The sequence below is a fragment of the Nelumbo nucifera genome, chromosome 2, assembly GCF_055504915.1.
Source record: "Nelumbo nucifera cultivar China Antique chromosome 2, China Antique-T2T, whole genome shotgun sequence".
Classification (NCBI taxonomy): domain Eukaryota; kingdom Viridiplantae; phylum Streptophyta; class Magnoliopsida; order Proteales; family Nelumbonaceae; genus Nelumbo; species Nelumbo nucifera.
In genome coordinates this window covers 23,634,201-23,686,357 of record NC_142650.1, presented here as the reverse complement: position 1 = coordinate 23,686,357, position 52,157 = coordinate 23,634,201, and the positions used below count along the sequence as shown (strand labels likewise).

At 38.7% G+C, this 52,157-nt stretch overlaps 1 protein-coding gene across 1 annotated transcript; it reads right to left on the bottom strand.

The window, feature by feature from the left end:
* Positions 1-233: 233 nt before the first annotated feature.
* Positions 234-39,958, bottom strand: LOC104595250 (3-hydroxyisobutyryl-CoA hydrolase-like protein 3, mitochondrial). The gene is made up of 10 exons (XM_010255899.3): positions 39,634-39,958; positions 38,987-39,088; positions 38,312-38,376; positions 21,341-21,475; positions 21,144-21,240; positions 19,696-19,825; positions 18,404-18,582; positions 10,535-10,662; positions 10,322-10,423; positions 234-683 (listed from the first exon to the last, which is right to left on the bottom strand). Exons 1-10 carry the CDS (start codon positions 39,893-39,895, stop codon positions 582-584), a joined length of 1,302 nt encoding a protein of 433 aa, XP_010254201.1. The 5' UTR covers positions 39,896-39,958; the 3' UTR covers positions 234-581.
* Between the last annotated feature and the right edge of the window lie 12,199 nt (positions 39,959-52,157).

The following is a 52,157-nucleotide window of genomic DNA, read 5'->3' as shown; positions in this document are numbered from 1 at the left end:
TCAGCTTTGCTTCAACCACTTTATTACATATTATACATTACAAGGGGATTAAGGGGTGGGGACAGAGCAGGATACACATAAGGTCCACTGACCTTACCACAGAGAGACTGCAGTTATGAGGATTTGATCCCACTTCTATATTCAGAGCGGCGCCGAGTGACCATCTCATCTACTGGCTCATCTGAACTAAAACTCCCTTGAATCTTGCAATGAAAACCAAATTACAGAGCACAGAACAGAAAAATATTATAACTACACCATTTAAAATGAAGAGTATCGACACCCATGTAACAGCAAATTGCTATAACCTTATCAAACTATTAGGATCTGTATTGCTTGATACCATGAATTATCAAATATGCTCATCCTCTCTTGCCAATTGATGTAGAATTACTATTGTTGACATTAAGCATATAGTAAAGTCAAAATTGGCTACCAGTACGAAGTGCCATCCTCATGCCAATTTTTTATTTATCTAATTCTCCATTGGATGTATGATTTATTCAAATGGTAACTTAACTCCACGTGCTGTTAATATACAGAAGAAGCTACAAAAAGATTGGAAGAATTTGATCTTGGAATCACACGTTCAGTTCTTCGACTTCAGGGTCCAATGGCTCAAATAGAGCATCCACTTCCCTTGTAACCACATCCTCCAATCTTGATGGATTCCACTTTGGGTTCTGTGAAAACATTTGAAGGAAGTCATTCTCATTTGGTAGATTTAGGAAATGAAGGAGAATTTTAATGAGACAGACAACACCAATGCAAGAAAGATGGAAAGCATAGAAGAAAAATGAAAAATTGCAGCTTCTCGTTAATATATGGAAGCCTTCAATCAATGTCATAGGATGTCCATCTCGAATCAAGTTCATAATTTTATGATCATTGTACGGATTTTCTGTTCATAAAAATTAACAAACCAGAAGAAAAATGGTCATGGATGCATGGACCAATATAAACATAGAGGTTGTAACTTTTTGTATCTTCTTTACATGTTGTAGGTCTTTGGTTAATGGCCTAATGCTACCCTTACCCTCCCCCACCCCAATATCCCACATTAAACCTGAAAAAAAGAGTCTACTCGCTGGTATTTTTATACTTCCATGGATTGAACTCTTTCATATTTTTATACTCCTTTACCTGTTGCTGATCAAGTCAGATAGATAGATAGATAGAGAGAGAGAGAGAGAGATATGCAAAAATGAATCCAATCCATGATTAATTGATTACCATAAACATCTTGACGAAAAATTGAACATCAGACATGAAAGGGACTAGAGACAGGATTATTGAACAAGGATAGGTCCCTCAGTCCGCTATTTAAAAAAAAGGAAAGAACCGCATGTCAGAAATTAAGGACCTGGAAATAACATGGACAGATAAAAAAAATGTATAAAAGGTATACTTTTCATAAGGAGCATTGTACATGTTAGGAACTACAATCATGGGTACTAATTACCCATAGATTGAACTGAAAATATTGATGATTTCAATTAGATCTAGGGTTTTGACACCTAGGTTCAAGATCAAGTTAGCAAATTCATATATTGATTTTTTTTTTGAAAAAAAAAATAAATTGTGAATTTTTTGAAAGATATGGAAAAATACATGAATATAGGAAATATTTGTGTAAATTTTGGAAGCAAGAACAAAAAACATATGGAAAAAAGTTTTATAAAGAAACGTAATTGTTGAAGGCATTTTTTTAATCCAAATAACATTTAATAATTTAATAACCCAAATAAGTGGGTTAGCTAGTCTACTAGCCAAACTATCAAAACTATAAAAAAGTATCCTGTATGAGAGTTCCCTCTCTTTAAGTGGGAGGGACAGGTGCCCCTCATCTAGGAGGACGAGGAAGTTACATAACTACCCCACTCCCTATTTAAGCTCTTTACGGAGAAGCACAAACGGACACTCTTCGGAGAAAATTGTCACAAGAGATTCTTAAGAAAAGCAAAGATAAAGAGAGAAGAAAAGAGAAGTGCTCAAGGGAAGGCAGGGAAGGAAAAGTCTCACTAATACAGGAAGAAAAAGGAAAGTCCTCTCTATGAATACTTCCTATATATGTCTTCTGCTATGTATCCTTCTTTCTCTCTCTTTTATTTTCACTTTTGAGAAGGAAATAGAGGGAAATAAACTGTTAAAGTGAGCCGAATAAGGGTAGATTACTCTTTTCATTCTGTTTAAGTTATATGCTTATGTGGCAATTCTAATTAGCAGTGGCAATTGGGTGGGTTGGGTTGGGTTGGGTTTGGGTTGAGCTTCAACCCAACCCATCTAACCCGCCAACCCATTAATGACCCAGTTATATAAAATTGAATGGGTTGGGTTCAAGCCAAACCCGCTTTAACCCAATCCAACCCGCCCAAACCATTAATCTTATATTTATGGACTTAAAAAACAAACTAACTCTCCCTTAACAAATAAGTTGGTCATAGCTTGGTAGTAATTGTAGTCACTATTTACACAAGTGGTGAAGGTTCAAATCACATTACATGCATGTTATTTTTAAACAAGCGGCCAAGCCATTTGACTATGTTCAGATTTCGGGTTTCACCGAACCACTTAGGTTCAAATCGGTCAAATCAACTTGAACTATCTAATATCTTCGAGCTAATCACATCAAGGGTGGATTGACTTGGACCGGACCATATCAGGTTTGTGCAAGGGTTTGGGACCAAACCAACTGATCCAAAGCGGGTCAACATAAGTAAATCGGGTTGGGTGTGTGTGGATATTGGTCAGCCGGACAGTCTAGACCGGGTAAAGCACGCAGACACTGAACCATCCCGCCCGAAACCGTTTCGGATTCGGGTTGACCCGGATCGGCTTGCACCGGGTCGGGCTGCGTGAATGCTAGTTGGACCGGACAACCCAAACTAGGTTGAGCAAGCGGTACCAAACCATCCCATCAGGGGTCTATTTTGGAATCGGGTCAACCCAGATCGGTATATGCTGGATCAGGTCAGACCGTGTTGAACTGGTTCGGACTCAGGTCAAATTGATTTGGATTTATGTTGGGTGAAGTGTGTTAATTCAAGACAAAACTAAATTAGTCAATAATTAATAGAAAATTAATGCATTAATTATAAATTATTTAATTCAAATGAAGAAAATTAAAAAAAAAGGCTAAGGAATTAATACTTATGTCTGTAATGGTTAACCCAATGGTTATCCCCAACCCAACCCATTTAAATGGGTGGGTTAGATGATAGGTTGATCACACAACCCGCCAAGTAAATGGGCGGGTTGGGTGGGTTAGATACTAGGTGGGTTGGGTGAAAAATTGCCACCCTTAGTTCTAATATTACTTCTGTAGACATCCTGCCCCATACTTAAGTGGGGCAGTTTAGTCATTGTGCACTAATCAGAACCCCAAATCCATATTATGGTCGACTGGTAGGGTTTAGTCTACCAAATTCGACTACTTCTTCTTCTTCTTCTCTTTCACTCTCTACTGGTTCGAACTGCTGAAGTACTGAAATAACATGGTATCAGAGCGCTAAACGAAGGAGAAGAAGGCTGCAGCACCAAGGTTCATATTCTACAATTTCTCCTTCTTCTGGGTTCTCTTTCTCTGGGCTGCAAAATCTGAGGTACTCAATTTAGTTACTGCAGCAAGTTTTATTTTTTTAGGACTGTTGCAGTCCCTATTTCAAGTGTTAGGAAGGTGCGGCAGTCCTAGGCTCTCAGTTCCATATTGTTGTCATTACCATGTGTGACAGCTTTGGTCGTGTGGTGGTGTTTGTGATATTCACCCTCTATTGAGCAGTTTCAAGAGGGTTTGTGTGTGGTTGGTTGAGTTGCTAAGTGACTGTCATTGTGATTTATATTTCTGAGTAATTAGTAGTGGTGTGAATAAGAACAAAAGTCTGTTTTTTTTTGTGCTGAAAGGAGTGGCCGAATATAGTCTACATCAATATTCTGACTTGTCGTTTCTGTCTGAATGCTAGTTTACATTTTTTTAATCTGAAATGGTAGCCAAACCTGTCTGAAACATCAAGCTCTTAATATGAATGGTAATTTACATAATGGTGGTTGATTGTGACTGGTTGTGAACCTATTATCTGTGTTTGGAGACTGCTGTAGTGTCTGAAACATCAAGCTCTTGACAGCAGTACTAGGTTGGTGACTAGGGATTCAGCATTAGAAGTAGCATTGGGAGGACATAATGGCAGCAACTGCAGATGGTTGTAGTGATCAGAAACCTGGTGTGATGATTCCATCCGACTATCTGGGTGTGCAGATGACTTCAATTAAACATAATGGTGAGAATTATGTGCCATGGGCCAAGTCAGTGGAAGTTTTTCTCAAGGCAAAGAGGAAAGTGAAACACGCAAGGAAGATAAACCATCAGCTGAATCTTCAGGGTTTGATGACTGGGAACAGGAAGATGCCCAAATCATGACATGGTTGTGGAACAGTATGGAACCCAAAATAAGTGCCAACTTTATGTTCTTAGATACAGCTAAGGACATATGGGAACATGCCAAGAAGCTTTATTCTAGACAAGATAATACTACAAGGGTATATCAGCTCTATCAGGAGTATTTCGATTTGCAGCAAGGGAATAAAACCCTAGAAGAATACTATGCCAGTATGAAAAACCTCAAAAATGAGCTCAATGTCTATCATCCCCTAACTCTAGATGTTAAGGTTCAACAACAACAGAGAGAGCAACTGGATGTCACTATGTTTTTAGTGGGGCTGAAATCAGTGTACGAACCAGTTAGAGCTCAAATATTGGGAGGCTCTACTCTTCCTACACTTGAGGAAGTATTTGCACGGCTTCGCAGGATTTGTGGTAGCTAGAGGAGGTGGACGTGGTACTAGAGGGGGAGGACATGCATCTCGAGGAGGTCGTGGTGGTTCCATATTTGGTCATGGCGGTGGTCATGACTCAGGGGGTAGCCGTGGTAAAGGAAAAGGTACCTCTACTAGGAAGTGTACCCACTGTGGCAAGGAAGGATAGTGAATTTTTGCTATGATCTCCATGGCCCACCTTCTACATGGGCTAATCATGCAGTAGATGGTGGGGTTGATGTCAGTGATAACCAACAGACAGATCTAACACCTTCCACATCTACATCTGTTTCCAGGAAGGAGATGATGAGTGTACCACGAGATGAGTATGAGAGGTTCCTTCAGGCTACTTCACAACATATTACAGCAACCCTTGCACACTCAAGTATAACTTGTCTGGAATCCAAACCCTCTCCTTGGATTATTGACTCTGGAGCCTCTGATCACATGACCAGGACTCCAGGTGTGTTCTCTTCCCTCTTTGAAACTTCCACATCTCAAACTGTTACCCTTGCCAACAGTTCATCTTCTCCCATCTGTGGTGTTGGTAATGTTGACACAACTTCTCTTTCTTTATCATCTGTTCTATATGTACCTAAATTTTCATTCAATCTTATGTCTGTTAGTAAATTAAGTAAGACCCTTAATTGCTCTATTACATTTTTCCCTTCATTTTGTGTTTTTCAGGATCTCAAGATGGGGAAGAAGATAGGTGGAGGACATGAGGCCGGTGGATTGTATTATCTTGACGGTGGTGGATCATCAGTTGCACTTCAGACTTCCCTCACTTCTCTACAATGGCATTGTCGGCTGAGACATCCATCTCTCAAGGCACTCAAGATACTAGTTCCGTCTTTGAGTCAGTTGTTGTCTTTACAGTGCGAGTCGTGTCAGTATGGGAAACACCATCAGTTTCCTTCAGTCCTAGAGTTGATAGTCGTATGTTGAGTCATTTTGCTTTAGTTCATTTAGATGTTTGGGGTCCGATTAAAATAGAGTCTTATAATGGCTACAAGTATTTTGTCACTTTTATTGATGATTGTTCAAGAATGACATGGATTTATTTAATGAAAGAAATGAGTGAATTATTTTCCATTTTTCAAAAATTCCATGCTGAAATACGTATGCAATTTGGTGTTCCAATCAAAGTTCTTCGTTCAGATAATGGTCGTGAATACTTTCTTACTTCCTTTCAATAGTATTTAGAACAACATGGCATCATTCATCAAACTTCATGTGCATCCACCCCTCAACAAAATGGGGTGGCTAAACGAAAGAACCGTCATCTCCTTGAAACTACTCAGTCTATTCTTCATCATATGAGTGTTCCTAAACGATTTTGGAGTGATGTTGTACTTACTGCTTGTTTCCTTATTAATCAGATGCCTTCCTTCGTCCTTCATGGTCAGTCTCCCTTTTCTATTTTGTTCCCCACCTTGTCTCCCTTTCCATTAACACCCTGGGTCTTTGGCTGTGTGCTTTGTTCACAATCTGAGTCCTGGTTTAGACAAGCTGGATGCACGCTCTATTAAGTGTATCTTTCTTGGCTACTCTCGGACCCAAAAAGGGTATAAGTGTTACAATCCCATTACTCGGAAGTTCTATGTCTGTCCTGATGTCACTTTTTTTGAGCCCGTCCCATTCTTCTGGGGACCTAAAGTATCGTTATCTCCACCTTTGCTTCATCTCCCTCTTCCAATCTGTGATCCCGTTCCGGTTGTTCTAGTTGGGACTGAATCTTCACCTCCTCAAGTGCAGATTCCTATTGAATGACCACCGATCCGGCACATGTATACTCATCAACAGACACCATCACCTCCTCCGACTTCTACCTTGCCTACGGATCCTATTGTTGCTCCTGTCCTAGAACCTTCAGAGCTTGATCTTCCCATTGCTTTACGGAAAGGTAAACGTAGTTGTACCCTACACCCATTTCCAATTTTTTTTCAGTCTCTCACCTTTCCGCTTCACATCGCCAGTTTGTTTCTCTATTGTCATCTATATCTATACCTAAGGATGTCCAGGAGGCCCTTACTTCACCCGGGTGGCGTCAAGCAATGGAGGAGGAACTCTCTGCTCTTCAGCATACTCACACATGGGAGCTCACTACTCTTCCTCCAGGTAAGCATGTTATGGGTTGTAAATGGGTGTATACTATTAAATACTTTCCGGATGGCAGTGTGGAGCATTTGATGGCCCGACTTCTTGCTAAAGGTTATTCTCAGTTGTATGGGGTGGACTATATGGAGACCTCTCCAATGGCAAAGATTGGCTCAGTCCGTGTCTTAATTTCCTTGGTAGTTATGTATGATTGGCCCTTGTTTCAACTTGACATTAAAAATGCCTTCCTCCATGGTGACCTTATGAAGGAGGTATATATGAAGCAACCACCTAGGTTTGTTGCTCAAGGGGAGGATGGTAAAGTGTGTAGACTGAAAAAGGCAATCTCCTCGTGCTTGATTTGAGAAGTTTAGTGAAGTGAAGAATTTTGGAATGAAACAATGTCAGGTTGACCACTCAGTGTTCAGCTATGATTCTGAAGCCGGAAAGATTTTATTAGTAGTCTATGTGGATGATATTGTCATAACTGGCAATGATAGATTGGGGATTGATAAAATAAAGGCCTTTATGCAAGACCATTTAAAAAAAAAAAGACCTTGGGAATTTGAAGTATTTCTTGGGTATAGAAGTTGCCAGATCAAAACAAGGTGTGAACCTGTGCCAAAGAAAATATGTCATTGATTTGCTGAATGAAACATGATTGTTAGGTGTGAAACCAGTTGAAATTCCCATGAAACCAAATGCTAAGTTGAACAGTGATATAGGTGAAATATTTGATGATCCTGGAAGATACAGACGGTTAGTGGGGAAGTTTGAACTATCTGACTATCACAAGACTAGACATCTCCTTTGTTGTCAGTGTGGTGAGTCAATTTATGCAGAATCCCCAGATACCTCGTTGGGATGCAGTTCTTAGAATTGTAAGGTACCTGAAGGGAGCTCCAGGCCGTAGGTTATTGTACAAACCAAGAGGAAGATTTGAGATAGTTGGGTATACAAATGCAGATTGGGCAGGCTCAGTGTCGGATAGAAGATCTACTACAGGTTACTACACATTCCTTGGAGGAAATCTGGTGACATGGAAGAGTAAGAAGCAGACCGTTGTGGCGAGTAGTGCTGAAGCCAAATACAAAGCCATGGCACACACTACATGTGAATTAGTATGGCTAAGAAACCTCCTACAAGGAATTGGATTCTCAATGGACAGACCTATTGGATTGTACTGTGATAATCAAGCTACAATTCACATCTCATCTAATCCTGTTTTTCATGAGAGAACAAAGCACATAGAGATTGATTGCCACTTTGTGAGGGAGAAAGTCCTTACTAGAAATATAAGCACAGAACATGTGGGCTCAAGTGATCAGTGGGCAGATTTGTTTACAAAAGGTTTGAGCTCAGGGAGAGTGAACTATATATGTAACAAGCTAGGATTATATGACATATATTCTCCAGCTTGAGAGGGAGTGTTAGAGTGAGCTGAATAAGGGTAGATTAGTCTTTTCATTTTGTTTAAGTTATATGCTTATGTGGCAGTTCAAATATTACTTCTGTAGACATCCTATCCCATACTTAAGTGGGGGCATTTTAGTCATTGTGCACTAATTAGAACCCCTAATCCATATTATGGTCAACTGGTAGGGTTTAGGCTACCAAGTTCAACTAGTTTCTTCTTCTTCTCTTTCTCTTTCTCTTTCACTCTCTACTGGTTCGAACTGCTGAAGCTACCAAAATAACATAAACCATCTACAATCAGGTGCCTCTACTTGGTTGATAATGGTCCTTCTTTCAAGACAAAGTTAGGGATTAAACCATCTACAATCTAATTCTAAAAGGCTAATTATGGTTCCCTTCAAATGAAAGTGAAGAACAGAGGGATGAAAATCGTCTACAATCAAATATTCTATTTGATTGACTACAGTTCCCTTTTTGTATGCTAAAATCTAAGGATTAAGGTTGTCTACAATCAGAATTTCATCTGATTGACTACAACTTATTGTGAAGAAAGGAGTGAGAAGGAAATTTTCTTTGTATCAAAAAGAAAAGAGAAATGCATTGTTGTATAGTTTCTCAATTGTATTTTCTTTTTCTTTGTTCTCATTCTTGTACACTTGATGTAAAAGAAAAGCAAATGAAAAGTTCTTTTTAATTACTATATTGCCCTTTTTCTTTTGTTCTATGCATTCATTTCTCCAAGTCAGAATCAAAAGGTGTCCTCTACTTTCTTGTGGAGATGTAATTAAGGGGAACAATCCGTATGATTCCCTAAATGGGCCTTACCCAAAATAATAAAAACTCAATCACTTGATTGAGTGAATTATGTTGCATAAGAATTTATTTAAATTTTCACACTAACAGTAATACAGAAAAAAAAGATCAATCAAATACATATTCTTGTTTAATATATTCTTATTTAAAAAGTTTGAAGTAAAAAATTCAACAATTTTATATGTAAATATTTGTATGATATTAAATATATGCATCTGTAAAAATATAAAAAAATAAATATATATAATTAAAAGTTCCAGACTTTTTTGGTCCTACATTTTTCAAATTCCAAATTATTTGTGTGCTGTACATTTTTTCCAAACTACTCATGTACACTCGAATTTGCTAATAGTTACAAGCTTTGAGGATGGAGCTTGCATCAAAAAGGAAAGCAGGGGGTTGCTTGTGGCTGTTCCATCTATGATACACTGAGAATGCCTTCTCAGAGATAAATAGCTTATCAAAGACAATTGTTTTTGAACTATTAAAGTCATGCAACAGAGACATGGTAATAAGAGATAAATTTGCAATGGAACCAAAGTATGAAACAATCTCCAAAAAAAAAAAAAAAAAACAAGATGAGAAATTCTATATGATGAAGAATAGGATCATTACACTGGAAACCCTTATAAATGGGACTACACCCTACAAAATCACACATGGCTACCTAAGATGATAGCTTCATGTGCTCATGAGGAAGATATATACAAAACAAAGACATCCAAACACATGCAACATAGAATAGTTAAAGGAGCAATACTAAAGAGAATAGAATGGTGAAGAATGGCTGAGGATTGAAGAAGGAAATCAATTAATCAAATAGACAGCAATTTATGTAACTTCTACCAAGTATAAATAAGGGGCTTGAGACTCTTTTAGTAAGGTAAAAACAATTCTACGTCTGTTATATGTTCAGCCATCCTGTTTTGTTGTGGTGTGGATGGATATGATATAAACAGTTTGATGTGTACAGAATAAAATAAAATAATAGAAAACATTTCAGAATAAGATAAGATAGTGCTAAAAGTTCCTAGTACCTGAACTGTTCAAAATTTGGAAACAGATACAGGAACAGGTTTGTAGCCATATTAGGTCAAGTCAATGAATTAGCGACTTTCAACATTTTTTTAATGTGTAACATAAGAGATTCTATAGGATTAGGAAGGAAAGACTGATAGAAAACCTGGTCCTTGTCCACCAACACTGCACGTACACCTTCAGAAAAATCATTTCGAAGCGAAGACCTTGTAGCGATGCGATATTCAGCTTTCATTACGCCACTTAACTAAATACAACCAATTATTGGAACAATAGAACACATTTTTAAAATGTATAAGCCTTGACAATGGACCATAAAAAATTGCAATAAAGTTGAAACGGTAAGAGAGAAACTTACTTTGCATAAAGCATTGTCACTTTTTCCAAGTGCAGAGGCAACTCTAGAAAAATGATTTTGTGTTAAACAAAGGGAAAAAGGAGCACCTTTTCTGATCCCTGCAAGTGCATCAGTAGCCCATTCTGCCACTGTGGACAAATAAAAGATAGTATGAATTATAATATGCATATCAATAACAGAAACCCACATATTGTATGTCTCATACACTCCAATGAGAAATTATTGTATTTCCCCTACTTATCAAGGGCAATCTTGTAGTTTTGTCTTTATATCCCAATGAAATTGGTCTCATGGAAAGAGAATCAACTTGCTAAGTCCTTTTTAAAAATGACCAACTTGTATCCTGTAATCATTCATGGAGAAAGAGAGACGAGAGAGAGAAGAGAAGAAGAGGAAGATATGATTGAGAGAAAAAGAAGTAGGAACTTTTAGCACTATCTACGTCTGTTACAGATGCATATATTTAATATCATACAAATATTTACATATAAAATTGTTGAATTTTTTACTTCAAACTTTTTAAATAAGAATATATTAAACAAGAATATGTATTTGATTGATCTTTTTTTTTCTGTATTACTGTTGGTGTGAAAATTTAAATAAATTCTTATGCAACATAATTCACTCAATCAAGTGATTGAGTTTTTATTATTTTGGGTAAGGCCCATTTAGGGAATCATACGGATTGTTCCCCTTAATTACATCTCCACAAGAAAGTAGAGGACACCTTTTGATTCTGACTTGGAGAAATGAATGCATAGAACAAAAGAAAAAGGGCAATATAGTAATTAAAAAGAACTTTTCATTTGCTTTTCTTTTACATCAAGTGTACAAGAATGAGAACAAAGAAAAAGAAAATACAATTGAGAAACTATACAACAATGCATTTCTCTTTTCTTTTCGATACAAAGAAAATTTCCTTCTCACTCCTTTCTTCACAATAAGTTGTAGTCAATCAGATGAAATTCTGATTGTAGACAACCTTAATCCTTAGATTTTAGCATACAAAAAGGGAACTGTAGTCAATCAAATAGAATATTTGATTGTAGACGATTTTCATCCCTCTGTTCTTCACTTTCATTTGAAGGGAACCATAATTAGCCTTTTAGAATTAGATTGTAGATGGTTTAATCCCTAACTTTGTCTTGAAAGAAGGACCATTATCAACCAAGTAGAGGCACCTGGTTGTAGATGGTTTATGTTATTTTGGTAGCTTCAGCAGTTCGAACCAGTACAGAGTGAAAGAGAAAGAGAAAGAGAAGAAGAAGAAACTAGTTGAACTTGGTAGCCTAAACCCTACCAGTTGACCATAATATGGATTAGGGGTTCTAATTAGTGCACAATGACTAAAATGCCCCCACTTAAGTATGGGATAGGATGTCTACAGAAGTAATATTTGAACTGCCACATAAGCATATAACTTAAACAGAATGAAAAGACTAATCTACCCTTATTCAGCTCACTCTAACACTCCTCCTCAAGCTGGAGAATATATGTCATATAATCCCAGCTTGTTACATATATAGTTCACTCTCCCTGAGCTCAAACCTTTTGTAAACAAATCTGCCCACTGATCACTTGAGCCCACATGTTCTGTGCTTATATTTCTAGTAAGGACTTTCTCCCTCACAAAGTGGCAATCAATCTCTATGTGCTTTGTTCTCTCATGAAAAACAGGATTAGATGAGATGTGAATTGTAGCTTGATTATCACAGTACAATCCAATAGGTCTGTCCATTGAGAATCCAATTCCTTGTAGGAGGTTTCTTAGCCATACTAATTCACATGTAGTGTGTGCCATGGCTTTGTATTTGGCTTCAGCACTACTCGCCACAACGGTCTGCTTCTTACTCTTCCATGTCACCAGATTTCCTCCAAGGAATGTGTAGTAACCTGTAGTAGATCTTCTATCCGACACTGAGCCTGCCCAATCTGCATTTGTATACCCAACTATCTCAAATCTTCCTCTTGGTTTGTACAATAACCTACGGCCTGGAGCTCCCTTCAGGTACCTTACAATTCTAAGAACTGCATCCCAACGAGGTATCTGGGGATTCTGCATAAATTGACTCACCACACTGACAACAAAGGAGATGTCTAGTCTTGTGATAGTCAGATAGTTCAACTTCCCCACTAATCGTCTGTATCTTCCAGGATCATCAAATATTTCACCTATATCACTGTTCAACTTAGCATTTGGTTTCATGGGAATTTCAACTGGTTTCGCACCTAACAATCCTGTTTCATTCAGCAAATCAATGACATATTTTCTTTGGCACAGGTTCACACCTTGTTTTGATCTGGCAACTTCTATACCCAAGAAATACTTCAAATTCCCAAGGTCTTTTTTTTTGAAAATGGTCTTGCATAAAGGCCTTTATTTTATCAATCCCCAATCTATCATTGCCAGTTATGACAATATCATCCACATAGACTACTAATAAAATCTTTCCGGCTTCAGAATCATAGCTGAACACTGAGTGGTCAACCTGACATTGTTTCATTAGAAGATATGATTGCAATTATGCCCCTGGCGGCACTCCTTAGAAACAAACTAATAAGAAAGAAAGATGTTGGAAAACGTGGGGTTACTGGTGTAGATGCATATTTGGTAGTTAGCATCTATATTTGGTAGTTGTGTAAATATGTATTCCTAGGATTGTGGAAGAGTATAATCCCTTAAATATGGGGATTAAAATAATTAGTCCCTTAATTATAGGGATTGATTTAGGAAGATTTTTTTCCATTTATTGCAGCAGCTTACTGTATAAATAGGCCGGTTGGCAATGGAATGAATATATCAGTTTTTTACCATTTCAAAACATGGTATCAGAGCTCTAGGTTTGCCAACCTTGAGATTTTTTTTCGGCCTTCATTGCCAAGCCTTTAGAGCTGATCTATGATCAGCAGTGTTTCTTTTCTTCCTTCTTTATTCTCCTTTCACTGCTACCCTTATTCTTCCTCCATTGACAATGTCCGACGTGACTGCAACAAGTGCTCCCACATCCAGCAAGGAATGGGGCAATCGAGGAGTTTCGAAAACAGCTCAACAGGCCCATAATGTCTCCACAATCCCGCAGCAAGAACACTCAAGTCAGGGGCCATTTAATGATGAAGAAATTGAAAGACTAAGGGGTTTCCTGGCATCCTTGAAACCAGGAAGTGGTTCTACCTCTCTTATTCTCAAGTGAGTCTTTATCTCTAGGATTACATGTCTCATCTAGTGTTTTTCCATGGATTCTTGATTTTGGAGCTATTGACCACATGACACCCTCTTCACTACATTTTCTCACCTATACACCCTGTCCTAGTAGTAGGAAAATTTCTGTTGTTGATGGTTCTTTCACCACAATGGCAGGAATTGGGAATATTCAGATTACTCCATCCCTATTACTTAAAAATGTGCTTCATGTTCCTAAGTTATCCACTAGCCTTATCTCTATACATAAACTCACCCAGGATGTGAACTGCAATGTTGTGTTCTTTCCTTCTTACTGTGTATTTCAAGACCAAGTTTCGGGGAAGAAGATTGGACTTGCTAAGGAAAGGGATGGAATCTACTACCTTGAAGCAACCAGCAAACCATTTCACACTGTTATGCATGTCACACACGAGTCATTCTTATCTACCTCCAATAAAGATTTAATTTGGTGTCATCACTTTCGTTTCGGTCATCCTTCATTTCTTGTTTTAAAAACAATGTTTCCTTCCTTGTTTAAAGGAATTGATGTTGAAACCTTTCATTGTGATGTTTGTGAATTTGCTAAACACAAAAGGGTTTTTTTCCCAATCAGCAATAAAAGATCTTCAATCCCTTTTTATTTGATCCATTCGGATATATGGGGCCCTTCTCAAATTCCCAATGTTACTGGTTCTAGATGGTTCGTCACCTTTATTGACGATTGCACTAGGGTCACATGGTATTTTCTTCTTAAGTCTAAATCTGATGTGGGCACCATTCTTCCCAACTTTCATAACATGGTCCAAATTCATTTTGGTGTGAAAATCAAAAGGTTTCGATCTGATAATGCTACAGATTATTTTAATCAGAATTTGTCCCCATTTTTTCAGAAAGAAGGCATTGTGTATGATCCTCTTGTGTTAACACTCCCCAACAGAATGGGGTAGCTGAGAAGAAAAATGGCCATCTATTGCAAACCACCCGAGCCCTTCTCTTTCAAAACTAGGTCCCAAAACAATATTGGGGGAAGTTGTCCTTACCGCTGCATACACCATAAATAGACTACCATCTAAAATTCTTGACAATCGAAGCCCAATACAAGTCCTCTCTCAATTCTACCCTGATATTCAAACATCAAATAATCTCACACCAAGAATTTTTGGTTGCACTGCCTTTGTTCATGTCCATAATAAGGGAAAATTAGATCCACGAGCAATCAGGTGTGTCTTCTTGGGATATTCCCCAACTCAAAAAGGTTATAAATGTTATCATCCAGCCACCAGAAAATTCTACACCTCCATCGATGTCACATTTGAGGAGAGACAATCCTTTTTCACTCAACCTTATCTTCAAGGGGAGCCCTCATTAATGGAAGATAAGGCCTCGGATCTACTCTCCCTAGATGTATTACCCTCCTCACAGTCATCCAACCATCAAGAATCACATCCTTCTGAGTCACATTCCTCTGAGTCCCTAGATGTATTACCCTCCTCACAGTCATCCAATCGTCAAGAATCACATCCTTCTGAGTCACATTCCTCTGAGCCCCACATTTCCGAGCCTCAACAAGAGTCAAACAACCCGACCATTGAACCAAATCCAGACACGGTTAACCCCACCAATGATGTGCATGATGATGTGAGATATATGCAGGTTTACTCTAGGAGAAGAAATCCAGACCCTCAACTTGTGCAAGTCCAAGATTCAACTCCTAATCCTAGAACTGAGGGATGTTCTGAACCTGAACCTGTACCTTCACAGTCTGAGTATGAGTATGACCTACCTATTGCCTTGAGAAAAGGAACCAGAGAATGTACCAAACGCCCATTGTACCCTTTAGCCAAATCTGTGTTGTTCCAAAGATTCTCTAAACCCCATAAAAGCTTTCTAGCCAGCCTTAACACCATTCCAATTCCTAATACTCTAGCCGAGGCACTTTCTAATAAGGAGTGGAGAAAAGCCATGAGAGTGGAAATGGAGGCACTAGAAAAGAACAACACGTGGGAAGTTGTGGATCTACCGAGAAACAAGAAGGTTGTAGGTTGTAAATGGGTGTTCGCAATTAAGTACAAATCTGATGGGTCATTAGAAAGGTACAAAGCACGACTGGTAGCCAAGGGATATACACAGACTTATGGGGTAGATTATCAGGAGACTTTTGCCCCAGTAGCTAAAATGAATACAGTAAGGGTGTTGTTGTCTTTGGCTGCTAACTATAATTGGGATTTGCAACAGTTTGATGTAAAGAATGCGTTTCTCCACGGTGATCTAGAAGAGGAGATATACATAGACATTCCACCGGGTTTTGGTTTTGGAGAAGGCATTAAGGGGAACAAAGTTTGTAGGTTGAAGAAAGCACTATATGGTCTCAAACAGTCTCTGAGAGCATGGTTTGGAAGGTTTACAAAGGTGATGCTTAGTACAGGTTACAAGCAAAGTCAAGGTGACCACACATTGTTTATCAAACACACAACCTCAGGGGGAGTTACTGCTCTATTAGTCTATGTGGACGATATAATCGTTACTGGGAATGATAAAAAGGAGAAGGAAGCATTGAAAAACTACCTTGACAGAGAATTTGAGATAAAAGACTTGGGGAGACTAAAGTATTTTCTCGGAATTGAAGTTGCACATTCTAAACAAGGCATCTTTATCTCTCAACAAAAGTATGTTGTTGATCTTTTGAGAGAAACACGAAATATGGCATGTAAACCAGCTTCCACGCCTATAGATCCCAATCATAAACTTGGAGAAGCCAGCGAGAATGCAAGTGTAGACAAGGAGATGTTCCAAAGACTGGTTGGAAAACTCATTTATCTTGCACATACACGGCCGGATATTGCATATGTTGTAAATGTAATGTCAGTTTATGCATAATCCTAAAGAAGTTCATCTACAGGCTGCTCATCGAATTCTGCACTATTTGAAAGCCGATCTAGGGAAAGGAATTTTATTCAGAAGGAATGGGGAACTGGCTCTTGAGGCATATACAGATGCCTATTATGCAGGATCTCCAGTAGATAGACGGTCCACTTCTGGTTACTATACCTTCTTGGGAGGAAATTTAGTCACTTGGAGGATTAAGAAGCAAAATGTAGTGGCTCGGTCAAGTGCAGAGGCAGAGTTCAGGGCTATGGCACAAGGAGTGTGTGAATTACTCTGGTTGAAGAGAATTTTAGAAGACTTGAAGATTCCACGAGAAGAGCCTATGAAACTATATTGTGATAACAAGTCAGCCATCAATATTGTTCACAATCCTGTTCAACATGACAGGACGAAGCACATTGAAATTGATCGACACTTTATAAAAGAGAAACTGGACAGCAAGTTGATTTGCACTCCCTATGTATCTACAAAAGGACAACTAGCCAATGTACTTACTAAAAGGCTCAATAGTACAAACTTTCCTAGAATTGTAGCCAAGCTGGGAATGGAGGATCTCTATTCACCAGCTTGAGGAGGAGTGTTGGAAAACGTGGGGTTACTGGTGTAGATGCATATTTGGTAGTTAGCATCTATATTTGGTAGTTGTGTAAAATAGGAATGTGTAAATATGTATTCCTAGGATTGTGGAAGAGTATAATCCCTTAAATATGGGGATCAAAATAATTAGTCCCTTAATTATAGGGATTGATTTAGGAAGATTTTTTTCCATTTATTGCAGCAGCTTACTGTATGAATAGGCCGGTTGGCAATGGAATGAATATATCAGTTTTTTACCATTTCAAAACAAAAGAAAATAACTAACTGACAGTATCTTAAGAGGACAACTCACTAACAGCAACTATAAAATAACAATTAAATAATCCTCACAACATATCCTGAACTGCATTTCTTAATTTTATGCATTTTACAAGCTCTACTTGGTATATGATCAGGGAGCCGATCTCATGAGGACCCATTGGCTGCTATTGGATTTTTGTCTTTTTGCCCCTTATCAATTGGATAATGGAAAAACTGATCTAAGTTGGAAAATTGTTACTTTTCAGCGTTTGTTGTGAAGTTTCCAGAAATTTTATGGGTTATTGGGAATCTTGTGACTGACACAAGAAAAATGAGGAAATCATACAAATTTCAGATCTGGAGATTATGGCTTCCCCTTTAACTAAGTTGGATTTAAGGGTTGCCCTTGCTCCTGGTACATGATATGTTGAACTGTTAATACTATCTGAGGATGTTAGTACCATAGACTATCATTTTAGAAAAAGGTGTTGGTATTGCTAAAGCTTTTTTTTTGTCATATTTTTTTGGATCACCCCAATAAAGTTTCCTAAGATTTGGTCAAGAATTAAGCTGGTGGTACCTCATTTTCTTCCTCACTCTTACTGCCCAGACTACAGATATGCCTCCTAAAATACATTAGACAGAGTTTGCACTTTGTACAACTATGTTTTAGTGGTTCAGATAAGTCCTGTTCAAAGAGAAAGAGAAACCCTCCAAGTCGACCATAATCTCTATTATATTAAAATAAGGATACAAAGTCAAATATACCCCCACTTAAGTATGGGACAAGAAAAATAAAAAAAAACAAAACAGAATTGCCACATAACTACACTACTTAAACTATAATGAAAAGACTAAGTAACCCTTACTCGACCAACTCTAACAAACTAAATAAGGTTTTGGAATGTGTAACAGAAGCAACTTAGCTTCAAGCAACCGTTTAATTTAAGGTGAGTCTCACATACCTGTAGTTTCTGAACTTAATTGATACTTCTCAAGTTCTTCCACTGTCTTGATGACAGACTTGTCTTTTCCAAAGGCTGAGACTATTTGTGGTAAAAGTAACTTCAGTTGGGCCTCTACCTCAGGCTCCTTACTATACTTAGACAATAACACTTTGACATCCACATGTGGGTCACCAGAGCTGCATACAGAACAGATATGCAAATAAAAGAAATCATACACTATGAATTTCATAACACATAATCAACTATCCATTTGACAAAAAAAAGGCTAGTATCCAATGTTGGTCCCAGCTATAGTCTTGGGAGGGGCAGACAAGAGATAGAGGCACAAGGATTAAAAGAAAAAGTAATCAGAGCAATCACGGCTGTAACAATACAGCTTCCCAATATACCCAACATGAAAAATAATTTCTACTCTGGTGATACAGGTACCCAATACAACTCCCCCCCCCCCCCCACCCCCACCCATCAATGAACACCTCTGGCCAAAGAATGAGAAGAGAGAATCAATCCAAAATGTTTTTTGTGTAGAATATAACCCTACATCTTTCAGAATGATGAAACAAAAACTGTAAAAAGTAAAAACAATGAACTTCACAGGATTGGTTGTAACACTGCAAATCTATAACAACACAAGTACATGACTGCGCCACTTTACAGAATAAATCATTTATAATGAATTCAACAGGATAGATTTGAATATCTGTGACACTGATTGTATTGGATTTTATTGTTCATCTCTTTCTTTTTTTTTTTTTTGCTTTTCATGTGTAAAAGTGTATCCTTTTTGAAGGGCATATATTCCTCCTTGTACATTTTTTATAAATTAAGTTACAGACACAGTTACCAATCAAAAAGATAAGGACAATGCCACCAAGGAAAAACCCAGAAAGCTACCAAAGTAATTAATGGTCCAAAAGGGAAGCCCTATGGTTGCTGATGAATGAACAGTCCCATCATTTACCCAACTAAAAGATACTAATGCTCAGTTTGGAAGAGTACAAATACAAATATGTACAGTGCAAATACATACAAAATACAAGTTTTGCACTCTATGTATTTGTATTTGTACTCCTTCCCAACTGAGCCTAAGCAATGCCATCAGGAGCAAAACTAAAATCACAATGATTGATCTACTAATCGAACTGTTTTCAGATAGCTTCAGGGTTATATTTTCCTTGTTAGAAAACAGTGCAACTGTATCACAATGCAAACCACTTGAAAAATGATTTAGGTATTCCATCAATCTATTATTGGTATTGAAATATGAAGCAAGGTTATTTAGGAGATACAAGGTCGATGCAAGAAGGGCCTCCTTCAGTGAACCCAAGTTTCCAGATGGCACATAATGAGTCCCAAGTCCTACATATAATGCATCAGAAGGAGAAGAAATCCTTTTTCCAGTCATTCCAAGATAAGCACCTGCAACGCAGAAAGCACTGCCTCAAGCAAATAGCATGAAGAAGGATATAAAAGCCACACAAACAAAAGACCCTGAAGAACACAAGTGATAAAACAGAAGTAAACAAATAAAACCTTGTTTAGAGGTAACCTCTATGAAATTCCCATCAATTAGATAAGATAAATAGATAATCTATGGGTAGAAGGAAATTTACCCCTCCCCCCAATTGCAGGCCCTGCCAAGATTGGATTAGATTTGGGCAATTCATACCAAGGACAGCTTAGACCTGGTTCTGAAAAATAGTGAGGCCATTACCCAATTTTGGTCCCAGCTACCTGGGGTCTTGGGAGGAGTGGACTGGATAGGGTCCTAACCTTTGACATCTTTTTGCACAAAAATGTCTGCTCTCGGACTCAAACCCACATTCTTACACTTGACAGCCTGAGATTTTACCATTACACCAAGTAATGGTCCTTTTTGAAAAATAACGAGAAACTTGAAAAAAGGAACTCATTAATGAAAAATGTTCTTAACCATTCTGATGACAAGCAACATACTCAAACCGACATTCTTACACTTGAAAGCATGAGGTTTTACCATTGCACCAAGTAATGGCCCCTTTTGAAAAATAACAAGAAATTGAAAAAAGAAACTCATTAATGAAAAATGTTTTTAACCATTCTGATGACAAACAACATACATATAAGATATGAGTGGGTTAACATAGAATATTTCTTCAGTAGGTCAACCAATTCTGCAATGTCTTTCTTTTCTTTTTTTTTTTTCTGATCAATAATTCTGCAGTGTCTTTCAAACAACATATTTTCAATAAATAGAATTATATGCATGGACGTTCAAACACCTATGATTTTAGATTTCCACATTAATCCTAATTGCATGATCCAAATGAATCATCAAGTCAAAGCAAGTATCAGCATATCAGATGGGATAATCACATCTATATCTGTTTCCCAGATTTCAAGAAATAAAGAGTCATTAAGCCATTTCCCATATCCATGTCCAAATACTTGTTAATATCTAGACATCTTAGACAGAAAAGGGAGTTTATTAATAATGAAATGTTCACCAGGTTTCTATCAGAATTTCAATGTTATTGACACCATCTCTTGTGCTTAAAAAGCAAAATATTGGACGTGGGAGGAGTTACCTCAATGAATAAAGAGGTTTACTTGCAAAGTTACAATTTGTAAATTAAAATATGTTTCTAGTAAGGTCATGCATCATAACATCCAATGTCCAGATCTAGTACCACACAAATAAAGTGAAAGTAAAAATGAAGAAGAAGAATAGTTTATATGTGGAAAGTGAAAGACATACCAACTGAACCTCCTCCTGGACTACGTGCTGCAATGTAAGCAAATCCAACATCTGGAAACAAGCCAATTCCATTTTCTGGCATGGCAAGGACAGTTCTCTGAAGTGAACACCCAAAAGATAGAATGTTAAAATTCTATCAAAATTGAAGTCAGAAGACAATTCTAAATCATAACTATACCATCTACATCAAATAATACCTCAGTAATAATTCGATATTGACCATGACCAGAGAGGCCAATCCCAAAACCCATTGTTATGCCATCCATTAAGGAAATATAAGGCTTATTGTAGTAAAAAATTTTGCATATCAGAGAATATTCTGCAGTAAATACCTGCCAAAAATTTTGTTCAATCAACAGGAAGTCATGCATAGTGTAAATTATATAGGAACTAGGAAGGCAACAAATTGCAAAGTGCAAACACATAAAGCAGCTAAGTTGACCAAGCCAAACTTTGTATAAACCATAAATAGCAACTAGGCATAATTTTTTAACTCATACAAAATTATCATAACATAAATACAAATCATAAACATCATCTCCTCAATTGTTTCTTGGCAATGTAAATGACAAGGCGCCAAGAATAAAGCTCCCAAGATTGCCTGAGTCTGCACTGCAAGCTACAAGTGGTCTACATACGGCATGAAACCAACACAAGAGAACCACAACCGTATCTTAAAACAGGTTGAAGCATCCAAGAGGTTACCTAGCTTTAACACGGATAGCTGAATGTGTCACTAAAATAAAATCAGCAAATAAGAAAAAAGAATACCACAACTGCATCTTAAAATAGGCTGAAACTCAGAGTAGCTAATATGGATTAGCAGAAATCATGTGTCAAAATGACATCAATTTCCATTTTGGTAAATTTTGTTCCTTCAGGCTAAATTCTAAGTGTACATTTTTTATTAATAATTCTAAGTGTACAGTTTCTGAGACAAATTTCAAGCATGACCCATGAACTTTAGCCAGCACCTTCAATCTGATTTCTATTTGCGAAGAGAGAACTTCTATAATAACTTTATCTATTCAGCAAGCTTGTTTGGAAGATTTTAAATTTAAATGGAGAATAAAGACTTCAAGGACCAAAAATTTTTCACAAACTTACTAAGAGTGCTGATGATTGTACTGCCTTTCTGAAAAAGGACAAGTTGGCTTTAAATTTTTCTTTTTTTTTTCCAATAACAATCAACTGACATTATTGTTTTCCATTTTTTTGAGAACGTGAAAATTATTGGATTGTATTAATGGCAAAACATCTAAACTACTATTAAAATGGGAATGAGGTCTAGATTCTGGAATTTTTCTTGACTAAAATACCCCTATTGTTGAATTTGGTCCATCTTTATTATAAGAGCAATATATGTAATTTGAACTACTAATATTAAATTCATTTTTGACTAAAACACTCCTTATTTACTGTATATTTAAGGTAAGAAGAAAAACAGTCCTAAGGAATGAAAGGACTGATTTAAAAGATGTGAAAAGATGTTAGATATCAGCAAAAAAGAGAAAAGGAGAGGAAAGAAGAAGAAGAAGAAGAAGAAGAAGAAGAAGAAGAAGTTGGCGGCAAATAGGGTTTAGAGAGAAGACTGTCAAATATTTTCTCTCTTCCCTAATCCTTTTCATTAAAACATAATTTACAAGTTCTGATATTTACAGACAGGCCGTTAATTGGGCAATTAACTTAATTAAGCATAACAAAAAAAAGGCCCATTAACAACATAAACAAATAAAAAGCATCCTATGGGCCATTCAGCCCATTCTCTCTACACTCCCCATCAAGCTGAGGTTAGATGTCAATCACGCCTAGCTTGCTAGTGTCATATTGTAGTTTGGCCTTGGAGATTCCCTTGGTAAGAATGTCAGCTAACTATTCTTCAGATGTAATGAATGGTAGACAAACTTCTCCAGAAGCCACTCTTTCTCTGATAAAATGCCTGTCAACTTCAATGTGTTTAGTCCTATCATGTTGCACCGGATTGTGAGCAATGTTGATGGTGACCTGATTGTCACAATATAGCATCAATGGCTTATCATACTCAACACCCAATACTTCCATAAAGGATCGAAGCCAAAGTAACTCAGAAACTCCATGAGCCATAGCTCTGTACTCGGCCTCAGCTGAAGATTTGGCAACAATTGATTGTTTCTTGCTTCTCCAATAAACAATATTACCTGCCGCCATGCTACAAAATCCAGAAGTCGACCTCCTATCATCAATGTTTCCCGCCCAGTCAACATCTGTGTAAGCCTCCAATTTCATATGACCATGCTTAGCAAATCCCAAGAGTACTCTTCAAATAACATAAAATTTATTCTACTGCTGCCATATGAGTGTCCCTGGGAGCATGCATGAACTAGCTAATGCAGCTGACAGCATATGCAATGTCAGGCTAAGTCATGCAAAGATATAGCAGTTTCCCAAGTAACCTTTGAAACACTCCCTTATCCTTCAACAGTTCTCCATTAGAGGCAGAAAGTTTGTGACTCATATCAATAGGAGTAGCCACTGGTCTTGCACCCATCTTGCCTGTTTCAGTGATCAAGTCTAGCACATACTTTCATTGAGAGATAAAAATTCCATCCTTAAACTAAGCCACTTTTGTGCCAAGGAAATACCTCAACTCCCTCAGATCTTTGATCTCAAACTCTATATGAAGGAAGGATTTAAGATCATCAATCCCCGTGACATCAGTACCAGTCACTACTAAATCATCAGCATAGACTATAAGATATACCACCAATGAATCTCTCCTCTTCACAAAGAGGGTATGATCGGACTGAGTTTGTAAGTAACCAAAGTTAACAAGGTCAGCCCTAAACCTTTCAAACAATGCCCTAAGTGATTGTTTTAAGTCCATAGAGAGACTTCTTCAGCTTGCACACTTTTCCCTCCATATTTGTGCCATACATCCCTGGTGGGAGAGACATATACACTTCCTCATGTAATTCTCCATTCAAGAACGCATTTTTCACATCAAACTGATAGAATGGCCAATCTAAATGAGATGTCAAAGATAGTAGAAGTCGTACAGATGTCATTTTTGCAACAGGAGAAAAGGTCTTCAGATAGTCAATCCCATAGGTTTGTGTATAGCCTTTTGCAACCAGCCTAGCTTTGTACCTCTCAATGGAGCCATCAGCATGGTATTTAATGGTGTAAACCCACTTACAGCCCATTGGCTCCTTCCCTTCAGGCAAATCAACCACTTTCCATGTGTCATTCTTATGCAGAGCATCTATTTCAATTTTCATAGCATCCCTCCATTCTAGAAAAGTAAGAGCTTCTGGTACAGACCTAGGTATAGGGTTAGAAGCAACAAAAGAAAGAAAGGCATAATATGAAGGAGAAAGCAGACCATATAAAAGATGTTTAGAAATGCAATGTGCAGTACACTTCCGTTTACCTTTCCTGATAGCAATAGGGACATCAAGATCTAGGAAGGGTAGTTGCAAAGGGATAGTATCAGTACATGTTGTCTCTTCAGTAACTGGAAGTGCATGAAACTCATGTGATGTAGAGGAAACAATCTGCTCACTTCTGGTTCTTTTCCATTGGTACCAGTTGAAAAACAGCCCTTCGAAGTATGGGACTGTATAGGATTAGATGAAAACAAGAAAGGTAAGAGAGTCAAAAGATTGGTGAAGTATGAAGAGAGAGAGCTGGCGGCAAAGAGGGTTAGAGGATGAGAGGTTCGAACTAATCATCCCCTCTAACACTCTAACATTGTTTTATTAAGTTAATTCTTGAATAATTACAAGAGAGGCCCTTGGTTGGGCAAGAAATTACAAAAACACAACATAGAAGAGGATGGGCCCAGAATAAGGTCCATTACAGAAAAGAACATAAATATAACATAGAATAACAGCCTATGGGCCATTCGGCCCATTTTCTCTACACTCCCCCTCAAGCTGAGCATAGATGTTAATCATGCCCAACTTGCCAGTATCATGTTGAAGCCTTGCCTTGGGAATGCCCTTGGTGAGAAAATCTGCCAACTGTCCTTTAGAAGTGATGAAGGGAAGACACACTTCACCCGAAGAGACTCTTTCTCGAATAAAGTGTCTATCAACCTCAATATGCTTAGTTCTATCATGTTGTACTGGGTTGTGGGCAATGTTGATGGCGGCCTGATTATCACAGTACAACATCATTGGTTTGTCATGCTCAATCCCAAGTTCCTCCATCAATGATCTCAGTCACAACAGTTCAGAGACTCCATGTGCCATGGCCCTGTATTCTGCTTCTGCTGAGGATCGGGCCACAACTGATTGTTTCTTGCTCCTCCAAGAAACAACATTACCAGCCACCAAACTGCAATACCTTGAAGTAGATCTTCTATCATCAATGTTTCCAGCCCAGTCACCATCAGTATAGGCTTCAAGTTTCATATGACCATACTTGGTAAATAGATTTCCTTTTCCCGGAGAGCCTTTCAAACAACACAGGATTCGTTCTACGGCTGCCATATGAGTATCTCGGGGAGCATGCATGAACTGGCTAATACAACTGACAGCATATGCAATATCTGGCCGAGTCATGCACAGGTATAGGAGTTTCCCAAGAAGTCTCTGAAAGACCCCTTTGTCTTCTAACAACGTCCCATCCGAAGCAGAAAGTTTGTGACTCATATCAATAGGAGTAGCAGCTGGTCTAGCACCCATCTTCCCCGTTTCAGAAAGCAAGTCAAGGACATACTTCCTTTGGGAGATAAGGATCCCATCCTTGGATCTAGCAACTTTTATGCCAAGGAAGTATCTCAACTCCCCCAGGTCCTTAATCTCAAATTTTGTACGGAGGAAAGACTTAAGAGCATGAATTCCTGAAGCATCATCACTAGTCACAACAATATCATCAACATACACAATGAGATATACTGCCCGAGATCCACTTCTCTTCACAAAAAGAGTGTGATCAGACTGTGTCTGGACATAGCCAAAGTTAACAAGTGCTGCTCTAAATCTCTCAAACCATGCTCTAGAAGACTGTTTGAGGCCAAAAAGTGATTTCTTCAATCTGCATACTTTTCCTTGCATATCACTTCCATACATTCCTGGAGGGAGAGACATATAAACCTCTTCATGTAAGTCACCATTCAGAAATGCATTCTTTACATCCAATTAAGGGGCCAGTCAAAGTGAGCTGCCAGAGATAAGAGAACCCTCACAGATGTCATCTTAGCAACAGGTGCAAAGGTCTCCAGATAATCAATCCCATATGTCTGTGTGTAGCCTTTTGCAACTAGCCTGGCCTTGTACCTCTCAATGGTCCCATCATTCCGGTATTTAATGGTAAAGACCCACTTGCAACCAACTGGGTCCTTCCCTTCAAGCAAATCCACCACTTCCCAAGTGTCATTCTTGTGTAGGCCATCCATTTCAGATTTCATAGCATCTCTCCATTCTGAAATCTCAAGAGCTTCTGACACAGACCTGTGAATAGGATTAAAAGCAACTGAAGAGAGATAAGAAAAGTATGAAGGAGAAAGCAGACCATAAGAAAGGTGTTTGGAAATGCAGTGTGCAGTGCACTTCCGTTTTCCTTTCCTAACAGCAATGAGAACATCAAGATCCGGGAAAGATGGTTCCAAAGGGGTTGAAACAGTACCTGTTGTCTCATCTGTGACTGGAAGTGCATGAGGCTCATTTGTTGTAAGAGAAACAACCTGCTCATTCCTGGATCTTTGCTTTTGATACACCTTGGGATTGTGGGTAGGACGAGGAGGCAAACAGAGAGGAACACCAGGACAAGGATAATGGAGTGACTGATCCTCCCTTGATTCATTTGGAGAGGACACAGGTTCATCAAGAGACTCAACTGGGACAGAGAGAGGAAGAGCAAACACTTGTGATAACCTCTCCCCCTGTGGATAATGTCCTTCTTGAGAGGAACCATAGAAAGGAGAAAGTTCATCAAAGGTAACATCCATTTTGACATATCGAGTGCCAGTCTTTAGATTAAAACAACAATAATCCTTCTGTGTGGGGGAATAACCAAGGAAGATACACTTGTGGGATTTTGGTTCAAATTTATGTCTCTGGGCACTTGGAATGTGTACATAACAGGTGCAGCCAAACACACGAAGAGGGATAGGAAAGAGGTCCTTGTCTGGATGAAGAAGACTGAAGGGGGATTTAAACCCTAAAACCCTGGATGGCATACGGTTTATGAGGTAGGTAGCAGTGAGAACAGCATCACCCCAAAATCTTGTAGGAACATGTGAGGCAAACAAAAGACTCCTTGCGACTTCAACAATATGCCTATTTTTTCTTTCAGCAACTCCATTCTGTTCAGGGGTTCTAACAGAGGAACTTTGATGAATAACCCCCATATCAGAGAGATAGAAGGATAAGTTCTTTTCAAAATATTCTTTTGCATTGTCAGATCTGAAAATTTTAATCCTGGTATCAAACTGGGTTAAAACAAATTCATGAAATTGCCTCACAAGCCTTGGAACTTCATCACAAGATTTCATCAGGAATGTCCAAGTGAATTGAGAAAAACCATCAATAAACAAGATGAAGTATCTATAACCCCCCATAGAGTATAAGTGGTAAGGCCCCCACACATCAGAGTGCACAATATTAAAAGAAAAAGAAGATATTTTATTGCTCAAAGGGTAATTGTTTCTACAATGCTTTGATAACTGACATGATTCACGATGAAGATTAGACACACTAATTCCCTTGAACAACTCAGGGAATAGATGACTTAGAGCAGAAAAAGGCAAATGACCCAAACGACAATGACTCAACATAATTCGACTGGCAGACTCTGAAGAAGTAGAACCAAAAGCAGCATTCCTAGGTTGATCAAGGCATTGTCCTGGAGTATCGAGCAAGTATATTCCATTCGCTTCATGGCCACTTCCAATCACCTTCCGAGACTCCAGATCCTGAAAAACACAGTGGGAAGGAAAGAAGGTTACACAATGTTATGGGCCCGGGCGTAGGATCTCGTCACGAGTCGGTCGACGGGGAGAACCTCTTGCTTCCCCTTGCACCTTCCCTTGCGTGCAGACCCTATTGTGGAAAACCGAATGGGTGATTTGTCCAAGAGACCACCCGAACTCTCCTCACTCTTCTCTTGACTGGAAAACTGAATACTTTATTCCCAAATCACAGCTCCTTAAATAGGAGATTACAAGAGGAGACTCCTTACTCCATTCGACTAAGCTAGGATCCAACTTTAAATCAAACTCCTACTTCTAACAGAACTCAGTTCCTATCTCTAATAGATAAGTAAGAACAAAACTCCTACTTCTAACAGACTTCTAACAGAACTCAGTTCCTATCTCTAATAGATAAGTAAGAACAGAACTAGATAAGTAAGAACAAAACTGGAATAAGTAAACTATTGGCGAGCTGGCAAGGAGAGCTGACGTGGCAAGATAAGCTGTTGTGTGGGCCCCCTTCACTGTTGCTGCTGGTGGCGGTAATTCTTCCCACGAATGCATCCACAACACACAACAATTTAATGACTTGGTTAAACTACTTACAGATAACAAATTTGTATTTAATCTAGGTACATGAAGAGTGGAAGGTAGGAGTAAAGAATCTATAGCCTTGATGGTTCCCTTGCCAGAAATAGAGGCAAGAGAGCCATCGGCTAAGGTGATTTTATCACGGCCAACAAGCAAATAATATGAAATAAACAAAGTAGAAAGGTTGGTCATATGATCAGAAGCACCTGAGTCGATGATCCAAGGGGTCTTAAGATTACCTGAGGTGGTTGCATGATTAGCAGAAGCCCTTATACCTAAGTGAGCAAATGCAGAAATGCCTAGACTTCCTGAAGGGTTGGAAGATGAAGTTACACCCTCAAGATGACTGATCATCTTCCCAAACTTTTCATACTCAACTTTCATGGCCGCCAACTGTGCACATGCAGACTCAACTTCAGCATTCGTACCAGTGGCTACATTAGCACTCCCTGTCTTTCTACTATCATGTTTCTTCTGGAACCGAATAGGAACAAGACCGGGATGTAATTTCCAGCACTTGTCTTTGGTGTGCTTTGGCTTCTTGCAGTATTCACATACAATCTCCTTCTTTCCCGAGCCACTAGGAGCCCCTACAACTCCTTTGGGTTTAACCCCCATATTTGCAAAGTGATCACTAGTGCCAACCCCTTGAACTTGTACCTGTCTTCTGCTTTCTTCACTACTGACCAAAGCATACGCTTGTGACAATGAGACACTTTCCTTTGATAAAATATTTTGTTTTGTGATGTCATATTCTGGGTTTACTCCGGTTAGGAACTCAAAAACCCGGTTTCTTTCAACTAACTTCCTGTAGGTTTCTGCATCATTGGTAGTGTCCCAAGTTACAGCTTCTATTAGATCAATTTCTTGCCACAGAGATTTCAAGGTTGAGAAGTATACCGCAAGGGATTTCTCCCCCTGCCTTAAATTTTTCACATCACTTCTCAATTTATAGGCTCTGGCTACATTTAGCTTCTGGGAATAGGTTTCTGCAACACTGTCCCATATTTCCTTTGTTGAGTTCATCCATAAATAATGTTGACTAATCTGTGGCTGCATTGAATTCACCAGCCACCCAATAACGGTGTAATTTTCTTGCATCCATTTCTCGTAAGAGGGGTCATCCTCTAGGGGAGCCTTCTTGCTCCCGGAGATAAACCCCCAATTTCCTCTACTACATATATAAATTTTCACAAATTGTGACCATGCCAGATAGTTGGTTCCATCCAGTTTAACCGTGGTAATAGTCAACAAAGAATCAACTGGGGTTCCCAAAGCATGTCCATATTCAGCAATATTTTTACTCTCAATATCTGAGGAGTCCATCATGTAAAAGCTTCAATTAGGGTTTCGGTCAACTTCTACTAGTGTACTAAATGTTAATGAACTCAGATTAGGTTAAATTGGCCTCGAACACAACTCACAAGGCCAACTCAGACCTGACAGTCGTGATAACCAAGCTCGGTAGTAGCTCTTTCAAGAAGATGATGGCCTGATTCAGCCTTCAAGAGGTAACCAGCAGACCTCCAAATACTGTGTACCCGATTGGAGTACCTTTATAGTTAGGGATTCTAAGTTCCCAACAATAAGTGCCCTAAGGGGCCTTTTTACAAACACTGTGTATGCAGCAGTGAACACTCCACTGTCACCAAGTAAGAACCACTTCAGGAGCAGTCCGTATAGGTCCAAAAAGCAACTGAACTGAAGTAAGAACTTGTACCACTGAGTCCAAAGAGGTTTCGGCAACTTAACAGCCCAACAAGGTGAGAAAACAACCCAGAAATCTCTGAATTAAATCAGGTTAATCACAGCCGAACAGCTGAAGAGATTTAAAGGGATTTCGAACACTTTAACAGTCCCCCAAACCAGAAATATAACCCAGGAATAACTGAATGCAACTTACAGTCTTGTTAATCTCTGATTTGAGCTCTAAATCAGGCCGAACAGTCCTTCTCTCTGATTCTTCCTGGTCACCGAACCACTCTCCAAGCTATTAGAGCCTTGGGCACCCTCCAATGACCTCCAAGAATCAGGCGAACAAGTTTAAACTTCCAGCCCTAGAACACCCTCATGCATTCGGCTAGACTATACCCACATGAGAGCCACGCCAAACTCAGGCCTGCTCTAATACCAAGTTGAAAAACATCCATTGAAACATAACGAGTTCTGGTGTTTGGATCAAAACAGCAATAACCCTTCTATATAGAGGCATAACCAAGGAATATGCACTTGTGGGCCTTTGGTTCAAATTTATGTCTTTGGGCACTCGGAATGTATATATAACAAGTACAGCCAAAGAAACGAAGGGGAATAGGAAAAAGGTCCTTACCCAGATGAAGGAGGCTAAAGGAAGACTTAAAATCCAACACTCTGGATGGCATACGGTTAATTAGGTAGGTTGCAGTGAGAATAACATCCCCCCAAAATCTTGTAGGGACATGTGAGGCAAACAGGATACTTCTTGCAACTTCAACTATGTGACGATTCTTCCTCTCAGCAATTCCATTTTGTTCTGGAGTATGAACACAAGAACTCTGGTGAACAACCCCAAAATCAGTGAGATAAGAGGTTAGGTTTTTTCTCAAAGTATTCCTTTGCATTGTCATATCTGAATATTTTGATTCTAGTACCAAACTGGATAAGAACAAATTCATGGAACTACCTCACAAGTTTGGGAACTTCATCTCGGGATCTCATAAAAAATAACCAAGTATGTCGTGAGAAATCGTCAATGAACAAGATAAAATATCTATAGCCTCCTATAGAGGGTAAGTGTATGGCCCCCACACATCAGAGTGCATAATATGGAATGGAGAAGATGATCTTTTATTACTCAAAGGACAATTGTTTCTACAATGTTTTGACAACTCACATGACTCATCATAATGAAGACTAGACAAGTTAATTCCCTTAAAAAGTTCTAGGAATAGATGACTCAAAGCAAAAAAAAAAAGATAAATGACCCAAACGAAAATGGCATAACATGACACGACTAAAGGACTCTAAAGAGATAGATCCAAAAGCAACTTTCCCAGGTTGTCATTGACTTTGTCCAGGAATATCCAGCAGGTATATTTCATTCGCCTCATGGCCACTCCCAATCACTTTTTGAGACTTCAGGTCCTGAAAAACACAATAAGAAGGAAATAAGGTTATACTGCAATTCAAGGATTTAGTTAGACTACTCACAGACAATAAATTAGTATTCAGTTTAGGGACATGAAGAACAAATGGAAGAGAAAGGGAGTCTATATGCTTGATGGTTCCCTTGCCAGAGATAGGAGCAAGTGAGCCACCAGCTAGGGTAATCTTATCACGGCCAGGAAGCAAATCATAAGAAATAAATAAAGTGGAAAGGCCTGGTCATATAATCAAAAGCACCAAAATCAATAATCCAAGGGATCCTACGATTACCTGAGATAGTTGCATGATTGGCAGTAGCACGTATACCTGAATGTGCAAATGCAAAAGTAGTTGAATTGCCCAGAGGGTTGGAGGAGGAGGCTGTACTCTCTAGGTGACTGATCATCCTCCCATACTTCTCATATTCTGCCTTCATAACTGCTAACTGTTCACTAGTAGTCTTCTCATCAGTTAAGCACCTGTCATTATCTGGAACAGTGGCTATGTTGGCACTTCTTGTCTTCGCGTTATCAGCCTTCTTTTCAAAACGAGGTGGAAGGAGTTCCGGGTGCAGTTTCCAACATTTATCTTTTGTATGTTTTGGTTTCTTTCAGTACTCACACACAACTTCCCTTTTTCCTAAACCACCTGAACTGCCTGTAGTCACCTCCGGGTGCAAAATGGTCACTTGGGATGGTCCCTTGAACCTGGACCAGCCTCTTGCTCTCTTCACTACTCACTATGGCATAGGCCTAAGACAATGATACATTATCCTTGGCTAAGATATTATGTCTGGTGATGTCAAACTCGGGATTCAACCCTGTCAAGAATTCAAGTACTCTATTTCTCTCAACTAATTTCCTGTAAGTTTCAGCATCATTAGTACTTTCCTAAACAACAATTTCCATTAGGTCTATCTCTTGCCACAGAGATTTCAGCATTGAGAAGTAAACGGCTAAAGGTCTCTCCCCCTGCCTTAAATTAAATTATTCACATCACTCCTTAACTTATATGCCCTGGCCACATTCAGTTTTTGTGAAAAAGTTTCAGCCACACTATCCCATATTTCCTTGGCTGAATTCATCCATAAATAATGTTGACTGGTTGTGGTTGCATTGAGTTCACTAACCATCCAATGATGGTATAATTCTCTTGCATCCATTTTTCATAAGATGGCTCATCCTCCAGAGGAGCTTTCTTGCTCCCGGAAATATACCCCCACTTTCCTCTGCTGCAAAAATGATTTTTTGCTGACTGTGTAACTATGCAAGATAGTGGTTCCATCCAGCTTGACTGTGGTCACAACCAACAGAGAATCAACGGGAGCTCCTAGAACCTGTCCAGATTCAGCCCCACACTTGTTTTCAACTCCCAAGATATCCATCTTCCTCAAACAACTCCAACTGAACTTCAAACAACTTCAAATGGCAAGCAAGGAAGATAGGAAAAAATAGACACCAAGTACCAACCTCTATGAAGTTGAATCTGCCAGTTGCGTCTCACCCGGAACCCGGGAGAAATTAGAAAACAGCAGCTGCTCCCTGTAGGCTTTACAGAACACCACAAGACTTGAATCGATCTTCAAGAAAAAGAGAAAGGATCCCTTCAATCATTGAGCGCCAAGGTGAAGCTCCCTGTGGGGCCCGCAAACAGAATTCTCCAATTGATTAGGGTTTTGGGCAAAAAAACTCCAGGGATTGTTAGAATGATGACCAAGACAGCATCCTTTTCTCCAAAAATCCACTAACAACTGGGCTGAAAATTTTCTTCAATCAATCATTCGATTCATCTCTCCATACACACTGAGTATGGGAAAAAAGAGAGAAAAAAAAAAGGAAAAGAGAGCCCGCTCTGATACCAAGAAGAAAAACAGTCCTAAGGATTGAAGGGACTGATTTAAAAGATGTTAGATATCAGCCGAAAAGAGAAAAGGAGAGGAGAGAAGAAGAAGAAGTTGGCGGCAAATAGGATTTAGAGAGAAGACTGGCAAATATTTTCTCTCTTCCCTAATCCTTTTCATTAAAACATAATTTACAAGTTTTGATATTTACAGAGAGGCCCTTAATTGGGCAATTAACTTAATTAAGCATAAGTGCATAACATAAAAAAGACCCATTAACAACGTAAACAAAAACATAAACAAATAAAAGCATCCTATGGGCCATTTGGCCCATTCTCTCTACAAGGTATTTACTCTCATCCCCTCTCATTAAATCCTATATTTACTGTTGTTAATTCCCATTCTCTCTCCTTAGATCCTTTATTTTAAGTATTTTTGTTTCTCACCAATAAATTCTACTAATTAAATATATACCCAACATGAAAATTAAACTGTCTGTTAGCCCATGTAGTAGGTACGTAGTTCAACTATCTAGGTCAAATGGGTCACCAATGGTCTCATAGTTAAACAATAAAGGTTTAAAAAAAATAAAAATGTAAAAATTACAAAAAAAAATAGGCACATCTCTAAAATTATATATTTATCATGTTAAAATTTAAAACTGACCTAAAAATGAAACCATTTTCCTATTCAAGCGGTGGGGCAATGGTTTAACCTTTTAGGTGAAATCAACCACCCACATTGTCATAATTAAATAACAAAAATTTTAAAATATAAACACAGAAAATTATTAAAAAAATACAAAAAAAAATTGTAGTAAACATTTGAGTACATCTCTAGTATTATGTATGTCATCATATTAAACAAAAATAAGAGTTACTTTTATTAGTGATGGAAATAAAAGAAAATTTTAAACAAACACAAAAAGGAAAGTATTTTTCCATCTAATTGGTGGTCAATGACCCATACGAGTGCAAATTGGGTAGGCTCAATCTGAGCCTAGACCAACCCAGCTTGAAATTTTAGACAATCTAGCTTGGATTTTTTGTCCTTGGGTTGGGCTTAGGCCCACACCCAAAAGTTTGGGCTTCTATTTTTCAAGCTGCAACCAAGCCTAGCTTTAAATAGAACAGATTGGCAAAACAGGATTTATGTAGCTGACCCCATATAGTTGGGATAAGGCATGGATGATGATGATGACCCAAGCCTAGCTTTAGGTAGCTTGAGCCTTGCCTAACTACATACATATTTGCATACATGGATACATGCACACATACATTTATGTCAAATTTTAGCATGGGGATGATATATCAATTCAAGCATGAGCCCAACCTGAGTGCATCAAATTTCAATTCGGGCTGGGCCCAAGTTGGACAGATCAAGCTTGACCTTGGGCTCAAGCCTTAGGCCTAATGCATAGGGTTGGGGGCCTAGGTTAAGCACAAACTCAGCCCAACTTGCACAACTTGCACCCTAATGGTCCAATCATTTGGGTAAAATGGGTCAACCAATGATGTCATAATTAAATAATAAAAAATATAAAATAGATAGAATTACAAAAACAAAAATATAGAAATTTTTTGACATATCTCAAATACTATAAATGTGTCATATTAAACAAAGATAAGTGTGATAAATAAGAATTTTTTTACAATTAATTGTGGAAATGGAATAGAAAATATAAAATTTCCCAAAAGTGAGATTGTTTTCTCTTTCAAGTCAAATAGGTGAACACATGATGTCATAATTATATAATAAAAACTCAAAAATAGTAGAAATAAAAAATTATAGAAAATACAGAATATCGTCAAAAAATTGTACACTTCTCTAATATTATATGTTTATCATATTAAACAAAATTAAACATGATAAATAAGAAATATTTTTATTAACAATTGAAATAAAATACAAGATTTAAATCTACCGGCACACCATGCTTTAATTACTTATCTTTTTTAATGGGTTTTGATAAGGATATTGAAATTATTATTGTTATCTGAAATTGTCGCATGCAACACACATGCACATTTACTAGTAGGCTTACAAATAGATAAACCATATATAAGAAAGAACTATACATCCAGGGCAATCAATAGAACCCAAAAGACCCTGTACACCCACCCGACATTTACATCTAAAATAAATCAAAAGAAAATGATGTTGAAAAGAAATAGAGGGGTCTGACAAGAGAGCCAAAGCCCAACAAAAAAACTGTTGCTGAAACAACCCTGAGAATTTTATCATCTTGGGAAAATTTCTGGTCAAAGAGCCTCCTATTTCTCTCCTTTCAGATTCTACAAAGCACTGCAACAGAAATGAGCTTCCATATTTTCCTTCCTCTGCTGCTTAGGCCATTAATCATGCAGTCTTCAAGCAACTCAGATAAAGATTGAGGGCACACAGCCCACATTTAAAAGGTTCAAGAAAAAAAAATTTCACACTCTCCAGATTGGCTGGCAATGGACAAAGAGATGGCTGTTGCTCTCCTCCTTCTCAAAGCAGAAAACACACCTCGAGTCACCAACGGAAATTTCTCTTATCCCCAAGTTCTCCCTTGTGAGACACTTTCCTGACACTGCTGTCCACCAGGCCACCTTTGAAGGTACACTACTGACCCAAACAAAGTTGTGAGGGAACTGCAAATTAGAGCCTTGAGACAACATTTCACCAAGAATAAACCAGACTTCACCCCTTTCCAGTTTCCGATGTCCTGACTTCTAAGGTTGGGTAAAAGATTCTGTAACAAAGCAAGTAAGTTCTCCACCACCAGCTTCCAATCAACATTAGAGAGCACATAATAGTCTGAGACTATGCAACACTTATCTTCAGCCACTGAAAACAAGTTTGGAAGGAAAAGGCACTGCAATGGTCTTTCATTTGCCCAAGGCTCCAACCAGAATCAAATATTGGACCCACAACCCAGCTTGAATTTTATACCCACCATAAATAACTCCCAGCTCCTCTCTATTCCCTTCCAAATAGACCAGGATCCCATGTCCCTTCTCTAAGGCCAAATTTTGACAGCCAAACAAGATCTCCACCAACTATTTTCCTCATCACAGAAGTACAGAACCTCTAGAACCAATTGGGGAGCAAGGCTTTATTCATCACGCTGACCTTCCTTAACCCCAGGGCGCTTCAAACTTCAAGGAGCACACCAAGTCCCACCCACCAAATGAATTTTTTCCTGATCCTTCCTCCCCATTCTAGTCACTTCACTAGGAGGTTAGCCAACACACTCTTGATAAAGTAACCTTCCCCCTTTAAATAAGTACTCAGATTTCCATGTGATCAATTTCCTTTCTAACCTTTCAACAACAGGGTCCCGAATTGACTTTGCACTACATTTAGCCCCCAAGGGCTAAGCCAAGATATATGACTGGGAGGGAAGCCACCTCACAGCCCAAAATATTCACCAGTTGGTTGATGTTATCCACCTTACCAACGGGGATGACAGAGCTCTCTCTCAAATTTATGCTCAGTGTAGAAATAACTTCAAACCAGTGGGGCAACCCCAACAAATACAGAACCCTGATCTGGGTTGAAAACTTGACATTAAAGAAAAACAGAGCTTCATCATTGAATATTAAATACATTAAGTACTAAACGAAGACATAATTTGAACAACATTTTCCAACAATATTGTCATTGACCATGAAGTCCCAAATTGCACAACAGAATTACCCACTTGACATGCATGTTGCATGTAAAATCCAAGAGAGAGTGAGTGATTGATAATACCCAGGGTGGTGTAGAGACAATACAATACAACATTTATTGCATTATATTACATATATAGAGTATAAGATATATTATATGTCATATCATATTATATAAAAAGTCTAATATCTTTTGCATAGTATAATATATAATGTCTATTATATTATATATTACCTATACTACTAAGATATATTATACAGTAGAATATATTATATAATATAAAATATTATATGATAATGTGTTTATAGTTGTCCATTCTTCTGACTTCTAAAAAATCCTCTTAAATTCGTAGAGGTGACCTCCCCTTTTAAGTACATTAAGTACCAAATAAAGAGGTCATTGGAGGGGTTTTCAAAATTCTCACTAATTCACTATGAAACTATGAAACCAATCAACAGTAACAAACTTTTAAAAGCAACTGATATTGTTTGACAGAAATTCATATTACAAAGGCGTTGGTCAACTCTCCTTTGCAATGCTAATGTGCTCCCAAAAGTAACTAATAACTTAATAGGTCAAAATGGAAAAAAAAAATTGTGATTAACAACCAAAAAATGTATTGATAAATCTACTAATTAATTGCTATTTCTAAGCATATTCATCAATGCAGAGATCAATTGTGGTTCTGCCCAGCATTCTCTTTCCCTACTCATGAAGTATATTAAGGGCATTGTCTAGTATTTCTTTGACTTTTTTTGGATAAGTAGTACTCCTTTGACTTTTTAGTAATGATTATATGGTGTTTGATATGTCAACATAGTATAAAAAGACACAAGACCTCAATCATGTCTGATTTTTTATGTCTAGCCATCATCTGCTTCACATCGCCACCTGCAGATCTGACTAATGTATGGGTTATCAAATGGGCAAGAATAACGAGTCACTTATTAAGAACAACTATAATCTAATATGCAAACATGCAATGGGCACTTGATAACTATCACAATCAAATACTCAACAGTGGAACAGGCATTTGTAAGGCATGCTTTCTGAGAAAACCTTCTGCACAAGATGCGTGGTTTTGTCCTTTTGAATTTCAGCAACAACCCCCTTAATATCCATTCCTGCATTTTCCATGAATGATCACTCTCAAATCTTACCCAGCACCCAAAAAGACAAAATCATATGAAATTTTTTAAAAGGGTAAAATACAGAGAGCTACCTGTACTTTCAGATTTCAACACTCTGCTCCCACCATTAGCATTCTGTCAGTTTTGAACTTTAATGAGACCATTTTTTCCTCTCCTTGATTGCATTTGCAAAACCCAAGTTTTGAACCTTTCCTATCTTCTTTCCTTTTTTTTCTTTTCATTTGTTTAAGAAAGAGACAGGGAGAGTTGAAAGATAGGAAATGTTCAAATTTTCCGTTTTGGAGATGCAATAAAGGAGAGGGAGAAATTGTCTCATAAACGTTCAAAACTGACAGAATGCTAATGGTGGCAGCAGAGTGTTGGAATCTGAAAGTACATGATAGCTCTCTGTCTCAAGTGAAAGTTCGGGGACCTAGGTGTCACTACCCTCAAAGTACAGGGTAGTTCTCTGTATTTTACCCTTATTAAAATGTAACTCAAAACTAAAATTACACACCTAGAGGAAGCAGTAACTGCAACAGAAAGAACACCTTGTTTCTTTTGCTTCTTTACTTTTATTTTTTTGCGTGGGGAGGGGGTTTACCTGCTGAGAAGGCACGAGGTGAACTGCTTTCTACCAGAACGCATTTGACTCTCGGATCTGTTTCCCATTCATCAAGATAATTTTTGTATTTTGTGTCCATATCTGCATTACAAATCAGCTACATGTTAATAACAACTACAACTCAATTTCCAAACAAAAGCAACTCATATACGATAACGTTCTAACACCATAGTTCCACCAAAATCCTGGTGGCAGTAGCTACTCCATCACAAACGAGAGAGAAAGAGAGAGAGAGCTAACTACTAAGGAAGAATCTGGTTTTCCGTTAATTTATCTAAACAATTAAGGAATTTATTCAACCTGGACTCTGAAAATAATAACACCGAACTATATCTCTGAACTCCACACGAACTAAACAACAATATTTCCTCTCAGAGTACTCATAAGTCAATTTTCACGAAGCAAAATATTAACTAAGAAGTTAATTTCTTTATGCTCATGCACAAAATTAACACAGATTAAGCATTTCAATGTCTGACCCAAGTACCTAACCAAAAACAAAATTCATCCCTGAGTACACTTCCATGGACAATCCAATTACATCCACGATAGGTCGATGAGTCAATTAATACTTAAATAGATTTCAGGTAAAGAAGGGATGCAAAGATAGACAGAAAAACAAGTACCAAGATTCATGGCATTGAGAGCTTTGGGGCGGTCGAGGGTGATAACAGCGACTCCATTGGGGAATACATTTCCCTTCACAAAATCTTCGTTTCCAGCCATGATCGCAAGGGTTCGTCCAGACCAAAAGGTTTGAAATCTTTCGCAGGGACTCAAACGGCGGAAATTGACAATTCTCGAGGTGGGGTTTCGATTGGATAAAGGATTTGCAGACCAAACAGAGGATGCGTTGAATAGCCGAGCGTAAGAGAGTATAGTACGCATGGTCGCATAGAGCCTGGCGAGTGGTAGTCTTCAACGAACGTACAAATCAAACGAGTCATTTGCTCGGTTTTTTTCATTTTTACCATTTTAACCCCCAAAATTTAACGTCAATAAATTACACTTCATAAGTGCTTTTTTTTTTAAGGCCACTTCATGAGTGCTTCACTTCTTTGTATCATGCTTGTTTTACATTTTGCCCCAGCTTTTTTTGCAAATTGCAATACAAATTCATTTGCACTGGTGAAAAAACATTGAATGCAAATTCTGATTTAGTTTTGATTTAAATTTTTCTTTCATTTGTTTGTTTGCAATTTAGGTTTTGCACTCTATAGCTTTACATATTTGTCTTTGTGCTCTTTCTAAGCTGAGAAAATAGAACAAAATAAAATTTTAAACAATGTAAGATAAACATTAAGCAAAAAAAAAATCAGAATTTATCCTCTATTAAGTTGCATTCCCCTGCATTTTATATTAATGCGAATGAAATTGCATTGTAAAGAAATGGCTAAATAAATATTCTCTGAGAAGGGGTATAAATACAAATATGTAGAGTGCAAAACTTTGTATTTTATATTATTTTGTGTATTTGTATTATACATATTTGTATTTGTACTTTTCCAATTTGATCTCTAGAAACATTTTCTCGGAAGTCCGTGCAACAATGGACTATTTTCTCAAAAACGGTTATGTATTTTGTTTGACAATGTTGTTGCCACTTAAGCAATATACATTTGCTTTACTAGTAAGCATGCGCATAGCAATTATAAATGATGATAACGATATTAATAATGTATCAAACAATTTCTATAAATATGTGTTTTTTAATCATTGAAAGTTTCAAATCTAATTACATAAACACCTCATCCAAATATGTGATCATCGAATCGAGTTGTTAAGTTTCAAGTATCATTGATAAGTCTACCTACTTGGATAGATTCTTCTTTTTATAATGTTTTATCTTTTTGGTGTATCTTTTTTTTTTTGTTTATTTATCAAAAAATGTAGGATTTAAATAGAAGGAACTGAATGGGGTGAAAACCCCGAGCTTGGAACTTCGTCAACCTGGAGGGTAGGCAAATACCCCGAGCTTGGAACATCGTCAACCTGGAGGATAGGCAAATACCCCGAGCTTGGAACATCGTCAACCTAAGGAGATATTACCTATAAATTACCGAACTGGGCGAATTGTAAGCCGCTCCCAAGAGCCTAAGGGCCAGAATGCCGAAGTAACAAAGACCTCGACACCACATGACCCGGGGTGTAAAGCTCGCTCCAAGACAGGCAGAGAACAGATCGGGCATATAGCCTTACTATGTCAACTCGCCTCAAAAAATCCCCTCGTCTCGGGGACCTAACTCTATGCAGATCGGCAATATAATCACTTCGGCAAAAAAGAAATAGTTGCACAACACTTGGGCAGAAAAAGGTACTTCATTACTACATTTTGCTTTACAGTGTTCAAAAAAAAAAAAAGGAAAATGAGCTCATAGGCCCGGTATACATCACTTCGGGGCTGCATTCCCCTCGCCCTCAGAAGGGACCTCAGCAACGCTCAGGGGGTCAGCCTCATCGTTAGAATCTGGATCTTCATCAGCCGCAGCAGCCATCTCCGGAGTAATATGCGAGGTGGTGATAGCACGAGTGTCAAGTTCGGGGTAGGCGTGCCTTATCATCCACCAGCTCAGTTCCCCTCCGGTATGAGCCCACCATCAGGTCATCGAAGCGCTTCGGCCTATGTAATCGTCGACGGCCTTCACCTTGGTATCCTCAAGGGCCTGGAAGAATATCTCAGACTTCTCCTTGATGTCGGCCTTGAGGTACTCCACCTCGTGCTCCAGGCTACATTTCGAGGTCGCGAGGTGCTTCACGACGAGCCTCAGAGCGCCATTCTCCCTCCAGAGTCTCTCCAGTTCACTCTTCTGAGCTGAAGCTTCACCCTCAAGGCGATGGACCCGCTCCCGAACTGATCCCAGAGCCTCTTCAGAAGTCTGTGCCCGCTCCCGAGCTGACCCCAGAGCCTCTTCAGCAGCTTGTGCCCGCTTCAGGTTCCTCTCTAACTGAATTATCAGGGTGTGAATAGAGGAGTTCGCCTGCCAAGCAAAGAGTCAGTTCGGCAAGAAAGTAAAAGAGTGAATGGAAAAATCACTAAGGGAAGACTTCGACAACTTACCACCATGACGTGAGACGTTGCACGTGCGCCAATGTGACCGGGAGGGAGCTCAGACCATTCCGTGACCTCGCTCGGGTAAACAGCCTTCTTGCTCTTGCGAAGAGCACAACTCGGGGTCAGCACACTGCCAACCCCCTCTTGGCTCCTCGAGCTGGAAAACACAGTTGGGGTTCGAGAAGCCTCTGTAGTCTCAGCTTCTCGAGCCTCCGCGACGCCGGGCTCCGCTGCCATCTCGAGGATAGGCCCCGCCGCCTCGGGTTCCCTAGGAGAGTCCAGGTTGATGATCAGAGGCTGGCTCGGGACTTCGGGCTCCATGGCCCGAGGAGACTCCACGCGAGCTCGCTTGGTGGCCCGCTTCCTTCTCTTCATTCCGGCGAGTAAGTTGGCACCATGGGTCTTCTCTGCTTCCATAATACCTGCAAAAGGAGCTCGGCATCAGTACAAAAAAAAAGACTAAGTAAAGAAGCCTACCCGGAATCAGACCGGCCTAAATGATCTTGGCTTCCAAGAGGTACTCTTCGCACTCGAGCCCGACCTGGGCCCAAGACTGAAAGGTCTCCGCCATGTCTTTATCCAACATGATGCCGGGGTTAGGGACAACTGCCCTCCATTGAGTAGGAAACAGCCACCCCGTAGCACTTCAAACATGAAAGAGTCCTGCTTCCACGCCGGGAATTTGTTTGGAAGTTTGTGAAGAAGTTTGAATCCCGGGCAAGGTGACAGGTAGTAAGCCCGCCTGTGCTCGGGAAGGTAGCTCGCTTGTTTCTTAAGCATGAGAAGAGCGGAAAAAATTTCTAAGTCCAAGGGGATGACATACTCGCAACAGAGGGATATAGTCCCGACAATGTTACAAATAGAGTTCGGATGAAGCTGACCGACTGAGACGCCGAAGTGGTTCAAGACTTCGACGATTAAGGGGTGAAGAGGAAGGCGCAGCCCAGCAATGAGCTGCTCTCGAAAGACCACGATCTCATATGGACCATGCTCCCAGGGGAAGTTGCCCGAAGGTAAGCTATATGCATACTCCCCAGGCAGGTTGAACTGACGAACAAGGGACCGAAGTCTCTTAGACATCATAGTGGAAGGTCCGAACATGACCTCGCTTGGGTAAACGGCCTTCTTGCTCTTGCGAAGAGCACAGCTCGGGGTCAGCACACTGCCAACCCCCTCTTGGCTCCCCGAGCTGGAAAACACAGTTGGGGTTCGAGAAGCCTCTGTAGTCTCAGCTTCCCGAGCCTCCGCGACGCCGGGCTTCGCTACCATCTCGGGGATAGGCCCCACCGCCTCGGGTTCCCTAGGAGAGTCCAGGTTGATGATCGGAGGCTGGCTCAAGACTTCAGGCTCCATGGCCCGAGGAGACTCCACGCGAGCTCGCTTGGTGACCCGCTTCCTTCTCTTCATTCCGGTGAGTTAGTTGGCACCGTGGGTCTTCTCTGCTTCCATAATACCTGCAAAAAGAGCTCGACATCAGTACCAAAAAAAAAAGACTAAGTAAAGAAGCCTACCCGGAATTAGACCGGCCTGAATGAGCTTGGCTTCCAAGAGGTACTCTTCGCACTCGAGCCCAACCTGGGCCCAGGACTGAAAGGTCTCCGCCATGTCTTTATCCAACATGACGCCGGGGTCAAGGATAGCCGCCCTCCATTGAGTAGGAAACAGCCACCCCGTAGCACTTCGAACCATGAAAGAGTCATGCTTCCACGCCGGGACTTTGTTTGGAAGTTTGTGAAGAAGTTTGAATCCCGGGCAAGGTGACAGGTAGTAAGCCCGCCTGTGCTCGGGAAGGTAGCTCGCTTGTTTCTTAAGCATGAGAAGAGCGGAAAAATTTTCTAAGTCCAAGGGGATGACATACTCACAACAGAGGGATATGGTCCCGACAATGTTACGAATAGAGTTCGGATGAAGTTGACTGACTGAGACGCTGAAGTGGTTCAAGACTTCGACGATTAAGGGGTGAAGAGGAAGGCGCAGCCCGGCAATATGCATACTCCCCGGGCAGGTTGAACTGACGAACAAGGGACCGAAGTCTCTTAGACGTCACAGTGGAAGGTCCGAACGTGTCCGGCATTCGAACCCGACGCGAAGTGGACTCTAAGCTACCTAGGGTGACCCGGGTTGAAGGCCCTACCTCGGGCTCATCAAGAAGGCTGTCAAAGGAGTCAGCCCGGCCCGAGGTCTCCGCCTCAAGCCCTTCTAGAAGGTTATCTAAGCTACCCGAGCTACTTGAACTAGACATCGCGAAAGGAAAAGGAAAGGAAATTGAAAAGGCTAAGGGGACTCACCAAGGGAAACACTACCGAACTAAGGAAAGTGACGCGAGCTGGGGACCTTGGACGCGAGCTCAAGGAACCATTGCTGGAATTTGGCGAAGGAAAAGTGGCCAGAGACCCCACTATTTATAGCCGTTGTACCCATGCATCAACAGTCGAGATCGAAGCCATCCAACGGCTCTCAAGAAAACCGGTTGCACAAGCCCCGAGGTGAAATCGGTTTAGCGCGAATTTTTTACGTTCGATAGTTGATAAATCGCTTGACGTCCGTGCGTGAGCTGTACGCGACCCGGGCTGACTCCGGTCGAGCCGCGTTGACCCTAGTTGAGCCAAGAACACAAGCGGGTCAGACCGGGGAATCTCCGAGCTGGACTAAGCACGCCACGGAGCAAATCCACCCGTTAGTCCGTGAACTCCCCACGCTGGGTCAAGGCCCCGGGCATGGGGAGTGGGGGGCAATTGATGGAGGTAGATTTGGCCCAACCCCTTGGCTGTGCGACACATGGAAGAAGACGAGATGACCTGGCAGGAACGCCAACTCGACACGATGACGTGGCGTGGCCATGTCCCAAAGAGAGGCCCGAGCTCCCGAGCTTCCCAAAAGGGACCCACGCTTCCTGAGAGGCGAAACCCGAACTCTCCCTAAAGGATTCCGAGGCTAACAACGAATTCCGCGAAGGGCAAGGCCAAAACTAGCCCACTTTGGGTCAGTTCGGACCATATGGCAGCACTACGGGACAGGACCTACTCATCCAAACTCAAGACTTCACCTCGCGCACCACTCCGGCACCCCGGCTCCAGGTCGCACGACTGTGAAACCATATCTAACGAATCCGTACTCTGGGGCAGCACGCCTGACTGGTCTAGGTCTGACAGACGACAATCATGCCGTAACGGCCACCTGCCACTGCCATCTCAGTTGTGGCAGAGACAACCCTGGTAGAAAGGACAGTGGCGGTTATGCTTGCCCCCCACAGAGGCGGTTATACCTGACTTGGCAGAAATTTGGGAGTAAGTGTACCCGGTGGTTATAAAAGACCTTCCTCCCCCAGAGAAAGAGGTATGTGATATTTGTGCTTTCTAGTCTTGAAATCCATTATTTTCCCTTGCCTTCTCTAGAGTATTAACTTGAGCTTCGGAGTGTTCCTACCGGGTTCCTCCCCGGAAATCTCCAGTTTCTTCCTTGTCTCAGGCGTCTTCAACTCTGTCAAAGGCAAGGTAACCGTAGCTAGGACCGACCGGATCGCGCATCATCAAGAACTAAATTAAAAAATGAATATTTTAGTCAGAATAAAGTTTTACAATCTTATTCATATTTTTAATGGTAGTGTAAATAAAAAGTTAAGATGTGTTCAATTTTTTCATATTTATGTGTGTAAAATAATTTTAATATGTTACACTTACTTTCTATTTAATATGATAATTATATGATATTCTACACGTGCTTGATTTTTTTTGCAAAACTTTTATTTTTATATTTTATTAGTTTATTATTTATTTATGACATTAATGTTAACACGTTTGACCCAAAAGTTGAACTATTTATCTTTGTCAAATAGTAAAATAATTTAATTTTTTATCAGTTTAAAATTATGTATTTCATTTTCATTATCAATAAAAATAATTATTATTTATTACACTTTTTTTAATTTGATTAATACAAATATCATATATGTGTTTAATTTTTTCTACATTTTTGTAATTTTCCTATATTAATTTCTATTTTAAAAAAGTTATTGCCTAAATATAACTCATAGGTTGATCAATTTGGTTCGAATGGTTTAATTACTTAGCCACCACTTAGATAAAGAATTGTGTTGTTTTTTAGACAACTTTAAAATGCATAGGTTTATATTATTAAATTGACATAGATCTAATTAGTAAAAAATAACTTAACTATATGATTTAATAAGATAATATGGGAGTTAATACCTTAAGTGTAAGACTTAATGGGAGGGGATCAAACGAGGTTCAAGTGTTCAACCCTTACAATAATAGACAAATATGGACATTTTAGTAGCCATTAAGTAGGCATTTAAGTTGTAATAAAATGACTTTCATACCCTTTCTCAAATAAGGAAATAAAAGGTAATTTTAGCCCAAAATAAAGCTTCCACTCTGCATCCACACTTTTATATATAGTATAGATTTAGTAAGACGTTTTTTTATTATTGTTTTTCAAAAACATCATACCGTTGTTGTCATGTGGACACCATGCCATCCAAACATTGTCATAGCAAGAACGTCATGAAAGACATTTCACTAAAAGTTGAGCTCTAGTTTTATGCATTTATTACCATTTTTTTAGGGAAATATCTAGCCAACTAGAAAATGGCACCATTTATGGAAAAAAAACATCAATGGTACCAAATATTCCCCAAGTTTATACATTGTAGTGTCATCATATATTTTAGGGCTGCAATCAAATCAAACTCTAATAGAATAGTTTGGGTTTGAGTTCAATTAGGTTCGATTCGAGCTTTATTTTGATTAAGTTTGAATATCAAGGTAAGCTCAATTAGATATTTGAACTCGATCTCAATCAATAAAAAGGTTCGACTCAAATGCTTGCAAACCTATCTTGCTTAATACATAATTACATACATACATATTATATAATATAAAAATAGTTTCATAATATGTATTATGAAAATCTATTTTTATATTCTATCTATAATACAATAATATACTAATATTATAAAAAACGTATCATATGTGAACATATTCATTTTTGAGCTTTTGAGTTGAACTTGAGCTTATCGAATATTTAATCGAACTGAGCTCAAACTATGAAACGTTTGAATCAAACTTAAACCTACTAGTATTTTAGTTCAAATCAACTCAATTGCACCCAAAGTATAATTGCTTTGACAGCAATGAAATAATAATAATGATGATGATGATGCTCTAGTATTGCATTCAATGGGATTGCACTACCACATTTTAGTCAGAATCATTTGAAACCTGTAAACTTGATTTGCCGTTTTTGGAACAATGGACACATTCATATGAAAATATAAGAAATGAGTCAAAATCATGTATTAAAAACAAGAAAACAATCTCAATTATGGACAAAAGATATAAATTCCCATATATGTTGAGATAGTTGCCATAAGACTATGTTGTACCTATCATCGTTTGTTACTAGCAACGAACAAAGTGCTAACGTATATCATATACACTATTGTAAAATATATATTAATTTTCGAATTGGATGATATGTTAAATACTAAGAATTAGGGACATCTTTGAAGTTTGAACCTTAACCTCAGGTGTGGAAATCACATATTGTGAGCAATTTATCTAAACTAGGTGAATAGAAAATTTGTACATGGTTTATCTTTGCAACTCTTTCTTTTTTTTGTGGCCATGATTTGTATTGTTACCTTCTACAACTTTCCACTTTTGCCTCATTTACAGTGCAAATTTTGCATCTGAAACACTATTAAAGTGAATCATGATTTATACTCATCAAATTGCACTCCTACACAATTGCACTAGTACAAACGAAATTTGAGCTGCAACTAAATGGGGTCGTGGAGACTACTGCATTTAGACTCAAAGAGGAACAATGAATTTTACATACATACAAGTTGCAAAAAAATGGGACAAAATATAATTGTGAGGACATTGATGCAGGAATAAATTCCTCCCTATGACGCTAATAGAGCAGCTCACAGTTTGGCGGTGATTGGTTTTGAAGCTTTTGAGCAAGAAAATTGAAAAAATTTGACCGAAACAAAAAGCCGACTAAAACCAAATAAAAAATCCAGTTAACTAAATAAGTCGGTTCAGTTTTGGTTAATTGATATAGAAAACCGACGGTTAACTGAACTGATCAGTATACATATATTTTTATATATTTTATGTATATTATATATATTATAAATTATTAAATATATATTATATATAAATATATAATATATACTTTATTATTTATTATTTAAAATATAATATTTTATATATATTTATAGTTTTTTATTATATATTGATATTTTTTTATAATATATTGTAAATATAAAAAACAAAAAGCCAATGAACCAAACTAACGGTTACCCGATCGGCTACGATTTAGTTTCAATTTCTGGTTTTCTAGAAATTGGCAATACTGGTTTGATTAATCGAACTGTGAGCACCCCTAGGACTGTCTTCCTTTGTTGTTTTATTTTGTTTTGCTTAATAATATTAAGCTAGCATTTTTTTAATTCTTTTGTTGTTTCTATACCACTTGTTTTTCTTTTCCTTTTGTTTGTAATCCAATGAAGATGTTCTTTAACTAAAAAATAAAAAATATATTTCAGATAAAATTAGTAATTTATATTGATAAACCCAATATGTTTGAGAAAAAATATTACTAATTTGTTTTTGTTGGGCAAGTCCAACTTGAGCCTCAACCGACTTAACTCGTAACTTTAAACAAGTTGGGCTTGGATTTCTGGTCCTTGGGCTAGGCCTAGGCCCAAAAGTTCAGGTTTTTAATTTTTTTGGGTTGGATTCAACTATAGCCCTCAAGTAGCTCAAGCCCAAACCAAATCTTATCTCAATCTAAGCTTGGCCCAATTACATACATGGATATATGCATATATAAACATATATTTGCATGCATACATGTATATATACATAATTTTTTTAATAAGCCATATGTGTATGCATATATACATGCATGTATATTAACTTTTAGTATGGGCTAATTGACAAACTCGAGTTTGGCCTTTCTCCAATGTGTTCCTTGTGTTTCTTAGTGCTCGTTGTCTTTTATCTTTTCTTGTTGTTGTTGTGTCTATAGGTTTGGTTCGTAGTTGTTTTTTGGTGTACATGTTGCAGACTGAAGCATTTCACAGATTTCGTTTCAGATCTTAGAGAGAGTCTTCCTCTCAGCTGAAGTGGGGCATTTCTTTCCCGAGTCTTGCGTGGTCATGGGCATTAAGGGGTAATAGAAAGAAAAATGAGATGCCTTCTGATTGAATCTAACTCAAAGGAGCCGAAGAGAACTGATAATGACCAATTTATTGTCTCTAATTCTTCACGTTTGAGTGTCAAAAGTTTTAATCTTTTTGAAGCTAAAGCTTCGAGAATTTGGACGGGAAATGGCCCTCCGTCTTTATGTAATCCTAGGATACATGGCCAAGGCTCTATCGTTCCTACTAGAGCAAAATGAATTCCCATCATAATTAACAAGTCTTAGCCAAGGAAGCCAGTTTGAAAATAAGAACAAGGGATAAGGATTTAAAATGCCGTGCTAATAACAGGAATGGGATGCGTTGTACAACAGCCAAGAGTTTTCTCTCGGTTGGATGTGGAAGTGTGCAGCTGATCATCTTGGTTTCGGCTCCTCCTTTCTCAAGCGAATGACTCCTATCCAAGAAGGTTCCAAGAGATAGTCTGGATGGATTTCTTTATTCCAAAAATTGATTGATGGAGTGTTTCCTAATGGTATTATGAAAGTTAAAGTTAATCTCCTAAACCCCTTCATTCTTGAGATCCCTCTTACCTTTGAAAACCAGGAGGATTCAGATTCCGTTCAGGTGTTTTATGAGAATATGCATGATTTATGCACTGTTTGTGGTTGGAAGGGCCACAAGTACTTTAATTGTTCGACCTATAGTAAGAATTATATTGATGATGGATGGACCACTGTTAATAGAAGGAAAAAAAAAAAAAACAATGGTAATATCTTTGTCAAAGGAAATCCAGAAATCCAGACTTATTTGGGGAGTTTAAGAAGAGAAACAATGGCCCTTACAAGGCCACTAACTAGAATCAACTAAAAACCCAAAGGACTATTGTGCGTTCCTTTCCTTTTGATAAGTTTCATATTGTTAAGTCGATTGGGTTTGCTGGGGTCTCTGGGTTCTTTGGGATTCTAGTTTTTATGTAATGTGGACATTATTTTATCGAATGAAAGGTTAATTCATTCCCTTATTACAAACCTTGAATCGAACAAATCTTGGTTTAACACTTTTGTGTATGCCCTGCTTCGTAATGCTGATCAAATTCCGGTATGGAACTATATTAAATCTATTGCTGGTAGCACATATGGTGTGTGGTGATTAATGGAGGATTTTGACGCCCTCAGGTACAAAGAAAATAAGAGAGCTGGAAGGAGCGTTCTTCCTCCTATCAATTGCGTTGTGAGTGGTGTGGCAGATTTCAATAGTGAAATAAATCATTGTGTTCCTGAGGAAATGAATCAGAGACTTATCATGGATGTGATTAATGAGGAAATTTACAATACCCTCCTATCAATCAAAGACATGAAAGCTCCAGGACCGGATGGTCTTAATGCCTTATTTTTCAAAAAGTTATAGGATGTGATTGGTGACTCGGTGTGCGGGGGGAAAATGAATAGAGTGGTAAACAATACTTTTATTACTCTAATCCCCAAATTAGATAACCCTGAGTTAGCTAATAATTATAGGCCCATTAGTCCATGCAATGTGATTTACAAGATCTTTTTTAAAATCTTGATTAACAAATTGAAATTGCACCTTGATGAAATTATCTTTCATTACCAGAGTGCAATTGTGCCTAATGAACAGATCAATGATAATATCCTTATAGCACACGAGCTTATGCACTCCATAATGGGGAAAAAGGGTAAAACTGGGCTCATGGCATGTAAAATTTACATGAAGAATGATTATGATAGATTGGAATGAGATTTTATTGAAGGTGTCTTTCTCAAGTCTGGGCTTCATAGGCAATGGGTTGATTGGATGGTGGAATGCATTAGAACCGTGTCCTTTCATATCCCAATTAATGGATCTCCTTCTACATTAATTAAAGCCTCTAGGCATATTAGACAAGGAGACCCTCTCTCTCCTTATATTTTTGTATTATGTGCGAAAGCTTTTGTCTTGTAAGTTGGACTTGTGTGGGGGCAGACTTATTGGTTGTAAAGTGGCCATGGAACACTTCAATAAATGTGAGTTTTAAAATCAAGGAAATCTTGGACGATTTTGCCCTTGCCTTAGGCCAAGCCCCCAATTATACCAAGTCAGCTATATGCTTTTCAAGAAACATTCACAATTGATGTAAAGAAAATTTGGCTAGGATCCTTAGAATTCCCCTCAAAGCGAAAAATAGGAATTCTTTAGGGGTCCCACTGATTGATGGGAGAGTTACCAATGATCTTCTTAAGCCACTCAATGAAAGTCATGAGAAAGCTTGTAGGGTGGAAGAAAGGCTTTCTCTCTCTTGCTGAGAAGCTTACTCTTGTTAGCTCAACCTCTAGTATGATCCCTTAGTTTGTCATGAGGTCCTCTAGAATTCCGAATAATGTTATTGAGAACATTGTTATGATGCAAAGGGAATTTATTTGGGCTAACAATAGTGGCAAAAAGCCATTGCACCTTATATATTGGAATGGAGTTTGACTTCTAAGGCTTGGGGTGGTTTGGCCTTAAAAATCTCAAATAGATTAGTAAAGCCTACTTAGCGAAACTTGGTTGGAATATCTTAATACAAAAAGATAATTTATGGGTTAAAGTGATTTTAAGTAAATACTTACAGCGTGAAACATTTATGGCAATCAAACTAATAAAATGGTATTTCTTAGGCTTGGAGGGGAATTCTTTCTACTAGGGATCTCATGATCAAGAGGGGGATGGGGTGGAATGTTGGAAATGGAGAAAGCATCAGCTTTTGGAAATGACACTTAGGCATGCCATACCCCTCCTATCAATGAGTTCAAGTAAAATAACATTGAAAACTGTGACCTGCTTGTATCCAACATAATTGATAAAGACAAAAATATATGGAAAGAGGAGATGATTGTCCCTAGTTCTGCCTGGTATAGGATTAAATTCATCCTAATCCCCTC

Excerpts from the sequence above, each read along its gene's own strand:
- LOC104595250 (XM_010255899.3), bottom strand. The coding sequence starts at position 39,895 with ATGCGTACTATACTCTCTTACGCTCGGCTATTCAACGCATCCTCTGTT. Across the intron at positions 39,089-39,633 it reads TCTCAATGCCATGAATCTTG|ATATGGACACAAAATACAAA; the intron begins GTACTTGTTTTT and ends TTTGTAATGCAG. Across the intron at positions 18,583-19,695 it reads GCCCTTCTTGCATCGACCTT|CTCTGGTGACCCACATGTGG; the intron begins GTATCTCCTAAA and ends TTCTGTATGCAG.